Below are 72,089 nucleotides of genomic sequence, written 5' to 3'. Positions count from 1 at the left end.
AGAGTCTCTGGGTCTCAGTGTCTCAGTGTCTCTGCGTCTCTGCGTCTCAGAGTCTCTGTGGCTCAGAGCCTTTGCGTCTCTGAGTCTCTGGGTCTCAGAGTCTCTACGTCTCTGTGTCTCAGAGTCTCTGGGTCTGTGTGTCTCTGCGTCTCTGAGTCTCTGCGTCTCAGTGTCTCTGGGTCTCAGAGTCTCTGGGTCTCAGTGTCTCGGCGTCTCTGCGTCTCAGAGTCTCTGCATCTCCGAGTCTCTGCGTGTCAGAGTCTCTGGGTCTCAGTGTCTCTGCGTCTCTGAGGCTCTGGGTCTGAGTGTGTCTGGGTCTCAGTGTCTCTGCGTCTCAGAGTCGCTGCGTCTCAGAGTCTCTGAGTCTCAGTGTCTCTTGGTCTCTGTGTCTGCGTCTCTGAGTCTCAGAGTCTCTGGGTCTCAGTGTCTCTGCGTCTCTGCGTCTCAAAGTCTCTGTGTCTCAGAGTCTCTGCGTCTCAGAGTCTCTGTGTCTCAGAGCCTTTGCGTCTCTGAGTCTCTGGGTCTCAGAGTCTCTACGTCTCTGCGTCTCAGAGTCTCTGGGTCTGTGTGTCTCTGCGCCTCAGAGTCTCTGCGTCTCAGAGTCTCTGCGTCTCTGAGTCTCTGCGTCTCAGAGTCTCTGTGTCTCAGAGTCTCTGCGTCTCAGATTCTCAGTGACTCCGTGTCTCTGCGTCTCAGAGTCTCTGCGTCTCAGTGTCTCTGGGTCTCAGAGTCCCTGGCTCTCAGTGTCTCTGCGTCTCTGCGTCTCAGCGTTTCTGCGTCACAGAGTCTCTGCGTCTCAGTGTCTCTGCATCACTGCGTCTCAGAGTCTCAGCGTCTGAGAGTCTCTGGATCTCAGTGTATCTGCGTCTCAGTGTCTCTGCGTCTCTGCGTCGCAGAGTCTCTGGGTCTCAGTGTCTCTGCGTCTCAGAGTCTCTGGGTCTCAGTGTCTCTGCGTCTCTGTGTCTCTGAGTTTCTGCGTCACAGAGTCTCTGCGTCTCAGTGTCTCAGCGTTGGAGTCTATGGAAACAAACGAGGAGGGAGTGAAATGAACTTGGTGAAAGATTGACTTTTAGAAAGTGAATAGTATTCACTTTATACTGAAATATCAAAGTTTTGGCGATATCATTGTGGAAATCGTCGGAAACAATTCTGGGTGAGCTCAAAATGCCTGTCTCATCTCATTGTGGAACATGGCGGAAAATCAGACTTTTGGCAACAGAGACTGATTGGCACTCAGCAACTCTTTGGAAATCTAAGTTGATCTACCCAGAATTCTTCGCGCAGTCAGCTACTGACTGCAATATCAGATTTTCAACAGGAATACCTCATTGGCATTGAGGAAATTATTGGAATCAAATGTGGCTTTACTAAAATGCCTGTCTCACCGAGATATGCACTTTGCCGCAATGTTAGCATTGTGGCTATTACATTGAGGAAAAGATTGGAAGCATCTCTGATGAGACTCAAATGCTTACCATATCCAGATATGCACTTTCCTGAAGTATCAGCTTATTGGCCAAATGGAGTCACTTGGTCTGATAACATATTTACAACCAAATGTGGGTGTACTCAAAATGTTCAACTCGCCGAGATATGCACATTGAAGCAATATCAGATGTTTGGCAGTAAAGTGTCACTGGCATTGAGAAAATCTTTGGAAACAAATGTGGAGGGGCTGAAATGATTCACTGTGTGAAATATTCACTTTTACAAAGTGAACACTATTCACTTCCTCCTGAATTACCAGATTTTGGTAGGAATCAGTGTGGAAATCGTCGGAAACAATTCTGGATAAGCTCAAAATGCGTATCTCATCTAGTTATGGAACTTGCCAAAAGATCACACTTTTGACAACAGCAACTTTTGGCATTCAGCAACTCTTTGGAAATCTATGTTGATCTACCCACAATCCTTCGCGCAATTAGCGAATGAGTGCAATATCAGATTTTCAGCGGGAATAGCTCATTGGCTTTGAGGAAATTATTGGAATCAAACGTGGGTTTGCTAAAGTGCTTATCTGACCGAGATATGCCCTTTGCCGCAGTGTTAGAATTGTGACGTTTAAGGGGGCAATTGTATTTTGAATCAATTCTGGTGTTACTCAACATGCTTACCTCATCCAGATATGCAGTTTGCTGTTGTGTCAGCTATTCAGGCAACATGAGTCAGTGGGTTTTATCATATATATACATATATACAGCCAAATCTGGTTTCACTCAAAATGCTGAACTCATCGAGATATGCACTTTGCCGCAATATCAGAGGTTTGGCAGTAAAGTATCAATGGTATTGAGAGAAACTTTGGAAACAAATGAGGAGGGAGTGAAATGATGAACTTGGTGAAAGATTCACTTTTGGAAAGAGAATCGTATTCACTTTATACTGAAATATCACATTTTTGGCAGGATCATTGTGGAAATCGTCGGAAACAATTCTGGATTAGCTCAAAACGCCTGTCTCATCTAGTAATGAAACTTGACGAAAAATCAGACTTTTGGGAAGAGAGACTGACAGGCATTCAGCAACTCTTTGGAAATCTATGTTGATCTACCCAGAATTCTTCGCGCAGTCAGATACTGACTGCAATATCAGATTTTCAGCCGGAATAACTCATTGGCATTGAGGAAATTATTTTCTAACATGCCTGTCTCACCGAGATGTGCACTTTGCCGCAATCTTAGAATTGTGGCGTTTAAGGTTACAATGGTATTGAGGAAATCAATGGAATCAATTCCTGTGTTCCTCAAAATGCTTCCCTCATCCGGATATGCACTTTACTGCAGCGTCTTTTTGGCCAAATGGTGTCACTTGGTCTGATAATGTCTTCACAACCAAATGTGGATGTACTCAAAATGCTCAACTCTCCGAGATATGCACTTTGTAACAGGATCAGATGTTTGGCAGTGATGTGTCAATGGCATTGACAGAATCTTTAGAAACCAATATGTGGGGATTGAAATGATTAACTATCTGAAATATTCGCTTGCGCAAACTGAAAAGAATTCACCTTATACTCAAATATCAGAGTTTTGGAGACAAAATTTCTGCAGTGGCTCAAAATGCCTGTCTCATCTAGTTATGCAGCTTGGCAAAAGATCAGACTTCTGGTGTTCAGCAACTCTTTGGAAATCTATGTTGATCTAGCCACAATGTTTCGCGTAGTTAGACAATGAGTGCAATATCAGATTTTCAGCGGGAATAGCTCATTGGCTTTGAGGAAATGATTGGAATCAAATGTGGGTTTGCAAAAATGCTTATCTCAACGAGATATGCAATGTTAGAACGGTGGCGCTTATGGTTGCAATGGGATTGCGGAATGCATTGGAATCAATTCTGGTGTTACTCACATGCTTCCCTCTTCCAGATGTGCGCTTTGCTGCAGTATCAGCTTTTCAGACAACATGAATGAGTGAGGTTGATCATATGTTTAGAGCCAAATCAGGATTTACTCAAAATTCTGAACTCATTGAGATATGCACTTTGCCGCAATATCAGAGGTTTGGCAGTGAAGTGTCAATGGTATTGAGAGAATCTATGGAAACAAACGAGGAGGGAGTGAAATGAACTTGGTGAAAGATTGACTTTTAGAAAGTGAATAGTATTCACTTCATACTGAAATATCAAAGTTTTGGCGATATCATTGTGGAAATCGTCGGAAACAATTCTGGGTGAGCTCAAAATGCCTGTCTCATCTCATTGTGGAACATGGCGGAAAATCAGACTTTTGGCAACAGAGACTGATTGGCACTTAGCAACTCTATGGAAATCTAAGTTGATCTACCCAGAATTCTTCGCGCAGTCAGCTACTGACTGCAATATCAGATTTTCAACAGGAATACCTCATTGGCATTGAGGAAATTATTGGAATCAAATGTGGCTTTACTAAAATGCCTGTCTCACCGAGATATGCACTTTGCCGCAATGTTAGCATTGTGGCTATTACATTGAGGAAAAGATTGGAAGCATCTCTGGTGTGACTCAAATGCTTACCATATCCAGATATGCACTTTCCTGAAGTATCAGCTTATTGGCCAAATGGAGTCACTTGGTCTGATAACATATTTACAACCAAATGTGGGTGTACTCAAAATGTTCAACTCGCCGAGATATGCACATTGAAGCAATATCAGATGTTTGGCAGTAAAGTGTCAATGGCATTGAGAAAATCTTTGGAAACAAATGTGGAGGGGCTGAAATGATTCACTGTGTGAAATATTCACTTTTACAAAGTGAACACTATTCACTTCCTCCTGAATTACCAGATTTTGGTAGAAATCAGTGTGGAAATCGTCGGAAACAATTCTGGATAAGCTCAAAATGCGTATCTCATCTAGTTATGGAACTTGCCGAAAGATCACACTTTTGACAACAGCAACTTTTGGCATTCAGCAACTCTTTGGAAATCTATGTTGATCTACCCACAATCCTTCGCGCAATTAGCGAATGAGTGCAATATCAGACTTTCAGCGGGAATAGCTCATTGGCTTTGAGGAAATTATTGGAATCAAACGTGGGTTTGCTAAAGTGCTTATCTGACCGAGATATGCCCTTTGCCGCAGTGTTAGAATTGTGGCGTTTAAGGGGGCAATTGTATTTTGAATCAATTCTGGTGTTACTCAACATGCTTACCTCATCCAGATATGCAGTTTGCTGTTGTGTCAGCTATTCAGGCAACATGAGTCAGTGGGTTTTATCATATATATACATATATACAGCCAAATCTGGTTTCACTCAAAATGCTGAACTCATCGAGATATGCACTTTGCCGCAATATCGGAGGTTTGGCAGTAAAGTATCAATGGTATTGAGAGAAACTTTGGAAACAAATGAGGAGGGAGTGAAATGATGAACTTGGTGAAAGATTCACTTTTGGAAAGAGAATCGTATTCACTTTATACTGAAATATCACATTTTTGGCGGGATCATTGTGGAAATCGTCGGAAACAATTCTGGATTAGCTCAAAACGCCTGTCTCATCTAGTAATGAAACTTGACGAAAAATCAGACTTTTGGGAAGAGAGACTGACAGGCATTCAGCAACTCTTTGGAAATCTATGTTGATCTACCCAGAATTCTTCGCGCAGTCAGATACTGACTGCAATATCAGATTTTCAGCCGGAATAACTCATTGGCATTGAGGAAATTATTTTCTAACATGCCTGTCTCACCGAGATGTGCACTTTGCCGCAATCTTAGAATTGTGGCGTTTTGGTTACAATGGTATTGAGGAAATCATTGGAATCAATTCCTGTGTTCCTCAAAATGCTTCCCTCATCCGGATATGCACTTTACTGCAGCGTCTTTTTGGCCAAATGGTGTCACTTGGTCTGATAATGTCTTCACAACCAAATGTGGATGTACTCAAAATACTCAACTCTCCGAGATATGCACTTTGCAACAGGATCAGATGTTTGGCAGTGATGTGTCAATGGCATTGACAGAATCTTTAGAAACCAATATGTGGGGATTGAAATGATTAACTATCTGAAATATTCGCTTGCGCAAACTGAAAAGAATTCACCTTATACTCAAATATCAGAGTTTTGGAGACAACATTGTGGCAATCATCGGAAAAATTTCTGGAGTTCTCCTTCATCCTATCAGCCAAAGTCATCTCATGTCCTCTTTTAGCCCTTCTTAACTCCCTCTTCAACTCCCTCCTAGCCAATCTAAAACTTTCTAATGCACTACCTGAGCCCTCAAGCCTCATCCGAACATAAGCCTCCTTTTTCTTCCTAACCAACGAATCAACTTTTTTAGTGCACCACGGTTCCCTGGGCCTACCAAATCCTCCTTGCCTGACAGGGATATACCTATCACAGACCCGCAGTAGCTGCTCCTTGAAAAATCTCCACATCTCGGACGTTCCCAGTCCCTGTAATCTCCTAGTCCAACCAATGCTTCCTAATTCTCTCCTAATAGCCTCATAATTACCCTTCCCCCAGCTGAAACTACTGACCCGAGGTTCATGCCTATCCCTTTCCATCACTAAGGTGAACGTAATCGAATTGTGGTCACTATCCCCAAAATGCACACCAACTTCCAAGTCTAGCACCTGGTCTGGCTCATTACCCAGCACCAAATCCAATATAGCCTCACCTCTAGTCGGCCTATCTACATACTGAGTCAAAAAACCTTCCTGCACACTTTGAACAAAAACTGATCCCACTAACGAGCTAGAGCTGTAGCAATTCCAATCAATATTAGTAAAGTTAAAGTCCCCCATAACAATTACCCTATTACTTTCACTCCTAACAAGGATCGTCTCCGCAATCCTTTCCTCAACCTCTCTAGAACTTTTTGGAGGTCTATAAAAGACTCCCAACAGGGTGACCTCTCCTCTCCTATTTCTAATCTCCGCCCATACTACCTCAACAGACAAGTCCTCATCAAAGTTCCTCTCTGACACTGTGATACAGTCCTTGACCAATAATGCTACCCCACCCCCCCTTCTACCTCCTTCTCTACTCCGACTAAAGCATTTGTACCCCAGAACCTGCAACATCCATTCCTGACCCTGCTCTATCCATGTCTCTGAAATGGCCACAACATCAAAGTCCCAGGTACTGATCCACGCTGCAAGTTCATCCACTTTATTGCGAATACTCCTCGCATTAAAGTACACGCATTTCAAACCCTGCTCCGCCCCACCCCCACGATGCCGTGCATTGCAGTCCCCATCTATGCCCCCCTCACTTTCACCCCCTCTACTCAGGATCCCACCCCCCCTCTGAATCAGTTTAAACCACCCCGCATAGCCTTCACAAATTTACCCCCCAGGATATTTGTTCCCCTCTGGTTCAGGTGTAGCCCATCCCTCTTATAGAGGTCCCACCTTCCCCAGAACGAGCCCCAATTGCTCAAGTACTTGAACCCCTCCACAATATTATTATTTGGCCACAATATTACCTTGCTAAGAAAAATAAATCTAGAAAGGTATGGAGTGATACTTTGAAGTCTGTTGTACAAGTAAAGAATCTGCTTAACGAAGTGTGGTGGCCACGCTAGGGCAATAGCAGTAACTTGGCAGAAATTCATCGTGGCACTGACAGAGAGAATTGAAACTAAAGGACCAGCATGCAAGTTGTTCCACACATAGAAATAAAAACTCTGTCGCAATATCAGCTCAGTGACGAAAAATGTTGACTTGCTATGACAGAAACATTTGGAGCGAATGCGGATTTACTCCAAATGATGCAGTCGGTGGTATGGGCATTCGGCGCAGCATTACCTCGCTTGGAAAAATATATCTTGAATGGCCTGGAGTGATACTTTGGAAACTCTTGTGGATAGAAAGAAAATACTTAACGCATCGTGATTTCCACTTTGCGGCAATATCAATGTCACGGCAGAAAACTGACTGTGGCATTCAGAGAGACAATGGAAACTAATGGACGTTGATGCAAGTTGCTCAACGCATCGAGGTAAGCACTTTGCCGCAATCTCAGTTGAGTGCCAAAAAACGTTCACTTGCTATGTCAGAAAAATTGGGACCGAACGTGGATTGACTCCAAATACTGAACTCAACTTGGCAGAAATTCATCGTGGCACTGAGAGAGACAATGTAAACTAATGGTCGTTCACACAAGTTGCTCGAGATAAGCATGTTGCTGCCACCACTGTTCAGCAGCAAAAAAAAACCAACGACTGTGACAAACACTTTTAATATTAATGTGGCTCTACTTAAAATGCTTAACTCAACGGGATGGGCACTTGGCGCCACTATCACCTTGCTAAGCACAAACATATTGAATGGCATGGAGTGAGACTTTGGAAAGGGTTGTGTGTGCAGCAAATATGTTTAACACATTCAGATGAGGACTTTAGCAATCACTTGGCAGCAATCTCTCGATGACTTTGAGACATTGATTGGAAACGACTGGAGGTTCACGCAAAATGCTCATCTCTTCGGGATGAGCACTTTGCAGCCATGTCAACACAGCGGTGAAAAATGTTCAATTACTCCAAGAAACACATTGGAAGCTAATGTGGCTTCAATCTAAATGCTTAACTCAACGCCATGGACACTTGGCGACAATATAACCTTGCTTCGCCAAAAAAATGATGAATGGCATGGACTCCGACTTTTTAATGATTGTGAATTCAGTAAAGATGTTCAACACAGCAAGATGAGGACTTTAGGAATAACTTGGCAGCATGCTCTCGATTACTTTCAGACAATGAGTGGAAATAATGCAGATGCACACAAATTGCTCAGGTCATCGAGATCAACACTTTGCCGCTATATCAGTTCAGTGGAGAAAAATGTTCAATTACCCTGAGAGAAACATTGGAAGCTAATGTGGATTTACTCAATATTCTTAACTCATTGGGTTGGATACATGGCAGCAATATAACTTGCTTGCCAAAACAATGATGAATGGCATGTAGTCAGGTTTTGGAAACGATTGTGCATTCAGTAAAGATGTTTAACACAGCCAGATGAGACTTTAGCAATAACTTGGCAGCAATCTCTCGAATACTGAGACATAATGATTTGAAACTAATGAAGATTAACGGAAATTGCTCAGCCCATCGAGATCAACACTTTGCCACCATATCAGTTTAGCGGAGAGAAATGTTCAATTACCCTGAGAGAAACATTGGAAGCTAATGTGACGTTACTCAAACTCGCGATTGCTTTGAGCCAAGGAGTGGAAACTAATGGAGATGTATGCAAATTGCTCAGGTCATCGAGATCAGCACTTTGCCGCCATTTCAGTTTAGCGGTGATAAATGTTCATTTACTTTGAGAAAAAACATTGGAAGCTAATGTGGCTTTACTCAAAATGCTTAACTGAACGCGATGGTCACTTGGCAACACTATCACTTTTCTAGGCAAAAAAATGCTGAATGGCATGGAGTAAAACTTTGGAGACCATTGTGGATTTAGTGAAGAAGCTTAACACATCCAGGTGAGGAATTTACCAATAAGCTAACAGAAAACACTCCATGTCATTTGGAGAATCATTGAAAACCAAAGGAGATTTACGCAAATTGCTCAGCTCATCGAGATAAGCACTGTGCTGCCATATCATTCAGTGGAGAAAAATGTTCAATTACCCTGAGAAAAACATTGGAAGCTAATGTGGATTTACTCAAAATAACACAGCGAGATGGGCACTTGGTGCCAGCATCACCTTGCTTAGCAGAAACATGTGGTGTGGCACGGAGTCAGACTTTGGAAATGATTGTGGATGCTGTAAAGATGCTTAGCACATCCACATGAGGACTTTAGCAATAACCCGGTAATCTGGTAATCTTTCGATTACTTTGAGACAATGATTGAAAACTAATGGAGATTTACGCAAACGGTTCATGCCGTCGAGATCAGCACTTTGCCGCCTTTTCAGTTTAGCGGTGATAAATGTTCATTTCCTTTGAGAAACAACATTCGAAGGCAATGTGGCTTCACTCAAAATGCTTAACTGAGTGCGATGGTCACTTGGCCACAGGATCACTTTGCTTGGCAAAAAAGTGCTGAATGGCATGAAGTAAAACTTTGGAGACCGTTGTAGATTTAGTGAAGCAGCTTAACACATCCAGATGTGCACTTCACCCATCAGCTCACAGAAAACACTCCACGTCATTTAGAAAATCATTGGAAACTAATGGAGATTTACACAAATTGCTCGGCTCATCGAGATAAGCACTGTGCTGCCATATCAGTTCAGTGGAGAAAAATGTTCAATTACCCTGAGAGAAACATTGGAAGCTAATGTGGATTTAATCAAAATGATTAACTCAACGAGATGGGCAATTGGTGCCAATACCTCCGTGCTTAGCAGAAGCATGTTGAATGGCATGGAGTCAGACTTTGGAAATGATTGTGGATGCAGTAGAAATGAAAGGCAGGTCCAGATGAGGACTTTAGCATCTTCTTGGCAGCAATCTTTGGATTCCCTTGAATGAATGTTTGGAAACTAATGGAGATTTATGGAAATGGCTCAACTCATCGAGATAAGCACTGTGCTGCCACCACAGTTCAGCGGCAAAAAAAAACGACTGTGACAAACACTCTTGATGTTAATGTGGCTCTACTTAAAATGCTTAACTCAACGGGATGGGCACTTGGCGCCACTATCACCGTGCTAAGCACAAGCATGTTGAATGGCGTAGAGTGAGACTTTGGAAACGATCGTGGATGTAGTAAAGATGTTTAACACATCGAGATGAGGACTTTATCAATAACTTGGCAGCAATCTCTCAATTTCTTTCAGACTGTTATTGGACAATAAATTTTCTGAAATTAGGTATCCAATATGGAAACCGACTAAAACTGCACTCAGAACCCCTCCAATAAAGATCACAAGGGAACAGATACAGACAAGCTGGCAGAAGACATGCTTTTAAAATGCAAACAAGGGCTAACACGCAAAGGGAACCAGACAGAACGTCACCAATGGAAACTGAATTAAAAGTACACCCTCATCCAATCAAATCAGCACCACTGACTTAATCAAGTGATATCAGGAAACCTCAATAGAGACACTTAATGATTAATATAACTAAGGAAGCCTTCTTGGCCTCAAAAGCCTTCCTGAAATCAGCTGAACACCCATTGTTCAAGAAACCCCGGAGATTCTAGACCATTGATAAACCCATCAGACACAAACCATTACCATACTTAAAATATCAATACAATACTTGAAAATATCGAAACAGAATGGTCAGAGTCAAATACTGTAAACAAAACATCAACATTTGAATCATACAATGTGTCAAAGTTTGAGTATAACTGTAGCCCACTGTCTTTAGAGCACTTTCGGGACAGTTCGGTTTTGTATGTCCTCATTGCACCTCTGTCGATGTTAAAATAAAGCTGTACTGCTGTTGAACCTGACTCAGAGTCCGTAGTGGTCGTGTTCGGCCACTCGTACTAACAACTGGGGGCTCATCTGGGATCGCGACCGTCGCTGGAACGCAATCAGTCACAGTTCGCGATCCCAGCCGCCCACCCAAAAAGAAACTTCAACCCACGTTACCACACTGGGTGAGTATCTTTACTCATTTCATCGAACCCGCGGAATATTAGTGTCCCAGTGTCAGAGCCGTGTTTCACGGCTACCGTGATCTGAACTTGTGAACAGGGTGCGTTCAGTAGCTGCACGGCGGTAACGTGGGTTTAAGTTTCTTTTTGGGTGGGCGGCTGGGATCGCGAACAGTGACTGATTGCGTTATTTTTGCATTCCCGACAACGAGCCCAACCACAGACTGACTGCCCACTCGGGGACCTGACAGAACACATTCTAAGAACATAAGAACATAAGAAATAGGAGCAGGAGTCGGCCATCTAGCCCTTCGAGCCTGCCCCGCCATTCAATAAGATCATGGCTGATCTGTCGTGGCTCAGTTCCACATTCCCGCTTTCTCCCCATAACCCTTAATCCCCTTGCCTATCAGAAACCTATCTACCCGCGTCTTAAAAATATTTAGCGAGGCAGCCTCCACCACTTCAACGGGCAGAGAATTCCAGAGATTCACCACCCTTTGAGTGAAGAAGTTCCTCCTCAACTCCGTTCTAAACCGCTCCCCCTTTATCTTGAGGCTGTGCCCCCTAGTCCTACTATCCTTTCTGAGCGGGAAGAGTCTCTCCACCTCTATCCTATCCATCCCATTCATCATCTTATATGTCTCAATGAGATCTCCCCTCATTCTTCTAAACTCTAACGAGTACAAGCCTAGTTTATTCAGCCTCTCATAGCTCAACCCCCTCAAATCCGGTATCAGCCTAGTAAACCTCCTCTGCACTCCCTCCAAGGCCAAAATATCCTTGCGTAAGTACGGCGCCCAAAACTGCACACAGTACTCCAGCTGCAGCCTCACCAGTGCCCTAAGCCGGGAGGACATCCAAGGTTTCGGGCCACTGGGATCGGACTCTCGGAGTTAGGGACGCGTCTGGGCACTGGAAGCCGGGAGGACCTCTGCAGGCGCGAGAGAGCGGGCCACTGGGGGCAAAATCCGCGAGGAATTTGCTACATGTCCGGGCGCTACTAAGCCTGGAGCCTCTGTGAGTGCCTCAACCACTACAAGCAAGAGATCTCTGGTAGCGTGAAAAAAACGACTACACGCTGGGGGACTCCAACCCGCGGTCAACTACACGCCAGTCCGCACCCAGGTCCGGGTGGCTCCCTGGGAGACAAGGAAATGGCTGCTCTCTGAGAGTCGATTTAGTGATAGGAGTTTGGGTCGGAGCTAGTGGCCCCGGTCACTGTAGTCAGTAGTCTCTCCGTACACTGTGGCCCCTGCGGAGAGGCTGTACAGAGCCCACCTGCCTCTGAGAGCGGCATTCTCCCCGCTACACACAGGTCGGGCTCTGCAGGTTGCCAGGTTTAAATGTACTGACAATGGGAACACCAAATTGGTAACCCAATCAGAGATACCCACACAAGTATCTGTGAGAAGCACTAGAGTCAGGATTAGTATACCACTGGTCCTAGTTAAGAAACCCGACATAGATAGCAATGATACCACCTTTAAATGGGGACCAGAAGGGTCTCTCACCCACTATCTAGCAGAGAAAACCAAGAACCTAATTAAAAGCATGATGAAGGCAGGGTGGAAGCCCCACGAGCCACTTGAAACCCAGCGGGAATGATGGGTGAAGGAGAAAAGGAGCAAGGATGACAAGGCTTGTATCCTAATATCAAAGGCTCATGTCACCCTTGCAGGACCAGTTCACAATTACGTACAAGGCAAGCAGGAGCAAGCCGCACAGTGAGTGACAACACGCCGCTGTGATGGCCGCTGACCCCGTGCTACCAGCGCTGTCCGACTTCTCACGCAAACCTCCAAATTAGGAGTGTTCCGACTGGGAATGTCTAGTGGATGAAACTGGTCCATTATGCCTGACAGGGGGGAGCATCCCATTGACCATCGACCCTCTGTCCCAGAGCGCCATGGCAGCCCCCGTCCCCATATCTGGGTTAATGCATCGTTAGGGGGCCGAGAGATCCCTCACCAACATGGCACTTCCTACAACCCACCGTTCCATCGTAGTGGTGGGGTAGGGGGAAATAGAACCACAGCCTATCAGAGCGAGGCTGTCCTACTTGAGATCGAGGACATTTTATTCCCAGTACACTTCTGGGTCTGCCCGAATCAGGAAGGAACATTCCTGGGGATAGACCTTCTGGGGGAGCTAGGGGCAGTGGTGGACGCCTTTAATAAGCGCCTGCTGTGACTGTGAGGAAGGGACACAAGAGTGGGATCCAGGGATACTGGTTCCCAATAAAAATGTGTCTGCGGTCTGTGCAGGAGCCCATACCCACGCAACCTGGGATTAGAGGTGGGAGGGACGAGTGGGGCTTCTATATCAATTCCTGCCCCAAGTCTGGGCGGCAGGGAAACAAGACTGCGGCTGGGTAATGATCCCTCCCCGACACAGACACGGGCCGGTCCACACTCCCCACAAACTATACTCCATAAAGCCAGAGGCACTCCAGGCCACTGAGGAAATTGTCCAGGTTTTGGTCACCCAGGGTATCCTAAGACCCACAGCATCCAACACCAACTCCCCGATGTGGCCAGTCTGTAAACCAGACGGAAGCTACCGACTGACCATAGACTACACTGCCCGAAACAAGGTAATGCCGAAAGAACACCCCATAGTCACCAATCCGTCCACCATTTTCAACAGACTCTGACCTGATCATTGCATCTTCTCCGTGCTAGACGTAGCAAACGGATTCTGGTCCATCCCGCTCCACATGGACTCCCAGGAGAGGTTGGCCTTTACCTGTGGAGGGAAACAGTACACACGGACACACCTCCCCCAAGGGTTCCACACCAGCCCCAACATTTTCCACCCAGTTATGAGTGAAACCCTTGAAGAATGCGATCTGTCCCCCTAGAGGAGGACCTTCCTCCAATATGTGGACGATATCCTCATCGACTCCACTAACCCCACGGGACACATAGGAGCCTTCTCCGTAAGCCTGCATGCCTTGCAGGCGGCGGGATTTAAAATCAACCCAACCAAGGCACAACTCGCACGACCCGAGGTCTGATATTTCGGGCACAGCATAAGCCAAGGAAAGAAAACCCTTCCCTCCGATCGGAAGACCGCGATTGTAAATATTCCCCGTCCAAACACAGTCAAAGGGGTTCGCAGAGTTATGGGACTCTTTAACTACTGCTGGAATTTCATTGACCAGTTCACATCTCTTGCCGAACCAACTCAGCGGCTGGTCAAAGGGGGAAAGCCAGGGGCAGAGATGATCAAGTCGGGACCTGAACATCCACTTAAAATCGGAACTGCTAGCAGCCCCAGCCATACACCTGCCTAACATAACTAAACCCTTCCACCTTTTCTATGACTCAGAAGAGGAATTTTATAGCTCCCTGGTAACCCAAGAATACGGGGGTACCATGTGGCCAGTAGCCACTACTCCACCCGCCAGTCCCCGGGAGCCAAGGGGCTGCACAAATGCGCAGTGGCCCTAGATTACACCACCCAGGCAGTCAGGGTGTGCAAACCCATCACCATGTCAGGACAAATCATCTTACACACGAAACACACCATTATCGAGCTCCTGAATACAGGCCGACTCTGGACTGTTCCGGATGCCTGAAGAGCCAATTGGGAAGTGGTGCTCCTCCCCCGGGACTGGTCGATCCAGATCATGCGAGACACTGGAAAGAACCCGGCAGAAGGAATCCTATCAGAGGGGAGCCCACACCGCTGCCCGATTAACCCAGACACTGAAGCAGAGGAAGGAATTAACGACCAACCCTTAGACAACCCCAACAGGTCCCAAAGACAAGTAGAGGGGCATTACCACACAGGCTGGGCAGTAGTAGACCATTGAATGCGAGGGACACCACGAATGGAGATACTTCCGCCCAAGTGGCCGAACTCATAGCCCTCACGGAAGCCCTAAAAGCAGGAAGGGAAAAACGAGTGAACGTGTACACCGATAGCCAATATGTGTTCCACGACTACATGAAGGCCTGGAAAAGGCTCAGGTTCATCACCGCAGGGGGGAGGGGGGGCACATAAAGCATGAGAATATAATCCGAGACCTGGTAGCAGCGGCCAGGCTACCCTCAGAAGCAGCTGGAATTAAGATAAAGGCCCACCAGAGGGTGAGGACTGCAGAACAGAAGGGGAACCAGTTAGCAGACACTGCCGCCAAGGCTGCAGCTGGGGAAGCGCTCCTGCAAATAGCTGCCATCACAACAGCACCCTTGGAAGAGGTGGACATTTGTAAGTTTCAGGGTAATACAAACCCATACAAGGTGGCACAATGGGAACAGGCAGGGGCATCCAGGGACAAAGATGGGGTGTAGCGCAGAGGGCACCAAGTAGTTGCCCCCTCATTTATGCAGAAGGTTGTTATAGAAAGTCAGGGGGCATGGAGTTGGGGGTAGGGTGTTAGCGTGGATAGAGGATTGGTTGTCAGATAGGAGGCAGAGAGTGGGGGTTAATGGGTGCTATTCGGATTGGCGGTTGGTGACTAGTGGGGTGCCCCAGGGGTCGGTGCTGGGGCCTCAGCTTTTTACCATTTATATAGATGATCTGGAGGAGGGAACCGAGTGTAGGGTGTCGAAATTTGCTGATGACACCAAGATTGGCTGAACGACAAATTGTGCAGAGGGTGTGGAGAGTCTGCAGAAGGATCTAGATAGGCTGGGTGAATGGGCCAGGAACTGGCAAATGTAATTTAATGTTGGCAAGTGTGAGGTGGTCCACTTTGGTAGGAAGAATGGTAGGAAGGACTATTACTTACGTGGCGAAAAACTGCAGCAGGCGACGGTGCAGAGGGACCTCGGGGTCCTTGTGCATGAGTCACAAAAACCCAGCCTGCAGGTGCAGCAGGTGGTCAGGAAGGCGAATGGGATGCTGGCCTTCATAGCGAGGGGGATTGAATATAAAAGTAGGGAGGTCTTGCTGCGGCTGTATAGGGCATTGGTGAGGCTGCAGCTGGAGTACTGTGTGCAGTTTTGGGCACCGTACTTACGCAAGGATATTTTGGCCTTGGAGGGAGTGCAGAGGAGGTTTACTAGGCTGATACCGGAGTTGAGGGGGTTGAGCTATGAGGAGAGGCTGAATAAACTGGGCTTGTACTCGTTAGAGTTTAGAAGAATGAGGGGAGATCTCATTGAGACGTATAAGATGATGAATGGGATGGATAGGATAGAGGTGGAGAGGCTCTTCCCGCTCAGAAAGGACAGTAGGACTAGGGGGCACAGCCTCAAGATAAAGGGGGGGCGGTTTAGAACCGAGTTGAGGAGGAACTTCTTCACTCAAAGGGTGGTGAATCTCTGGAATTCTCTGCCCGTTGAAGTGGTGGAGGCTGCCTCGCTAAATATTTTTAAGACGCGGGTTGATGGGTTTTTGATAAGAGAGGGGATTAAGGGTTATGGGGAGAAAGCGGGAATGTGGAACTGAGCCACGACAGATCAGCCATGATCTTATTGAATGGCGGGGCAGGCTCAAAGGGCTAGATGGCCGACTCCTGCTCCTATTTCTTATGTTCTTATACACACTGAACTACTCCGACTCCACCATGAGCCGGACCACTCCGGCTGGGATGGGACCCTGGCCCGACTATCAGCTGATTGGTGGTGGCCAGGGATGGGACGGGATGTAGCCAAACATTGCCAGCGCTGTATCATATGCACCCAGCACAAGCCCGGCTGACCCGAGAGTCAAACTGGCCCACCAACCCTGACCAAAGGGACCCTGGGACTTCATAGGCCCTCTGTACACTAGCCATGGGATTCTTCCTAGTCCTCATTGATCAACTCACCCGCTGGGTGGAAGCATTCCCGACTCGGGATTGCGAAGCCGCCACCGTAGCCTGCATCCTAGCATACGAAATCATCCCGAGGTGGGGAGTCCCACTACAACTGGACTCTAACCAGGGGACGCACTTTACGGGCAAAGTAATGAAACAAGCTTGTAAAACCCTGGGAATCCGACAGCGATTCCATATCCTGTACCGTCCTCAGAGATCTGGGATGGTCGAGCAAATGGACCGCACACTTAAAAACGCAATCGCAAAGTCAATCGCTGAGACAGGTCAGGGGTGGGTAGATGTCCTCCCCTGCATCTTGATGTGCCTACAGGCCACCCCAGGTCGCACCATAGGACTCTCACCATTCGAATTAATAATGGGGAGGGCAATGAGACTCCCAGAAAACATAGCGGTAGCGGGGGAAGAAATGGCACCCCTTCGGGATAAAATGAAGATATGTGCTACAGTTAGACCATCAACTCAGAGTTGCACCACACAGCCAGAGACCAACAAGCCATAAGGGACCAGGTTAAGAAGCAGGAGATCAGTCACACCACCACACTCCCCCGACTAGGGGACAAAGTCCGAATCCGAGTTGCTCCCGACCAAACAGGATTTTCACCAAAATGGATAGGACCCCATGAGAGTATCCTCACCAGCGACACATGTGCCTGTGTCAAGGGTAAAGGCTGCTGGAAACACTGGTCACAGTTAAAGGCATACCACCCCGGGGTGGGGGGGGTGAGACAGGGCAGACTGACTGCAGGGATGAGGATAATCCGACAATACAACACAAACCACACATTGACCCCTAACTTACCACCTTTTATCCACACAGCAGAGTCCAGCTACCAACCTTCACTTCCAGCATGGAGGGGAGCCGGGCGTCAACCATGGCTCTGATGTACGTGTGTATGTATATAAATGTGTGTGCATGCTTAAGTTAAAATTACAGTTAATACTGAATTCCTAATATCTGGCAGCACCAGGTTTTGTGTACCCTCCCCACCCCATCGCCAGGACAACGCGAACCGTCTGGAGGATGATCCTCACTGTAACCTTCCCGATGAGTGTCGCCTTCCGGGGGCACACCACCTATCAACAATCCCACGGAATAATGGTCAATACATCCGAGGTGTTGTGCATGCCGGCCGCACCATACCCCGAGAACAGTAGGATGTATTCCAACGTGTGCTTACAGGTCCATCCAGGATGTGATCTGCTTCACCTGGACACTAGATATGCTCTGAACATGCATCCAATGGCCAAACTCTGAGCAACACTGGCTGCATCTTCAGATGTGGATGTGCTGGCGTTGGACTGGGGTAAACACAGTAAAAAGTCTGACAACACCAGGTTTTAGTCCAACCGATTTATTTGATAGTAAACTCACTAGCTTTCAAGGGGACTCCCTCTTCGTCAGGTGAATGGAGAGTGAATGGAACTCTCCATTCACCTGACGAAGAGGGAGTCCCCTCAAAAGCTAGTGAGTTTACTATCAAATAAATCGGTTGGACTAAGACCTGGTGTTGTCAGACTTTTTACTGCATCTTCAGAACCATCTGTGCCCTCCCTGAAGATCCACAGACCCCACTACAAAGGGACATTCTTAAACCGGACATTGACATTTGCGGATATTACGGACTAGTTGAGGCTCACTGTATGTATGTTTTGCGCTTCCCACAATGCGTACCCCCACGACCATGACGCCCAAAATCTTACCCTGCCCCTTGCTGGGGGGGGGGGGTGGTCAAAGGGAGGACTGGTGTTGTGGAACGAGGGAGACTCTCACTGGGGTACAGGTCCTACACACACTGACTCCCAATGCAACCCAAGGTTCTATAAAGCTGCAACATGACTTGCCAATTTTTAAACTCAATGGTTTAAATTATATTCAATTTTGATTATATTCAATTTTCCTAAAAGATAATAGACTCCAGTGTCCCAGCAATAAGAGACAATAATATAACTTGCCAAATAGTTCCCTGATTTCTAACAAAGAGGTCTCACAACACCAGGTTAAAGTCCAACAGGTTTATTTGGAATCACAAGCTTTTGGAGCACTGCTCCTTCATCAGGCTCACGATTCCAAATAAACCTGTTGTAATTTAACCTGGTGTTGTGAGAATTGTTATTGTGCCCACCCCATCCAATGCCAGCATCTCCACATGAAGTCTCACAAGGCACTATGGATAAATTGTGAGATATTAAATCCCCCTTGTTCCCAGCTCCCCACCCCCCACACCCCGGAGAGGAAACGTGAGTGTTTTGATTGTTTAAATGGATGAGCAGTATACAGCCCCATCATTAGGACAAAGATACAATGATAAGAAAACAGTTAAATCAGTGTACGCCTTTTATTTCACATTTGATACATTGTAGGACACTGGATATAAATTAAATTGTTTAATGTTTCTAAAAGAAAGCCATCATCCCACATACAACTGATATTCTCTCCTTTGGAACTGGGCTCAGTCTCTCTTCAGCATTAAGCCTACACCAGGTGTTGGAACCGTTGATGAACTGAGGAATTCCACTGAACAGTTGAGCTGGAGTCACTCCACAGTTGTCGTCCTCGTTCTATAACCGCACCCATTCCTCATCAGCCAATCTGTCACCTATTCTCTGTAACAGTGAGCCCAATCACGTTCCACAGATGTCCAATATTCCTCAGCCTAATCCATCCAGCTTTCACAACTCCCATGAGAACACTTTTCAGTTATACCTCCTAGGTGGTTTTTGACTGTGGTGGTTAACAGGTTTGGGTCACTTGGGCTCCTGAATGTCCAAAGAATCCCCCATCTATTTCAATTAGGTTATAATTTAATCAACACATGCTGAGACCTCTGAAGTTTCTGGTTTAATTGTAGTCTCTTCTCTGATGGTAGATGCGGAATTACAGGGCCAAAATTAGCTATTAAATCATGAAAGAAAGCCTCTGACAGATGAACTTCTGAAAGATATTTAAGAATTGTTAATAATCTGCAAAAGGTGAATCAAGAAATTAACAGACAAAATGCCATGCAGCTAACCTCCCAAAGTTAATCACCATGGCAAGACACGCTTAGCTGAGAATCTAGCTAATATTTCAGACAGCTTTATTTACCCATTACGTACTCAACACCTCAGTTAGAGGGCAACCAAAAAGCAGTCAGCAGAGTAGGTAAAGTACATACTCTGAACAGGGAAAGACAGGGAGAAAACCTTTAATTGATGAAATTTACCAATGGCTGTCTTTGCCATAAGTGAAACTAAATTAATAAGTAAACCAACTTGCATTTATTATCAACCTCAGCTCAGAAAAGGCTCTTCACAGCAAAACAATTGCTTCTGAAGTGAAGGAACATGACTATCAATTCAAGCATAGCAAGACTCTGTAAACTGGAATGAAATACATGACCAGTTATACTGATTTTGACAATGCTGTTGCTCAGGACATACAGTACCCCTTGCTTGTCTTTAATATTACCATGGCATCTTTTATATTCATGTGAATGGACAAGTGAGACATTAGTCCTGCCATACAGCGCCAGACTAGATTTTATTATCTAGTCTTTGAGTTGGAGGCAAATTAACTGAGCAAAGCTGCAGAGTGTTGCTCAAAGGCAGTATTAATCTCTAGTCTACTTAGAATCATAGAACGCCACAGTGCCAAAAGAGGCCCTTCGGTCCATCGAGTCTGCACCCAACACAATCCCACCCAGGCAAGGACTATATGTTCAGCCAGGAAATTTCCCAGCCCTTCCCAAAGTGAAAGTGTAGCAGTGATTTAGTGATTGAGATCATCAGAAACTTTCACTTTGAGGTCAGCATGCATACTACCTGAATGTTTCATAGAATACAAACATTTTCACAGAAGTACAGCCCAAGAACCTTTTAACCAAAGATTACGTCCATTCAAATCAGTTTCACATTCATGCTGTTTCATCAACTGCTGAATTCGAAGAATAGTTTCAGTCCATTTGAAATGCTTTTTGTTCTTAATGTACATCTGAAGGCAGAAAAACTTGAAAGATTCTAGTTTCTCAGCAAAGTTCCTCCATCTGCATTTTAGATGATCAAAGACCTGGAAAAAGGATTGCTTCTGTTTGTCCTTACGCAATGAGGAGCCAGAACATAATCACAAGAGCTACGAAGAGGAAAAGACGGGACAAAAACTGTTCATCCACATACTGCGGTGTTCCAGGGACTGCTGCAGGATGAAAGGGCACAAGAAGTCAGGTTCTATCACATGGAGACAATTCTACATTAAATGAACATCACCCCCTCCTTGCACAGCATTTCCCTTGTCTCCTGTAGTGGAGTATTGGATATCTTCCATTCTTGCCTTACATTCACCTCTGTGTTAAATAGCAATGTTATTCATGTACACAGGGCTCAAGAATCTTTTGCACCATCAATGATTTTCTTTGTATCTTTTGCAGGTATCTCTGGCTGTTCTTGTTGACAGGTGTACTATGCAGAGTCAGAGATGAAGCATATGGCCATTACACTGAGGTGAAAACAAATAGAAGTGTGGGCCAGCAAACTGATAAATGCAGGGACATGAAATGATGAAATGATTTGTGATTCAAGATTATTAGGAGGCTGATACTAATTGAACTTAGAAATGTATCAAAGTGAGGATCGTTAGAAGAGCAATTTGAGGCAAAAGACCATATGGAACTGTTTGCACTGAAACAAAGATAAGTTTCAAAGCTACAAAATCATTTTTGAGATCAATGTGGGGATTAACTGGGTGGGACAAGTAAGGTAGGCACCACTATTGTTAAATATTAAATAAACAAATAATTTAGAATATAAACAGGTTGTATGAGATCACATTCAGGAAAAGAGTGGAACAAGAGAGTTGAGCTGGTTTGTTCTGTGCATAGAGACTGCAAATCAATCAAATATAAAGAATGTCATTACATTGAGGCATGTATAGAAAATAGGGTTTGGCCATTCGAGCCTGCTCCACCATTCATTTTGATCATGGCTGATCATCAAATTCAATATCCTGAGCCCACCTTCCCCATATCTCTTGATCCCTTCAGCCCCAGGAGTTATATCGAGAGTCATAGAAATTTACAGCATAGAAACAGGCTCTTCAAACCAACTTGTCCATGCCGCCCTGTTTTTAAACTCCTATACTAATCACAATTGCCTGCATTTGGCCCATATCCATCTATACCAACGTAACTGTGTAAATGCTTTATAAAAAACAAAATTGTACCCCTCTCTATTACCACCTCTGGCAGCTTGTTCCAGACACTCATCACCCTGTATGCGAAAAAATTGCCCCCCTGGACCTTTTTGGATCTCTCCCCTCTCATCTTAAACCTTTGCCCTTCAGTTTTAGTGGGAAAAGATATTGATTATCTAGCTGATCTATGATCCTCATTATTTTATAGACCTCTATAATATCACCCCTAAGTCTCCCACACTCCAGGGGAAAAGAAATCCCAGTCTATCTACCCACTCCTTTTAACTCAAACCATCAAGTCTCGGTAGCATCCTAGTAAATCTTTTCTGCAGCACTCTTTCTAGTTTAATGATATCCTATAGGGTGTCCAGAACTATACACAGTATTCCAAGTGTGGCCTTACCAATGTCTTATATAACTCTGACAAGACATCCCAACACCTGTATTCAATATTCTGACCAATGAAACCAAGCATGCCGAATGCCTTCTTCACCACTCTGCCCACCTGTGACTCCACTTTCAAGGGGCTATGAACCTGTACCCCTAGATTTTTGTTCTGTAACTCTCCCCAATGCCCTACCATTAACTGAGTAAGTCCTGTCCTTAGTTCAATCTACCAAAATGCATCACCTCACATTTATCTAAATCGAACTCCATCTGCCATTCGTCAGCCCACTAGCCCAATGGATCGAGATCCCATTGCAACCTAGATAAACATCTTCACCGTCCACTATGCCACCAATCTTGGTGTCATCTGCAAACCTACTAACCATGCTTACTAAATTTGCAACCAAATCATTAACGTAAATGACAAGCAACAATGGACGCAGCACTGATCCCTGAGACACACCAGTGGTCACAGGCCTCCAGTTTGAAAAACAACTTTCTACAACCATCTTCTGTCATCAAGCCAATTTTGTATCCATTTGGCTACCTCCCCCTGGATCCCGAGATTTAACCTGATACAACAACCGACTGTGGGGTACCTTGTCAAAGGCCTTGCTAAAGTCCATGTAGACAACATCAACTGCACTGACCTCATCTACCTTCTTGGTTACCCCTTCAAAAACTGCAATTAAATTTGAGGCATGATTTTCCACTCACAAAGCCATACTGACTGTCCCTAATCAGTCTTTTCATCTCTAAACGCCTGTAGAACTTGTCTCTCAAAATAACTTCCAACAACTTACCCATCACAGATGTGAGGCTCACTAGCCTGTAGTTCCCAGGCTTTTCCCTGCAGCCCTTTTTAAACAAAGGCACAACATTTGCCACCCTCTAATCTTCAGGCACCCCACCCATGACTGTCGATGATTCAAATATCTCCGCTAGGGGACCCGCAATTTCCTCCCTAGCCTCCCACAATGTCCTGGGATACGTTTCATCAGGTCCTGGAGATTTATCTACCTTGATGCGCTTTAAGACTTCCAGCAGCTGTTTCCCTTAATAAGTACACTTCTCAAGACATCACTATTTATTTCTCCAAGTTCTTTCACAGCCATGCTTTTCTCGATAGGAGAATTACTCATTTCGGATCTCACCCCTCCCTTGTGGATCTGCACATAGATGACCTTGTTGATCCCTAAGAGGCCCTACTCTCTCCCTCGTTAGTCTTTTGCCCTTTATGTATTTGTAGAACCTCTTTGGATTCTCCTTTGCCTTAGTTGCCAAAACAATCTCTTGTCCCCTTTTGCCCTCCTGATTTCTCTCTCAGCTCTACCTACACTCTGTATACTCTTCAAGGGATTCACTTGATCCCAGCTGCCTCTGCATGTCACGTTCCTCCTCCTTCATCAAGGCTTCAATATCCCGAGTCATCCAGAGTTCCTCACTTCTACCAGCCTTGCCCTTCACTCTAAGAGGAATGTGCTTACCAACCCCAGTGAACACATCTTGCACTTACCAGACATCCCCTTGCCTTTCCACGGACTCCCCCAATTAATTTGAAAGTTCCTGCCTGATACCATCAAAATTGGCCTTGCCCCAATTTAGAATTTTCACTTTTGGGCAGACCCATCATTCTCCATAGCTATCTTAAAGCCAATAGAATTATGGTCACTGGTCCCAAAGTGATCCCTTACTAACACTTTATCACCTGCCCTTCCTTATTTCGAAAAGGAGGTCCTCTCTAGTTGTCCATATACTGATGAGAAATTCCTCCTGAATACACTCAACAAATTTCCCTGCATCCAAGCCTCTCAGACTACGGCTGTCCCAGTCAATGTTGGGAAAGTTAAAATCCCCTACTATTACCACCCTATTTTCTTGGAGCTATCTGTAATCTCCTTATATATTTGCTCCTCAATTTCTCGCCGACTATTTGGGGGCCTATAGTACAATTCTTATCAAAGTGATCTTCCCCTTCTTCTCAGTGCAACCCATATAGACTCAGTGAGCGAACCTAATTCCTTATTGAAATCACACATTTTGGCCTCAAATATTTTCTGTAGTAGTAAATTCCACAGATTCACCAACTTCTGGGTGAAGAAATTTCTCCTCACCTCAGTTCTAAAAGATTTACCCCTTATCCTCAAACTACGACCCCTAGTTCTGGACTCCCCCAACATTATGGACATGCTTTCTGAATCTACCCTGGCTAATCCTGTTAGAGTTATCCAAGTTTCTATGAGAAACCCTCTCATTCCAATTAATACAATCCTAACTGACTTAGTCTCTTCTCATATGACAGACCTACCATTGCAGGAAGTAGCCTGGTAAACCTTTGCTGTGCTTTCTCTATTGCGAGGGCATCCTTCCTCAGGTAAGGATACCAAAGCCACACACAATACATCAGATGTGACCTCACCAACACCCTATACAATTGCAGTAAAACAAGATCTAATTCCATACTCAAATCCTCTCACAACGAAGGCCAACATACCATTTGCCTTCTTTATTACAGCTGTACCTGCAGGCTATTACGACAATCAGAAAAGGCCAGGATAGTAAGATACAAACTATGAAAAGTAATAATATGAAAACATAACTTACAAAATGACTTAATTGTTAACATGTTACACTTTAAAGCAGGCTTCCCACCCTTTCCAGTGCATTGAAAGAGAGAATTATAGCACAGAAGGAGACCATTCAGCCCATCATGACCACGCTGGCTCAAGAGCACTCAGGCACCCTTTCTAATCCCACCTTCCCACCCAGCCCAAATCCCTGTGGTTTACAGCACTTCAGGTGCAGGTCCAGGTACTTTTTTAAAACAATTTAAGGTCTCTGACTCCACCATCAACTTGGGCAGCAAATTCCAGATACCCACCACCCTCTGCATAAAAAGGTTCTTTTTTAAGAGGAGGACTTGATGGATGAGGAGCCTAGGGTAGGGTGTGTAGATATTCTGGGTCATGTTGATATCAAAAGATGGTGGCATTGAGCATCTTAAAAAGCATTAAAGTAGGTAAGTCCCAGGGGCTGATGGGATCTATCCCAGAATACTGAGGGAGGTAAGGATGGAAATTGCTGGGGCCTTGACAGAAATCTTTCTATCATTGGCTACAGGTGAAGTTCCAGAGGACTGGAGAGATAGCCAATGTTGTTCCATTACGATGGGCAGCAGGGATAATCCAGGAAATTATTGGCTGGTGTGCCTTAGTGGTAGGGAATTTATTGGAAAAAATTTGTAGGGACAGGATTTACTCACATTTGGAAGAAAATGGACTTATTAGTGACAGCATAATTTTGTGAAGGGAGGTTGTGCCTCATTAAACTGATTGAGTTTTTCGAGGAAGTGACAAAGATGATAGATGAGGGAAAGGCAGTGGATGGATGGATTTCAGTAAAGTATTTGACAAGGTCCCTCATGGTAGGCATAAAGGTGAAGTCACACAGGATCAGAAGAGAGCTAGCAAGATGGATACAGAACTGACTTGGCAATAGAAGACCCCCACAACTCACCTGGGCTTGCAAAATCTCACTAACTGTCCTGTCTGAAGACAATACACATCTCTTTAACCTGTGCTTAACCCTCTCTCCACTCACATTGTCTGTACCTTTAAGACTTGATTACCTGTAAAGACTCGCATTCCAACCATTATTTTGTAAATTGAGTTTGTGTCTTTATATGCCCTGTTTGTGAACAGAACCCCCACTCACCTGATGAAAGCTTGTGGCTTGTGCTACCAAATAAACCTGTTAGACTTTAACCTGGTGTTGTGAGGCTTCTTACTTGGCCATGGAAGACAGAGGGTAGCAGTAGGGGTGCTTTTCTGAATGGAAGGCTGTGACTAGCAGTGTTCCACAGGGATCAGTTCTGGGACGTTTGTTGCTCATAGCATATGTAAATGATTTGGAGGAAAATGTAACTGGTCTGATTAGTAAGCTCACAGATGACACAAAAATTGGTGGTGTTACGAATAGTGAATAGTCTGTAGCGGATAGACCAGTTGGAGACTTGGACGGAGTAATGGCAGATGGAGTTTAATCCAGATAAGTGTGAGATAATGCATTTTAAAAGATCCAACGCATGTAGGATTTATACAATAAATGGTAGAATCCTGAGGAGTATTGACAGGCAGAGGGATCTGGGCGTACATGTCCACCGATCGCTGAAAGTGGCAACACAGATGGATAAGGTAGTCAAGAAAGTGTACAGCATGTGTGCCGTCATCAGTCAGGCATTGAGTATAAAAATTGACAGGTCATGCCTCAGCTATACAGAACCTTAGTCGACCTCATTTTGAATATTGTGTACAATTCTGGTCGCCATATTACCAGAAGGATGTGGATGCTTTGGACAGGGTACAGAAGAGGTTTACCAGAATGAGGGTATTAGCTATGAGAAGAGGTTGGATAAACCTGGTTTGTTCTCACTGGAATGATGGAGGTTGAGGGGTGATCTGACAGAGGTCTATAAGATTATGAGTGGCATGAACAGAGTGAATAGTCAGATGCTCTTTCCTAGGGTAGGAAAGTCAAGTACTAGGGGTCATAAGGGGAAAAGTTTAGAGGAGATGTGTGAGGCAAGTTTTTTTTTTACATAGAGGGTGGTGAATGTCTGGAACGCACTGCCTGTAGAGGTGGTGGAAGCAGGTACGATAGCGGCATTTAAGGGGCAACTAGACAAATATGTGAATAGAACAAGAATGGAAAAATATGGACTCTAAGTGCACATGGTTTTAATTTAGGCAGGTATCATGAGCAGCACAGGGTTGCAGGGCCAAAGGGCCTGTTACTGTGCTGTGCTGTGCTTTTGTTCTTTGTTTTTAAGTCTCCTCTACACCTCATGCCATTTAATTTGAATCTATGTTCCCTGGTTCTAGAATTCTCCACCAAGAAAAACAGTTTTATCCTGTCCACTATCTTTCTCCCTCAATTTTGTACACCTCAATCAACTCACCCCTCAGCTTTCTTACCTCTTAGCTACATTTTTCCAGCCCAAGCAACATTTTTGTAGAGGAAGTTTACAATCTTTCCAGAGCAACATCCTTCCTGAACTGCTCAAAATACTCCAGTTGTGGCCTCACCGGTGTTTTATACAATTCCAACATTACTTTTATATTCTATATCTCTGCCAATGAAGGAGAGCATTCCATATGCATTCTTTATAACCTCGTCTACTTGAACTACTGCCTCTAGAGACTTGTACACTTGTAAATCAAGATCTCTCAATTCATCTACCCCTCTCAGTATATTCCCATTTATTGTGTATTCCCTTTTACTGTTTGACTTCCCTAAATGTCTCACACTTCTCTATGTTAAAATCCATCTGCCACTTTACCGACCAACTCGCCAAACCATCGCTGTCACTTTGTAGATTATAGGCATCTTCTGCACTATCCTCTACTTGGTCAATCTTTTGTGTTGTCTGCAAATTTACCAATTGTGTTCCACGTTCATGTCCAGATTGTTTATATATAACACAAATAGTAAGAGTCCCAGCACCTGTGTGAAACAATCTTCCATTCGCAAAGACATCCGTCGACCTTTGTTTCCTGATACTAAGCCAACGTTTTATCCAGTTTACCACATTACCATGTATCTCATGAGTTTTTTATTTGCCATGAGGGACCCTTTCGAACAGCTTGCTAAAATCCAGATAAACATCCACTGTGCTACTCTCATCAACACTTCTCGTCACTTCCTCAAAGAATTCAATTAAATTTGAGGCAAGATCTTCCTTCAACAAATCCATGTTGACCGTCCCTGATTAGTCCATGCCTTTCTACGTTACAGTTAATCCTGCCTCTATAAGGATTGATTCTACTAATTTGTCCACCACCGATGTAAGACTACTAGCTCTATAATTGTTTGGCAAATCCTTCCATTCCTTTTTAAACATCGGAACTATGTTTGCATTTTTCAAATCCCCTGTTTCTAGTGAGGATTGGAAAATCATAATTTGCAACTAGCTCGAGAAATAATCTAGAGTTTATGACCTTTGAGGTTCTGCTTCTTAAATTTGGTGCCTAGATTCTTGTACGGACTCTACCGAACCTCCTCCTTTGTGTTGCCTAGGTCTTTGAGACTCAGTTAGACCCAGTTGGTCCTTGGTCCCATTCCAAGTTCCTCTCCAGCTCTGAGCAGATGTCTTGAACATAGAAACATAGAAAAACTACAGCACAAACAGGCCCTTTGGCCCAGTTGCTCCAATCATATCACTACCTAATAGGCTTACCTATAACCCTCAATCCGATTAAGTCCCATAACGTTGGCACAAGCCAGTCAACTCAGTCTTCTGGAATTATGCTCTTTGCTCTGCGGTGCCAATCTTTCCCACTAACCTGTCCCCAGTGCATTGGCTGTTGATTGACTCACTAGTCAGCCTAGTGTCCATGCAGTGTGAAAAGTGCCTTTAAGCTGGACAGATAGCTTTTTTCAAATTTAAAAGGGCCAGGATTATCATGGAACCAAATGGCCCCACAGGATGGCTCCTCAGGGCGGCACGGAGGCACAGTTGTGCACTGCTGCCTCACAGCGCCAGGAACAAAAAGAACAAAAACAGCCTGAGAAACAGGCCCTTCGGCCCAACGAGCCCGCGCCGCCATCTCAACACCACCAGTCCCCCTCTCCACCCTTGTCCAATGTTTTATGGCCATCCACATTGAGGGAAACTAATTTAGGGACAATTTATTCCTGCCAATCAGCTTAACAGCACATCTTTGGGGTGTGGGAGGAAACCGGAGCACCCGGAGAAAACCCACGCAAGCACGGGGAGAATGCGCAAACTCCCACAGACACCGGCCCAAATCCATGTGTCTGCACAGCAATCAACGATAGTCACTGAGCTGTCATCTTGCCCGGTATCTGGTCCAGCACACTAACGACATGAAGCACTAGGCCTATCTCGAACAACCAAGAGCAGCCCAAGTACGACCCATCGCGTGTATGCCCCTCGTTGGACACAAGGAACCCTGGTTCGATTCCCAGCTTGAGTCACTGTCAGTGTGGCGTTTGCACATTCTCCCCATGTCTGTGTGGTTTTTCTCTGGGTGCTCTGGTTTCCTCCAGCAGTTCCAAAAGATTTGCTGGTTAGACACATTGACCCAAAAAGATGCCAGAGTGTGCTGCCAGTAACTCCACTACAGTGTTAATGTGAGCCTACTTGTGACTAATAAATAAACCTAACTTTAGAACCCAGTTTGAAAAATATGCTTTAATGGAAAATAACCAGAATGTTATCACTACATTATGAAATATTATTAACACTATGCAATTTGATGCAATTTCTCTGAATTATCAAAAGACTGCACCATAATGGACTAGTTCAGGTCAAAGGATAGAGAGTTAGGAACAAGTGGCGAATGGATGGCTAGCTGGCTGCAAGACTGCAACAAATTATAGGTGATTTTAATAATATTGTAGAATAGGCAAATAATTGGTAAATTAAGATCAACACATAAATTGAAAGGTTTAAGGTGTACACTTAGAAGGTACAAGGTGGGAAGAGGGGAAAAGGATCTCCAAGTACAAATATCCCAATCAGTAAAAGTTACATCACAGGTTAGCGAGGCCTTGAAAACAAGCAAATCAAGCACTAGGTTCTAGTTCTAGAGGGACAGAATTGAAAAGTAGGAAAGCTATGTTAAACCTGTACTGAACATTGGTTGGACCACACTTAAGAGCACTAAATATGGCTCTGATCACATTATAAAAGAATACAGATGCATTGGAGAGGGCACTGAGAAGATTTATCAGGAAATGTGTGGCTATACACATCAGGAAAGGATTGACAGATTGGGTCTCTTTTCTCTTGAAAAACCAATGCCGAGGAGCCAATAGAGAGGCGATTGATATAGATGTATTCAGGGGGAAGGGCTCAAAGGAGAAGGAATTCAAGGGTTATGACAGTAGATTTAGATGGAGGAAAAATGCAAGGAGGCTGGGGTAGAGTGCAACCCCAACATAGGCCGATTAGGCCGAACAGCCTGTTTCCTACATATGTGACTCTGTATATACGGTACAACAGGGTATCGGCTCCCTTTCCGGCTGAGGTTATTCATGAAGGCCCCACCTTCTCAACCTTGCTCCACATAAGGTGTGGCCATCCTCAGGTTAAATCACCATCAGTCAGTTCTCCCCCTCAATGGGGAGGGCAGCTTTTGGTCATCTGGGACTGAGGAGACTTTGCCTTTACAATAGGGGAAATTAAAACTTTAGCTTTAACCAGCAACTACAGTCTACATTCTATGTTGTTCTTGAGGCATTCAGTAGGTAATAAATAAAAAAAATTAGACAGGCATCACATTTTTCCAACTTCATTTGAGGGGATCTGGATATAGATTATCCTGTTAAACGAGATTTAGTCTGCTGAAAGTAAAAACTTCAGAGTTATGCAGGCTACTAAACAATGTATTGGAGTGAACCGGCTCCTTTTCTCACCACATTCTTGGCAGTGGTCCCAAGATAGCAACCAAGAACAGAAATGTGAAAACTGGTACAGATATGATGGGTAGAATTACCATGAGATTCTGATTCTATTCTATGAAGTGCTGGGCCAGTAACTATCAGGATCAGCTTTGAATGGGTTGCAGGCCAACTACACAATACTCATAATTATAGCCACTCTTTCAACCAACTTGAAGCTAATTCTTCAATGCAATTTTCATAAGATGCATTTTAGTACTGGATATCAATGCCACTCGACTATGCTTTAGTTGCAATGTTGGGTGAGGCCATTCCCACCTGGATGAGCTGTGAAGGCTACAAATATATCGTCCCAATGCTTGCTTTGGAATGTGTGAAACGGAGCATGATCATTTTGCCTGCCCAACTCTCAAACTTTCATTTCCACAACACTCAATTTTAAAATGGGAAAGCAATTGTGTGTGGATAACATCGAGATCATGCCAAGTAGGGAGAGCTAGTTTTGTACCTGTTTGGTGCAGTACTGGACGTTATCTGAACAGGATGGAGATTTTAATCATGTACCTGGAGGTGGGCGGCCATCATTGATGTTAAATGCTGTTGCAAAAATCCCAAATGGAAATGCACCAATCCCAAATGACATCTGGAATCCACCATCTCCAAATCCAAAACCTTGAAAGCCCTGAGAAATAAGATTGTGGCAGTAATTCAATAGGAGTGTTATGAAGAACAAGTCTAGCACACTGCCTAACTGCACAATAAATTAAAATTTCCCACATTTCAGAACAGGAAAAATGAAAGCAAATTCAAAAGGGGAGGGAAACAAAAGAGTTGCTTAGGTAGTAGGGAGAACAGCTATGCACCCAAATTGGCTGGAAGTAACAGGCAGGGTCCATCAGGGAATCTGTCCTAAAGATTGCCAGGGACAGGGAAGGAGGAAGGGGAAAGAGTGCACAGGGGGAAGCAGAGGAAGAGGTGAACAGGTTAACCTTCACTCCAACAGTTAAAAACAAGGTTTTCAGACATAAACACAGGCCACTTATTTCTTTTCACACCCTCAATCTCTCTACAATCGTGCCTTGTACTAGGATAGTTTGTGTGGTGATGTTTGGAAAAGAGGAGTTGGTTCCCTCTTTGGCTCCTCAGATACCTGCATTCCTGAATACCAGCATTCTCTACACTGAGACGCTCAGTGGGAAAGGCACATTTGGTTGGCTAGGGCTTGTAGCTAATTGTGACTCTCTCATGTAAATGAAGATTGTGAAGACAGTGATTTTGGAGATTCCTGATATGATAGCAAAGGGGTAAAGTTACAGGATGAGGAAAAAATTGTGATGGAGAACATGGGTTACAGAATTCAAAATTTTAAGAGTTGCATTAAAAATCCTGAAACAGAAACTTGATAGGAGGAAAAGAGCAAGTTAAAGGGCCCACAGCAAAAGTTAAAACTGCTGTGAAAAAGGAATAGACAGCTTCTGCTTTAAAGGAGAAGATAACTGGATTTTGTTTTCAGTTTGAGAGAGAGTAGGAAAGCTTTCTCATCTGAGGCTGAAATGTGTCTGAAAGCAGTCCGTGGCATATTTATTTCAAAATACAAATCAATGCTGATGTAACTGAATGGTGGGCTATCTAGTCATGGAATCACAACAACCTTCAGTCAAAAGTACTCAGTGGATGACCTATCTCAGCCTCCTCTGGAACGGCTGAAAGATCTGGAGACTGCAAAGGCAATGGGTCTTGACAATATTTTGGCAATAGCATTGAAGTCTGGTGCTCCATCACTTACTGCACCCCTAGCCAAGATATTCCAGTAGAGCAACAATACTGGCATTGACCTGGCAATGTGGAAAATTGCCCAGGTACATCCTGTACACAAATCCAACCCAACCCATTATCATTCCATCAGTAAAGCGATGGAAGGGGACATCAACAGAGCTATCAAGTGGCACTCAGCAATAACCTGCTCACTGACGTTCAGTTTGGATTCTGCCAGGGTCACTCAGCTCCAACCTCATTACAGCCTTGGTTCAAACATGGACTTGTGAGGTGAGATGAGACTGTCTATCCGTGGCATCAAGGAGCCCTGATAAAACTGGATCAGCGGTTGAAAGTTTCAGCTCCAGGACATCTCTGCACAAGTCCTTTAGGGTAGCATCATAGGCCCAACTACCTTCAGCTGCTTCATCAGTGATCTCTCTTCCATCATAAGGTCAGAAGTGGGGGATGTTCACCGATGATTGCAAAATGTTCAGCACCATTCATGACTTGTGAAGCAGTCCATGCTGAAGTGCAGTAAGACCTGGACAATACTCAGGCTTGGTCTGACAAGTAGCAAATAACACTTGCACAACACATGCCTCTTGATATTCAATGGCATTACCATCACTGAATCCCTCACTGTCAACACCCATTGTTACCACTGCCCAGAAACTGAACTGGATTAGTCTTATAAACAAAGTGCTAAAGAACAGGTCTAGGAACACTGCGGCGAGTCATTCACTTCCTGACTCCCCAAAGTCTGTCCACCTTCGACAAGGCACAAGTCAGGACACAAAGATGGCTGGACTTGCTGACAGTGATGAACTGCGTCAGGCAATACAGCAGGATATAGATAGGCTGGTAAATTGGGCAGAGAAATGGCAGATGGAATTTAATCCAGATAAATGCAAGGTGATGCATTTTGGAAGAAATAACGTAGGGGGGAGTGATACAATAAATGGTACGACCATTAAAAGTATAGAAACACAGAGGGACCTAGGTGCGCAAGTTTACAAGTCCTTGAAGGCGGTAGTACAGGTGAAGATGGTGAAGGCGGCATATGGGATGCTTGCCTTTATAGGAAGGGGTATAGAGTATAAAAGCTGGTGTTTAATGTTGCAGTTGTATAGAACGTTGGTTAGACCACATTTGGAGGACTGCATCCAGTTCTGGTCGCCTTACTACCAGAAGGACGTGGAGGCTTTGGAGAGAGTGCAGGGGAGGTTTACCAGGATGCTGCCTGGTATGGAAGGTCTTAGCTATGAGGAGATTGGGCAAATTGGGTCTGTTCTCCCTGGAAAGACGGAGAATGAGGGGAGACCTAATAGAGGTGTTTAAGATTATGAAGGGTGTAGATAGAGTGAACAGTGGGAAACTTTTTCCCAGGTTGGATGCAAAAATCATGAGGGGTCATTGGCTTAAGGCGAGAGGTGTGAGGTATAATTCTGATGTTAGAGGGAGGTTTCTCACACAGAGGGTTGTGGGGGTCTGGAATGCACTGCCAAGTAGGGTGGTGGAGGCAGGCACACTGCAGTTGTTTAAGGCTTAGATAGACACATGAGCAGGCTAGAGATGGAGGGATACAAAAGAATGTTCTAGTTAAGGATCAAGAGCCTCAGGACGTTCCTGGGAATCTACAGATTCCTATGGGCCGTCCAACATATTTTATGGCTCACCTGTCTCTTATGTTTGAGCTTCTGGGGATCTCCCGTTAATGTCTGTATAAGCTGTGTATGTTTATTGATGTCTCCTTTTACATCCACAGGCGATTCGGTCTGCCTTGTTGGCCAACAAGGAGCATACACGTGGTGGGTCGCGCGAGGGCTGCTCCTGGATGTTGCTTCAAGAGTTGCCTAGTGCTTCACGTCGTTAGTGTGTGCTTAAACTGGACCAACTGACGGGCAACACAACACTCAGTGACTATCACTGTTTGCTGTGCAGTTACAGGGACCCAGGTCAGATCTCTGACTTGGGTCGGTGTCTGTGGGAGTTTGCACATTCTCCCCGTGCTTGCATGGGTTTTCTCCGGGTGCTCCGGTTTCCTCCCTCACCCCAAAAATGTGCTTTTAGGCTGATTGGTGTTAATAAATTGGCCCTAAATTAGACCTCCCTTAATCTGGTGCACATATAATTCCCTAAATTTGCACCCCTTTATTGTGGAGTCCACGAGATGCCGACGAAAGTCGTAGGTAGGAGGAGGATTGGAATGAGGCACTCAGTGTTAAAATGGGCGGCGTGGGCTTGTAGGGCCGAAGGGCCTGTTTCGTGTGCTGTGTTGTTCTTTGTTCCCCACTTACCGAGATGAGTGCAGCTTCAATAGCACTCAAGAAGCTCAACACCACACAGGACAAAGCAGCCCACTTAATTGGTACCTCTTCCACAAACATTCACTTCCCTACACTGATGCAGTCTGTATGATCTACAAGATGCACTGCAGGAATTCAGCAAGGTTCTTTCGGCAACACCTTCTATACCCACGACTACTATCATCTAGAAGGACAAGAGCAGCAGATACCTGCGGATCATCGCCACTTGGATGGTTCCCTCCAGGTCACTCACCATCCTGACTTGGAAATATGTTACTGTTGCTCCACACTTGCTCCTTAACACTTTAGGGACTGCAGCAGTTCAAGAAGGCGGCTCACCACCACCTTCTCAAAGGCAACTAGGTATGGGCAATAAATGCTGGCCTAGCAGTGATGACCACATCCTGTAAAGTAATTTTAAAAAAAGGATAGACCAAGAAGGTGTTTGTTCTCAGCCAAGTGTTTATTTGATCTATTTCTGCCCAGCATGTTTTTAAAGAGAAACTGTTTTCAATGGTAAAAATTTAATTAACAGAATACCACATAGTTACATGATGGCATGATGAGTGATCAGGATTAGGAATGCACTCTTGGATGTGACACTACAGAGTCAGTAGTAGCCTTTAAAAGGATATGGGGGGAAAAAATGCAGCAATATGAGAAAGGGGGTGGGGGCACAATTAATTAATTGAAAGATTCAATGGGCTGAATAGCTTCATACTGTTCTGTGATTGTATAACAGGCTGGAGGAGCTGAATAATTCACTCTTGCTTCTACATTTCAACCTGTTTGTATCAGGAATGCGGCACACACTTAGAGGAAGACATTGTCTATCCCACAGTTACCACAAACCACCCACCTCCTCACAATTTCTCTCTGGGCCTTCCAGCTGCTGAAATGAATGAAGAAGCACTCACCCCTCTACTCTCTGGCTCAGGTCTCTGGCCTTGTGGTCTTGGAGGAGTTTTCTCTCTAAAATAGTACAAAGTTTAAAGGTGTTTATGAAATGTGCCAGAACGAATCCAATTGCTTCCGCTGAATTTAAGCACATAAACAAAAATGATGATATTCCATAAGCTTTATAAATAATCTATTTAAAACAAACAAATATTGACAAGAATGGGACTGATAAACAATAAAAACCATGATCCTGAAGCATGGGGAGCTGTGTGAATACAGGAGAGCCCTCCAAGCATTTTCCCACAGGGCAACGAGACCCAACTAACTGGGATGGCAGTAAATCGTAGATGTTCGTAATCTTATACAGAATAAAAGTAAAGCATTCCCCATTCTAAATTATTTGAATGAGCTGTGATGCTGACAAAATATTTATTGCGGTGGGAATTGAGTCAACTATAGACCAAACTTTGAGAATGAGGCAGGGGAGGAGTGTGGAAGCTTTGATAACAGTCTGGCAACCTTCAGGATCACTTTCCTCTTGCCAAACACAAACGAGCTGTGAATGACTGCACAAAACGTGTACACAATGGGTACTTATTAGTTAGTCCACATTCAGCATCCTTTATCCAGCCTTTCAGCAATTTTCACCAACTACATTGCAATTATTTACATCATCAAAATAACAGGCTGCCCTTTAATCCACACTGTTACCTCTGACAGCTACCAGTTTAGGATTGCTGTAATGTAAACAGGGGGCACGTATGGAGGAACATGTCACGTCCTTTCAGGGCAGTTTATCCTCCCTTTGTCCCCACCTGGGACTCAGCTCTCACCTGTGGCTCCCCGTAGCTGTTTGCACGCGACAGTGGCCACACCCCGGGCAATGGCCTCGACAAGCCGGCTGAACCAAGTGAGGAAGGCCGATGGTTCTCAACCCTCAGTGAGATAGGGAGATGTCTACCCCAGCACGGGAAGTCAGACTCTGGCGATTGAACGGACGAGTCCAATGGAAGGTCCAACGGCCAAGAAGGCAGTCTCTGCAAGCATCGTAGAACGTGAAGAGCAGGACAAGACACAAAGACATCCTGGTCATCCATGGCACCTAGTCCCATCTCCAGCCGTCTTGACTCTTGTCTTGCCACTGGATCGAGATAGGAATTGGGAAGAGAGAGTGAGGCTGAAGCTGGGCAACTCTCCCTCACTCTAATCCAAATCAAGCACTAGTCTTGACACCATCATCACCCTGTTCAACCCTTGAAGTCCAGTGGTGATGGGCGAGTGATGAAACAGCAGGTGTGGATACACTGGGAGATGTAGTCACGGATCTGCACACAGGAAGCTCAGATCTAATGGTCGTTTTCCTCTGACCGAAGTAGCAGTGAAACTCAGCGTCTACCTGGGCGACTGAGCAGCCCTCTTCAGGAACACACTGCTCACCTCCGTAGAATGAGGAAGGGGCTAGAAAAGGTGCCCTAAACATTGCCTGCTTCACTGCACCCTGGCCAGTTTACCACGGCTGGCGGGGATCCCATCTTGCAGTCGAACAAACAAAATAAAACACAAGGTGACACGGCTCACCATTGGCACTTGGAACGTGCACACGCTTTTGGACAACCCTACAGCAGACAGACCAGAGAGAAGAACAGCCTTAGTTGACAGAGAGCTTGCAAGATACAACATTGACATTGCAGCTCTGAGAGAAACTCGTCTTTCCAACGTAGATCAGTTGACTGAAACTGGAGGTGGATACACTTTTTTCTGGAGCCGTCGCAGCAGCGATGAGCGTCGTGATGCTGGAGTTGGATTCGCCGTCAGGAGTCACCTTGTTCAGAAACTTGATAGTCTACCCAAGAGTGTGAACGACCGGCTTATGACATTACAGCTTCCGCTACAGAAGTCAAGCCACCCTGATCAGCACCTTTGTCCCCACAGTGAACAACCCAGGCAAGATGAAAGACAAGTTCTATGAAGCCCTATCAGCAGTGAGCAGTACCAACAAGCTGATCTTGTTTAGCGATTTCAATGCAAGAGTAGGGTTTGGCTCTGCAATGTGGCAGGGAGTCATTGGGAGGCATGGAGTGGGCAAGTGTAACAGTAACGGCCTACTCTTACTGAAGACCTGTGCAGCACACGACCTCCTCATCACCAACACAGCTTTCCGTCTGCCTACCCGTATCAAGGCCTCGTGAATGAACCCCCCGCTCTAAGCATTGGCATCTTATCGACTATGTCATTGTCAGGAGAAAAGACAGGCAGGATATCAGAGTGACCAAGGCCATGTGTGGTGCTGACTGCGGGACAGATCACAGGCTCATTGTCTCCAAAATGAGGCTCCACATCAGACCCAAGAGGCGACCACAAGGAAGCAAGGTTATGAAAAGAATCAATGCGGCCAAGCTAAAGAGCCCCAGCATAGCTTCAGCACTGGCTGAAGACTTAGAAATCATGCTTGCTGACCTACACCTCACAGGCAGCGCTGAAGATGACTGGGAACGCTTCAGGGATGCTGTCCATACATCTGCACTGAAGATGCTCGGGCCCTCTACCCGTAAGCAGCAGGACTGATTCGATGAGAACAATGAAGAGATACAGGTTCTACTTGTTGAAAAGCACCGTCTTCACCGGGCCTGTCAGAACGACCCATCTTCAGCTGCTGAGAAAAATGCTTTTACCAGTGCTCGCAGGACAGTCCAGAATAAACTGCATAAAATGCAGGATACCTGGCTGAGCACCAAGGCAGATAAAATACAGGATACGCTGACAGAAACAACTTGAAACGGTTCTATGAAGCCCTCAACACTCTACGGACCTCATTCTCTCGGAAGTTCCCCCTCCTGAGTACAGGTGGTACAACTGTCACTACAGAGAAGGCTCAGATCCTGCAGAGATGGGCTGAACACTTTGAAGCCGTTGGAGAGGGTGCAGAGGAGGTTTACTAGGATGTTGCCTGGTATGGTGGGGAGGTCCTATGAGGAGAGACTGAGGGATCTAGGGTTGTTTTCGTTGGAAAGAAGGCGGCTAAGAGGGGATCTTATTGAAACATATAAGATGATTAGAGGTTTAGATAGGGTGGATAGTGATAGCCTTTTTCCTCGGATGGAGAAAGCTAGCACGAGGGGGCATGGCTTTAAATTAAGGGGGGGTAGCTACAGGACGGATGTCAGGGGTAGGTTCTTTACCCAGCGGGTGGTGAGGGATTGGAATGCCCTGCCTGCTACAGTTGTAAATGCGTCTAGTTTGGGGGCGTTTAAGAGATCTCTGGATAGGTTTATGGACGAAAAGGGATTGGTATAGGCTAGTGGGTCATTGTTTTTGTAACTGGTCGGCGCAACATCGTGGGCCGAAGGGCCTGTTCTGCGCTGTAATGTTCTATGTTCTATGAACCAACCGTTATCTATTAACGATGAGGCAATAGACAGGATTCCCCAGGTTGATATCAACAGCGCCATGGATGACCCACCGGTAGTAGCCAAAGTCATGGAAGCCGTCAGCCCCAGGGACAGAGGCCATACCCGCAGAGATCTATAAAGCTGCTTGTCCTGTATTAGAGAAGCTCATCGAGTTGTTCCAGTCCTTTTGGAAGCAAGGATCCATTCCTCAGGAACATAAAGATGCTTCCATCGTACACCTCAGCAAGTGTGTGACAATCACCGAGGAATCTCGCTGCTCTCCATCACAGGAAAAACCCTCGCAAGAGTCCTGCTAAATCATCTGGTCACTCATCTGGAGCTGGGCCGGCTTCCAGAGTCACAGTGTGGTTTCCGCAAAGGTCACAGGACTATTGACATGATTTTTGCTGCGCGCCAACTTCAGGAGAAGTGTCAGGAGCAGAATCACGAGCTCTACACAACCTTTGTTGATCTCGCGAAAGCCTTCGACACTGTCAGCCGACAAGGCCTGTGGAGGATCATGTTAATGTTCAGCTGCTCCCCCGCCAAATTCATTCAGATGGTACACCAGTTCCATGATGGCCTGATGGCCAGAGTACTGGACGGCGGAGAATCCTCTGAGGCATTCCCAGTCACCAATGGCATCAAACAAGACTGTGTGCTCGCACCCACACTGTTCAGCATGATGTTTACTGCCATGCTGAATGATGCCTTCCAGGACAGTGTTGCTGGAATCAGCCTCAAGTACAGAGTGGATGGGAAGGTCTTCAACCTGAGGAGACTTCAAGCTATTACCAAAGGGAAGGAGGCTATTCTGAGAGATTTCCTTTTTGCCGATGACTGCGCCCTGTATACTGGCTCACAGCCAGAGATGCAAGTCAGTATGGACAAATTTTCCATGGCTTGTGACAACTTTGGACTCACCATCAACATTAAAAAGGCTGAAGTCATGCACCAGCCTGCTCTTCATGCACTGTATGCAGAACCCATAATCACAATCAAAGGGCAGAAACTACAGGCAGTGGACCAGTTCACTTATCTTGACAGCACCCTCTCCCAAGCAGTGACGATTGATACAGAAGTTAACTGCAGAATAACAAAGGCAAGTTCTACTTTCGGTAGACTGCACTCCACTGTATGGGAACGTCGAGGAATCAGCCCAGCGACAAAACTGAAGGTCTACAGCAACGTGGTACTCACTACCCTCCTGTGAAACGAGGACTGTGTATCGAAGGCATGCAAAACAGCTCAATCATTTACACATGACTTGTCTTCGCAGAATATTACACATCCGATGGCAAGACAAAGTTCCTGACACTGAAGTTCTCTCTAGAGCAAGTCTACCATCAGTCCACACACTGCTGATGAGAGCACAGACCCGGTGGGGCAGGTCATGTCATCCGTATGTCAGACCAGCGCATACCCAAGCAGCTCCTTTTTGGGGAACTCTCTGCTGGAAGACGCTCACATGGAGGGCAGAAGAAACGTTTCAAAGACACACTCAAGACCTCCCTGAAGTCGCTTGACATTGACACGACCACCTGGGAAACACTGGCACAAAACTGTCCTACCCTGGTCCGGATGGGATCTACCCTAGGATTCTCTGGGAGGCTAGAGAGGTGATTGCAGAGCCTCTGGCTCAGATCTTCAGGTCGTCATTGGTCTCTGGTGTAGTCCCGGAGGATTGGAGGATAGCGAATGTTGTCCCATTGTTTAAGAAGGGGAACAGAGACTTTGCCGGGAATTATAGACCGGTGAGTCTTACTTCTGTTGTGGGCAAGGTTTTAGAAAAAATTATTAGGGATAGGATTTATAGTTATTTGGAGTGTAATGAATTGATTAGAAATAGTCAGCATGGTTTTGTAGCAGGTAGGTCGTGCCTTACTAACCTTATTGAGTTTTTTGAGAAGGTGACCAAAGAGGTGGATGGGGGTAAGGCAGTTGACGTGGTATACATGGATTTTAGTAAGGCGTTCGATAAGGTTCACCATGGTAGGCTTCTGCAGAAAATGCAGATGTATGGGATTGTGGGTAATCTAGGAAGTTGGATCAGGAATTGGCTATCAGATAGGAGACAGAGGGTGGTGGTGGATGGTAAATATTCATCATGGAGTGCAGTTACGAGTGGTGTGCCTCAGGGATCTGTTTTGGGGCCACTGTTGTTTGTAATTTTTATTAATGATCTGGATGAGGGTATAGTTGGGTGGATTAGTAAATTTGCTGATGACACCAAAGTTGGAGGTGTGGTAGATTGTGAGGAAGGGTGTCATAGTCTGCAGGGAGACTTAGATAGGTTGCAGAGCTGGGCCGAGAGGTGGCGGATGGAATTTAATGCGGAGAAGTGTGAGGTAATTCACTTTGGTAGGAGCAACAGATGTGTCGAGTATAGGGCTAACGGGAGGACTTTGAATAGTGTGGATGAACAGAGGGATCTAGGTGTGTGTGTACATAGATCCCTGAAAGTTGGGAATCAAGTAGATAAGGTTGTCAAGAAGGCGTACGGTGTCTTGGCGTTTATTGGTAGGGGGATTGAATTTAGGAGTCGCAGTGTAATGTTGCAACTGTACACTACTCTAGTGCGGCCGCACTTGGAGTACTGTGTGCAGTTCTGGTCCCCGCATTACAAGAAGGATGTGGAGGCGTTGGAGAGGGTGCAGAGGAGGTTTACTAGGATGTTGCCTGGTATGGTGGGGAGGTCCTATGAGGAGAGACTGAGGGATCTAGGGTTGTTTTCGTTGGAAAGAAGGCGGCTAAGAGGGGATCTTATTGAAACATATAAGATGATTAGAGGTTTAGATAGGGTGGATAGTGATAGCCTTTTTCCTCGGATGGAGAAAGCTAGCACGAGGGGGCATGGCTTTAAATTAAGGGGGGGTAGCTACAGGACGGATGTCAGGGGTAGGTTCTTTACCCAGCGGGTGGTGAGGGATTGGAATGCCCTGCCTGCTGCAGTTGTAAATGCGTCTAGTTTGGGGGCGTTTAAGAGATCTCTGGATAGGTTTATGGACGAAAAGGGATTGGTATAGGCTAGTGGGTCATTGTTTTTGTAACTGGTCGGCGCAACATCGTGGGCCGAAGGGCCTGTTCTGCGCTGTAATGTTCTATGTTCTATGTTACCTGGCACTGCCTCATCCATAAAGGCTGTCAAGCTCACGAGGCAAGGTGTATTGCTGAAGCACAACTTAAGCGCAAGCTGCACAAGTCCAGAGCCACCAGCGCAACAACTACAGTGTCTACACCAGTCTGACCAATATGTGCCAGGACATTCCGCGCCCGAATTGGCCTGCTCAGTCATCTTCGGACACACTGCAACCAGCCTCAAAATGACTAATGGTGTCAAGGTCCTTATCGATGACGATGGATGAGCAACAATGTAAACAGGACCCAAAAGTTAGAAAATATCATGGGAAAAGTCAATCCAAACACTAACTAACATTGAGGACATCACCTCCATTCAAAACCTGGTCAGTTCCAGAAGTCTTTTTCTGAATGGAGGTCAGTCACCAGTGGAGTGCCCCAGGGATCTGTTCTAGGACCCTTGCTGTTTGTCATTTTCATAAATGACCTGGATGAGGAAGTGGAGGGATGGGTAAGTAAGTTCGCTGATGACACGAAGGTCGGTGGTGTTGTGGATGGTCTGGAAGGATGTCAAAAGTTGCAGCAGGACATAAATAGGATGCAGGACTGGGCGGAGAAGTGGCAGATGGACTTCAACGTGGATAAATGCGTAGTCGTCCATTTTGGCAGAACCAACGGGATGAACGAGTACACTATCAAAGGCAGGAGTCTTAGTAGTGTTGAAGAGCAGAAGGATCTTGGGGTCCGGGTCCACAGGACTCTTAAATCGGCCTCGCAGGTGGAAGAGGTGGTCAAGAAGGCGTATGGTGTACTGGCCTTCATTAATCGAGGGATTGAGTTTAGGAGTCGGGAGGTAATGCTGCAACTTTATAAGACCCTTGTCAGGTCTCATTTGGAGTACTGTGCGCAGTTCTGGTCGCCTCACTATAGGAAAGACATAGAAGCTATTGAAAGGGTACAGAGGAGATTTACAAGGATGTTGCCTGGACTGGGAGGCATGCCTTATGAAGTTAGGTTGAGGGAGCTGGGTCTCTTTTCCCTGGAGAGACGAAGGTTGAGAGGCGACCTGATAGAGGTTTATAAAACGTTGAGAGGAATGGATAGGGTGGATTCTCAGAGGCTATTTCCCCGGGTTGAGATGGTCGCTACGAGAGGACACGGATTTAAGGTGCGGGGAGGAAAGTACAGAAGTGATGTTAGGGGTAAGTTTTTCACTCAGAGGGTGGTGAGTGAGTGGAATCGGCTGCCGTCAGTGGTGGTGGAGGCGAACTCGCTGGGGTCTTTTAAAAGACTTCTGGATGAGTATATGGGGTTTTATGGGACTGGGGGTTATAGATAGGTGTTGATGTGATCGGCGCAACTCGTGGGCCGAAGGGCCTGTTTGTGCTGTAGTGTTCTATGTTCTAAGTGCATCACAGTTTCTAACTTCCAGACAAATGCTTATATGCCTGAAGAGTTCTCCACATTAATTGTTTAAATGCTGTTTTCAAAACAGGTGACCAGGATTGATGATGGAATGGTGATGGAAGGCCTTCAGTTTGTTCTAATCTTGCTGGCCTCAATCCTACAAGGGAGAGATTCCTTGTAGTTCATGAGGAGGCAGTGGCAGAGTTATATTATCACTGAACGAGTTAATCCAGAGATCTAGTGCAAGCAGCACAGATTGTGTGCAGGTTTTGTGCAGTCATTCACAGTAATTTGTGTTTGGCAAGAGAAAAGTGATCCTGAAGGTTGCCAGACTGTTAGCAAAGCTTAATAAATAAATGCCTTTAGCAGTCATTTCCACACTCCTCCCCTGCCTTATTCTCAAAGTTTGGTTTATAGTTGACTCAATTCCCACCGCAATAAATATCTTGTCACATCACAGCTCATTCAAATAATTCAGAATGGGGAATGCTTTAACTTTTCATTCTGTATAAGATTACAAACATCTACATTTTACTGCTGTCCCCATTAGTTGGGTCTTGTTGCAACAGATGGTGAAATTTGAATTTAGTAAAAACCTGGAATTGAAAATCTATTCAACAACTGTTGATTGTCGTAAAAATCCATGTTGTTCACTAATGTCTTTTATGGATGGAAATCTGCCATCCGTATCTGGTCTGGCTTATGTGCGAGTCCAGAGTCACAGCAATGTAGCTGACTCTCAATGGCCCTCTGGAGGGCAGTTAAGGATGGACAATAAATGCTGGTCCAGCCAGTGACACCAATGTCCCATAACAGGAATTAAAAGAATCAATTAACAATCTCTCTGTGCATACTCATCCACCTTATCTTTACTCCCTCATTCCCACCAGTAAAAACAGATCAAAGTTTTTTCTTTATTCCTTCATGGGGTGTGGGTGTCATAGACATAGAAAATAGGAGTTTGCGCATTCTCCCCATGCTTGCGTGGGTTTTCTCCGGTTTCCTCCCACACCCCAAAGATGTGCTCTTAGGCTGATTGGTGTAACAAATTGTCCCTAAATTAGTCTCCCCCCAATCTGGTTTCCAATGTGGCGTGCCAGAAGCGTAGACAAGAGTCATGGGTGGAGAGGGGACTCACAATGGTGGCGTGGGCTGGTTGGGCTGAAGGGCCTGTTTCCCGTGCTGTGTTGTTCTTTGAGCAGGAATAAGCCAGTCGGCCTTTCAAGCCTGCTCCACTACTGAGTGTGATTGTGGCTGATCTTCTGACTCAACACCATATTCTCACTCTCCCCATACCCTTTAACACCAAGATATCTAATTCCTTCTTAAATATATTCAGTAATTTGGTCTTCACAGCCTTCTGTGGTAGACAATTTTACAGATTCATCATCTGAGTGAAGAGGTTTCTCCTCCTAAATTGCCTATTCCTCATCCTGCCACTGCAACCGCTTGGTTCTGGGCCCCTAACCTCCGTGTTCCCTTCTCCCCACCCAGAGGAAAGAACATCCTTGCATCCAGTCTGCCCAGCCCTGTCAGAATGTTATATATTTCAATCAGATCCCCTCTCATTCTTCTAAATTCCAGTGAATACAGGCCCAGTCGTCACAATCTCACCATCTTAGAAATTGGTCTTGTGAACCTTCACTGCGTTGCCTCTATGGCAAGTATATCTTTTCTAAGGAAAGGAGACCAAAACGGCACATGATGCCCAAGGTGTGATTTCACCAGAGCCCTGCCCAGCTGCAGTAAGACATTCTTTGCTCCTTCACTCAAGTCCTCTTGCAATAAAGGCCAACATGCTGTTTGTCCTTCTAACTGCCTGCTATGCCTGCGTGCTTGTTTTCAGTGACTGATGTACAAGGATACCTCGGTCCCCCTGTATATCAACATTTATTAATCTATCACTTTTTAAATAACGCTCTGCCATTCTGTTTCGCCACCCAGAGAGAATAATTTAACATTCATACTGCATCTGCCATATATTTGCCCACACATTCAACTTGTCTGTATGACCTTGAAGTCCCTCAACATCCTCCTCACCACTCACCTCACCAAGCTTGGTGTTGTCAGCAAACTTGGAAATATTACCTTTGGTTCTCTCATCCAAAACATTGAGGTCGCTGGCTGCGCCCATCGCTAGTTGTCCTAGAACTGAGTAGCTGGTTTGGCATTTTCAGAGGGCATTTAAGAGTCAACCACATTGCTGTGGGTCTGGAATCACAAGTTGACCAGAACACGTAAGGACAGCGTTCCCTAAAAGATATTAGTGAGCCAGATGGATTTTTAAGGACAATCAACAATGATTTCATGATCTTCATTAGATTCAATCCCAAATTTTTATTGAATTCAAATTTCACCATCTGCTATGTTGGAATTTGAACTCAGATCCCTGGAGCATGACCCTGCATCTTTAGATTACTAATCCAGTGACGATATCACTAAACCGTTATCTTTCTAAACTGACATGCACGCTTCATATATCTGAAAGCACCCTATAGGATGTGATCTGCATTTGAAAAATTAATGCATAGCATCATATTCAATTTACAAATGGCAATTCCAACTGTTTAAGTGACTGAGCCCAGGTTCCAGTCTACTGCTTGTTGAATCTTCTCCAAAATCACAGGACATTAGCGTCACCAAATAAAACTGTCTTACGTTACACAAAAAACATCTTGACAGAATATGGTAAGCATTCCAGCTACCCACTGAAAAGATTGTATTTAAAAGGGGAGATTCTCATTTCATTGCCTCTGACAAACAAAAAAATACAAACATCAGAGGTTTTCAATTAGTGACTTCTGCTAAATTTGAAGTGAGATTAATAAAATTATCATTTACATTATGAGAACAGGTTTAAAATACTTTAACTTTCCCAAAGCACATCATTCACAAGTCAAATCATTAATATCACAAAAAATAAAGAGAAATGCCATTCAGTCTCGGCGATGTTCCAAATGAATGCACAACTTGTACCGTATTCACCATTTACAAATTAATGAATGACCCTCTCCCCAGTCCCCTACTTGATTATCAGGATGGATAGAAGTTGACATGTGGTGTTGTTTCATTGATTGTCTCACCTTGGATCCTGCTGACCTGTACTTCCTCTTCCATAAAGGGGAATGACTTTGTCTCGACTGATGCCTGCTTTGCAAACAGGGCAAACCTGTCTGTTGGGTCTAGTCTCTAACCACTGTCAGAATATAAAAATCAGAGGCTTTCAGTTAGTGATAACCACACCCCAAATAAAAGAGATAAAGAATATAATGATTCCAGTTCAACATAGTTCAAGAGAAACTAAAGAACACAAAAGGACATTTTTGCAGTACAAATATAATGGCTTATAGGTAGTTTAATAGAGGCATAAGCCTGAGTGCAAAGATGCTTTTATTGAATCTCACCTCTGTCCAATAAGGGTGACCCCTCATTTTAAAACAGTGTCCCCTGGTTATGTGCTCATCCACTAGAGGATAATGCTTTCAATGTTCACCTCGTTAACATCATTCAAGATGTTATATACTTCACTGAAGTCACTTCTCACTCTTCTAACCTCTTGTGTGAACATGCCCTGCCTTTCATAAGACAACCTGCTCATTCCAAGTATTCTGGTAAACCTCTTCTAAAACGCCCCCAATGTATTTACATTTTTTTTTTAAATGAAAAGACCAAAACTGCAGTGTTTGAGATGCAGTCTCACCAATGTCCTGTATAAATGAGGCATAACATCCTTACTTTTATGTTCAACTCCTCTTGTAATAAAGTTTAGCATTCCATTAGTCTTTTTGATTACATGTTCTACCTGCACACCAACATTTTATATTTACTGAATCCATATCCCTTTATCGCATTCTGCAATCGTTCTCCATTTAGCTAATACTGTTTCTTCATTCCTCCTACCAAAATGAACAACTTCACACTTTGCCACTCCGTCTGCAAGACTTTTGTCCATTCACTCAACCTATCTATATCTATCTGCAAACTTCAAATGTCTGCTTCACAACATACTTTCCTATCCATCTTCGTATTGTCTGCAAATTTAGTGACCACTGCTCCTCTCATCTCAGTCATTGATGTAAATTATAAAAACATCGAGGCTCCAGTCAGCACAGGCCCCTGTGAGACTCCACTCATCTCATCTAGTCAATTAGACAAAGATCCATTTCTGCATACTCTGTTTTGTGACAACCAATCTTCTATCCAACTAATACCAACTAACACCCCCTATACAATGAGCTTTTATTTTCTGATTAACCTTTGGTGTGGCACTGTTGTCAAATGCTTTCTGGAACTCCAAGTACAATATGTCTTTGATTGGATTTATTATCATATGTATTGGTATACATTATTGTTTCTTGCACGCTATACAGAGAAAGCATACTGTTCATAAAGTACATGCGGAAAAGGAAAAGAAAGGGTGCAGAATGCAGTGTGAATTAAGGCATTATTAGAGTTTGTAAGAGTACAGTTTTAAAAGCATAGAGTGAAGTAAAAGATAGAATTAAAAGTCATGCGGGGTACAGCTCGCAAGTCACCAAGCTCCGGCATCATCTTGTACATCTACAGGCTCCCCTCTAACCACAGCATATGTTACTCCTTCAAAGAATTCTTCATTTTCTTTCAATTAATTTGTGGGATATAGGAGTCACTGGCTGTGCCAGCATTTGTACTCTGTCTCTGATTGCACTGGAAATGAGTGGCTTGCTTGGCCATTTTTCACTAAATGTTAGGATGCTTATTAAAGTGCTTTTTATTCCCACAAGTAAAATCCATCTGCCATCTATTTTGTAAACTGTTTCTAGGAAGCACCTAAGAATCATAAAATCCCTACAATGCAGAAGAAGGCCATTCAGCCTGAGTCTGCACTGACTCTCCAACAAGAGTATCTTTCCCAGGCTCACCTGCCCCACCATAACTGCAACCCCATGCATTTTCCTCACTAATCCCCCTGACTTATACATCTTGGAACATTAAGCGGCAATTTACCATGGCCAATCCACCTAAACTGTACATCACTGTGGAAGAAACTAGAACACTGGAGGAAACCCACACAGACATGGGAGGATGTGCAAACTCCACACAGGGTCATCTAAGGCTGGAATCGAACCTGGGTCACTGACACTGTGAGGTAAAAGTGCTAACCACTGTTGGTGTTGGATAGTCAGAAGCTTTCTCCCCAGGGTGGAAGAGTCAATTATTAGAGGGAATTGGTTTAAGACGCGAGGGGCAAGGTTTAAAGGAGACGTATGACGCAAGTTTTTCTTTACGTAGAGTGGGTGCCTGGAACACTCTGCCAGGGGAGACAGGCAAAGCAGATATGGTAATGACTTTTAAGGGCAAGTGACAAATAAATGATGAGGAAGGGAATAGAGGGATATGGTCACCAGGAAAAGGAGTTTAAGTTCAGTCGGGTAGCATGGTCGGTGCAGGCTTGGAGGGTTGAAAGGCCTGTTCCTGTGCTGTAATTTTCTTTGCAATTAGTAGTCACAGTACTGTGATCTTGGAAGCAGTTTAGAAACAGAGGGTGTTCAAGAAGGAGTAGCAAAGAACGAGATGAGCAGCCATCCCAGGAAACAGCTCAGCTAGAGAAGGAGTTCGTCCAAAAGTCTTCACTGAACTGAAGACCATTCCCAAGTCTTGGTCATTTAGACTGTGCGGTGTGGTAATCGCTGGCTAGATTTAACCAATAGGTTTATGGTTGTTGTTTGGGAAACAGGGTCTCAAGAGAGTTTAGGATTATGGGAGAAACAGGTATTTTTAGGTTTTCAGTCTTTGAGGGCCTAAATGCTTACTGTTAATTTGCTGAAATATGACAGAAATATATCTTTGTTATCTTTCTTCTAGTTAATTAATACTTGTTTAAGACAAAGTGGGTCTGAGTTCTCAATGTTTCTGCAAACATTTCATATTAATATCCAAAAATAAAAACATCACATGAAACCCATGTTTGAGCTTGGAACACACACACACATAACATCAGCGGGTTTTGTAATATAGAAAATTGGGGGCTCTTGGATCAAGATATTTTAAAAAACATAATTCTCTTGGTGTAGAAAATTTGACTTCTTAAAAATAATGAGTATTATTTGTGGAAAGCAGGTGAAAATGTATTTTTTAAAGTAAAAGACTGCAGAACAAATGGCTCACTCTAGTCCATACTTAATTGGGAGTGGATAACATAACCGTGGCAAAATTGAAAAACATGCCTAATGCTAAGCTCTTACAATTGGCAGGAAAATTGGAGCTAAATTCATAATACAGTTAAAGAAATCCAAGATTGTGGAAAGACAAGCAGAGCACTTAAACATGCCAGAGACAACCGGCAAAACCCACTTCTCTAAAACAAAATGAGGCAGTGGAATTAGCAGGCATTCAGGGAATTGGAAATGCAGAAGTTAGCAGAAAATTGCAGAAAAAGAAAACAATAAGACAGAGAATTTAAGCTCAGAATGCAACAAGTCAAAGTAGAGACAATACAGCAAAGTGAGGAGGAGAGCAGCTCTACACATGAACTTAATGGAAACAATTTTTAAATTTGTACAGGTACTTCTAAAATTTGAGGAAAAGGATGTAGAAGCACTCTTTATACCTTTTGAAAAGGTAGCTAAAAAAAAAGGTGGTGACAAGAGAATTAGACAAACCCCTTGCTGAGTAAATGCGTAGGGTATATATGCATCTTTGGAGGGGGAGGGTAGATTGAAGGACTATGAGACAGTCAAAAGAATTACCTTTAGTGCATATGGATTAGTTCCTGAGGCATATAGGCAGAAATTTCAAAACACAAGTAAACAGCTTGGGCAAACTCATCTTGAATTAGCAAGATTAAAGGAAAACAATTTTCATCATTATATACAGGCTTGCTTGAAATGTTTGAAACTCAGAGAGGTGACGGTTTTAAAAAAAATGTAAAAATTCAATTTCTTGTTCCTTCACGTGCATCCTAACAATCAAAGAGACAGACTGTGAGACATTTAGCAGAGGTAAACGCGATTGCAAACTGGTCCACAGAAGCAAACCTCTTAAACCAGAAGACGACAAAAAACAGGAAGGAGTGAGAAGACAGTCAAGGAAAAGGGGAGCGGCTGAAACTCAAAGTGTTTTCACTATCACAGACAAAAGACAGTGCTAAAGAGGTTTCTTCAGAAAGAGGTCAAGAGGGTTAGTTGTCATCATTGCAATAAACTGGGCCACATGAAATCAGAGTGCTGGTTATTAAGGGGAAAGCTGATTGGAGTTATCAATTTTAAGAAGGGAAAAATGAAACCAGAGAATGGAGAACAAGAAAAGCAGGTTGAATTTATGCATCAAGTGAGCAAGCACCTACTGGAAATGAACAAATAGTAGAGGGGCAGAGTGTCTAGAATCATAGAATCCCTATAGTGCCGAAGGAGGCCATTCGGCCCAGAGTCTGCACCGACCACAATCCCATACAGGCCTCATCCCTGTAACCCCCACGTTTACCCCTGACACTGACACAAAGGGGCAATTTATCATTGCCAAACACATTATTGGACAGAGAGGGGAAACCGGAGCACCCGGAGAAAACCCACGCAGACACAGGGAGAACATGCAAACTCCACACAGTTCAGTGACCCGAGGTCAGAATTGAACCCGGGTCCCTGTCACTGTGAGGCAATGGTGTTAACCACTCTGCCATCACACTGTGGTGGTGGTGGATGTCTTCAAGGGTTTTGTGTATAGGAAGTGTTTCTCCATGTGGCCAGGATAAATGGGGAAGGACATTAAAATTCTGAGATAAAGGAACAAGTCAATCCCTTGTTCAGTGATTCTATTTTTCATTCATTCGAGAGACATGGACGTCACTGGCTGGCCAGCATTTATTGCTCATCCCTAGTTGCCCTTGAGGTGGTGGTGGTGAGGCCACCTTAGTGAAACAATGTAGTCCACATGCTGTGGGTTGATCCACAATATCATTAGGGAGGGAATTCCAGGATTTTGACCCAGTGCGAAGGAACAGAGATATATTTCCAATTCGGGATGGTGAGTGGTTTGGAGGGGAACTCGAAGTGGTGGTGCTCCCACGTATCTGCTACCCTCATCCCTCGAGATGTAAATAGTCATGGGCTTGAAAGGTGCTAAGGATCTTTGGTGTATTTCAGCAGTTCATCTTGTAGATAGCACACACTGCCGTGACTAAATATCAGTAGGGGAGGGAGTGGATGTTTATAGATGTGGTGCCAGTCAAATGGACTGCTTTGTCCTGGATGGTGTCGAGCTTCTTGAGTGCTATTGGAGCTGCACCTATACAGGCAAGTGGGCATACTCCTGACTTGTGCCTTGTAGATGGTGGACAGGGTTGGGGAGTCAGGAGGTGAGTTACTTGCTGCAGTATTCCCAGCCTCTGACCTGTTCTTGTAGCCACTGTGTTTATGTGGTGAATCCAGTTGAGTTTCTGATCAATGGTAGCACAAAGAATGTTGACAGTGGGGTTCAGTAATGGAAACACCATTGAATGCCAAGGAGCAGTGGTTAGAGTGTCTCTTATTAGTGATGGTCATTGCATAGCATTTGTGTGGTGCGAATGTTACTTGCCAGTTATCAGCCCAAGCCCCATATTGTCCCCATCTTGTTGCATTTGAATAAACTGCTTCAGTATTTGAGGAGTTGCAAATGGTGCTGAATATTATGCAATTAATTTTGTGGGATAAAGACATTTGTTGTCCCAAAGGGATATTAAAAGAAAAATTTCTGATTACAAGCAGTCATGGGAGAAAACAGTAAAATTCCACTCATAATTCCACTTAACGATCAATTTTAAGACAGGAGAAATATTTGATTTATTATTGTCACATGTATTAGCATACAACGAAAAGTATTGTTCCTGCGCACTATACATTCAAAGCACACCATTCATAGAAAAGAACAAAGAACAAAACAGCCCGGAAAACAGGCCCTTCAGCCGAACGGAAAGGAATCAGAGATTGTAATCAAGAAAAGGAAACAGAGTAGAAAGTAGTGTTACAGTCATAGCTAGCGTGCAGAGAAAGATCAACATAATGCGAGGTAGGTCCATTCAAAAGTCTGACGGCAGCAGGGAAGAAGCTGTTGAGTTGGGGTTGGTACGTGACCTCAGACTTTTGTATCTTTTTCCCAACGGAAGAAAGTGGAAGAGAGAACATCCGGGGTCCTTAATTATGCTTTGCCGAGGCAGCGGAAAGTGTAGACATAGTCAATGAATGGGAGGCTGGTTTGCATGATGAATTGGGCTACATTCACAGCTTTTTGCAGTTTCTTGCTGTCTTGGGCAGAGCAGGAGGTGTACGAAACTGTGATACAACCAGAAAGAATGCTTTCTGTAGTGGTGCGTCTGTAGAAATTGGTGAAAGACGTAGCTGACATGCCAAATTTCGTCTTGAGAAAGTTCAGGCATTGGTGGGTTTTCTTAACTATAGTGTCAACATGGGGGTGGGGGGGAACCAGGACAGGTAACTGTAGGATTGGTTGAGAAATTACCTAATAGGTAATTTTGCAGGGATTCATTATATTTTGGGGAGTGATGTGACAGGATCACAGTTAGTGGTGATATGCACAGTAACTGAACAGCCTATATACAATCTAGCTACAAGGTCCTTACAAAAATAATTTCCTGGAATGCTCTCAGATTGTGTAGTGACAAGATCACAGGCACAAAGTTAAACAGAAGGAGCAAGATGAAACAAACCAGACTGCAGGGGGGAGCAAGTGAAGATAAAAAGACAGATATGTTTACTTCAAACAGATTGACTGAGCGACAGTAAAAACAGTCCAAATTACACCAAATTTATCAAGTAACCTATTCAATGCCAGAAGCGCAGTGCATTCCTGAATATTATTTCAAGGTCTGTTATTTAAAGTCCTGATGAGAAAGTAAAGGCCAGCACAGGTGAGTGCAAATGATACCTGAGCACAAGAACATCAAATTACACTACTTCCTGAATACAAAAAACAGATTCTAAGAATAGCTCATGAGATGCCATTTGAGGATAAGGAAAACCAAAACCAAAGCTAGATTACACAGATGTGGCTATTTATGCCAAGTGGTGTGGAAACAAGATGTAATTAAACCAGTGCCTTTCATCCCTATTAAACTTGAAAAAAATTAAAGACCTCTTGAAGAACCTTTTCTCAAGTTCCGATTGATTGTTTGGGCCTCTTATCAAAACAAACACATTATAAATTAATATTTGTTGACTATTGTGGATATATAGCAATTAGACTCCCTGAAGTTATCCCACTCAGAGGTATTTCAGCTAAGAAAGTGGTAGAAGAATTGACCAAATCTTTCACCCAATATGGCTTACCAAAAGAAATCCAATGTGACAATTTAGAGATAAAGCAATATAATTTATCAACTCATCATCCAGAGCCACAGGGTGTATTAGAGAGGTAGCATCAAACTCAGAGATAGTATTAATTGAAGCAACTGAACACATTTACATCTATCCTGGAAGAGTTATAGGCCAGAAGCATTTCACCTGTCTGAAATCATAAATTACAAGTAAATGAGTCATCCACTTCAGGCATGTCATCTTTGGATGCCAAGGCTGGAGGGATTCACGTTGTGGAGCAATTACGGCCATAGCTGTCCAAGAAGCTTCAAAAATTAATTCATCACCAGGCTGACAGCCATGGAAAGTATTCTATAATCGTAGAGCTTGAACATGAAAAGATGTCGTGCCACATGTTTCAGAGTGCAATGAACTTCTCACTTTTTCATCATCCACACCAGTTCTACTGTTGTTTTTTTGTCTTAATCATGGTCCAAGGGGGAGGAAAAATGCATGTTTGACACAAGTTAAAATGCCATCACAAACTAGTGTGATCAGCCATTTTATTTTACAAGGTCAAGACAAGTTCTATGCATAGCTCTGTGCTGAACTGCAAGGAAAAAGATACAAATCTATCTCACTTCAGTATTTTATATACTTTTATCTTTAAAAAAAGGAACTCAGAAGCTTCATGGAGCTAATGGTTAAACAAATCATAAACAAATCATGTTTGAGCATAAGTCTGCAATTATCTTTGTTAACAAGGTTTCTGTTGCATACATTTTACTGTGATATTTTGATAGTTTAAGGGCTTTCTCAAGAGGTGGATGATATCCAGGGGAGACATGGTTTTGGTACCAGTATTACAGAGTCAGGTTTTAAGAGAATAATAATATATATATACCTACATTCTCTTTCCCCACACTATAGCTATGACTGTAACATGACATTCTGCACTCTATCATTTTCTTCTCTATGAACTGTATGCTTTGTCTGTGTAGTGAGCAAGAAACAATACTTTTCACTGTGTACTAATACAATAATAAATCAAACACCTTTATATATTCAATAGACGTCAAGCCTAACAACACTATCAGTGCATGAAAGTAGAAAAATCTTCAAGGTCTCCAAACATTTCTCCCCAGGGTTGGTGAGCAAAGTGAATTCACTACATTGGGTGAAAAGTGAAGAGTTTAGTAACTTGAAAAAGCAAAAAAAAAGTGAAAAACGAAACAAAAGAAGAAACCATTGGAAAGTGTGAAGTCTGTGATGAACTGAAGTCACCATTAACCTGTGGGAGTTATGGATTTCTGAGATAGGTTAGCGGAATTGGAGAGGAGGTGCTTCATTACTCTCCATGCACAATCCAGTGTGTACTTTCAACACGTGCGAACATAAAAATTAAACTAGGCTAAGGTGTTACTGTTTTGCATTCGTGCATACTTTGGTGCCTTTTCAGAGTCAATGGGCCAAATGGCCTCTTTCTGCATTGTATGACTTCCAAGTCTCTACAAATGGGTTATATTATTGACCAATTATCATTTTGGTTCATATGGTCTCGTTACCAAGATATGTTGAAATCATTCCCTTCTCCCAATTTACAGCCCGCCTTCTTGTTTTTGCTTCCAAACTGAATATCCTCACATTTATCCAAATGATACTGCAACTGCCATTGATTTGCCAACACACCAAACCTGACCAGATCATTCTGAAGGATCTCTGTACCCTCATCACAGTTCACCCTTCCACTCCACTTGGTATCATCTGCAAATTTTGAGATGTTACATTTTGTTCCTTGATCCAAATCATTAATATGTATTATGAATAATTTCTCCCTCAATGTCAACAAAGCATTGCTGAAAGAAATTGTCATCGTCTTCAGGAAACGTAAAGGAGAACATGCCCCTGTCTACATCAACAGGGATGAAGTAGGAAGGGTCAAGAGCTTCAGGGTTTTAGGTGTGCTGATCATAAACAATCTGTCCTGGTCCCCACATGCCGAAACTATAGTTAAGAAAGCCCACCAATACTTCTACTTTCTCAGAAGACTAAGAAAATTTGGCATGTCAGCTATGACTCTCACCAGCTTTTACAGATGCACCATAGAAAGCATTCTTTCTGGTTGTTATGGCTCCTGCTCTTTCCAAGACCACAAGAAAGGTTGTGAACGTAGCCCAATCCATCACACAAACCAGCCTCCCACCCATTGACCCTGTCTACACTTCCACTGCCTCGGAAAAGCAGCCAGCATAATTAAGGACTCCATGCACCCTGGACATTCTCTCCAAAAGAGAAAATGCTGGAAAATCTCAGCAGGTCTGGCAGCATTTGTAAGGAGAGAAAAGAGCTGATGTTTTGAGTCCAGATGACCCTTTGTCAAAGCGGACATTCTCTCTTCCACCTTCTTCCATCAGGAAAAATATACAAAAGTCTGAGGTCACGTATGAACTGACTCAAGAACAGTTTCTTCCCTGCTGCCATCAGACTTTTGAATGGATTTGAATGGTTAATCATTCTCTACACCCTAGCTATGACTGGAACACTACATACATGATTGGAATGCCCTGCCTGCTGCAGTTGTAAATGCGCCTAGTTTGGGGGCGTTTAAGAGATCCGTGGATAGGTTTATGGATGGAAAGGGTTTGGTTTAGGTTAGAGGGTCATTGCTTTTTAACTGGTCGGCGCAACATCGTGGGCCGAAGGGCCTGTTCTGCGCTGTAATGTTCTATGTTCTGCACTCCCTCATTTCCTTCTCTATGAATGTATGCTATCTGCATAGCATGCAAGAAACAATTCTTTTTACTGTATGCTAATACATATGACAATAATAAATCAAATCAAATAGCTGGGGTCCCAGCACCAATCCCTGTGGCACCCTACTAGTTACAGCCTGCCAATTTGAAAAGGATGTTTCCTGAGGCTTTTTATTTCTCTTCCATCTTCATACGTTTCTTTTTTGGCCAAAGGTAAATTATCTTTTTTCCCCAGTTTCCATCCCTCAGACTGAAACTGATGTCGAAAGTCAAGCTTGATTCACAAACCAAAATCGTGTGTCCTTTTCTGAATTCTATCCAATTCCAATTCAGACCGGTAATTTTAAATGTTAAATGTCGAGCTATCACTGCTTTCCTCGCCACTTCAGGTAATGACAACTGCAGTGTTTGCCAATTCCAAAAGCTTTGCTTTACCCACGTTTTGTAAACCACCCCGAGTGGCTCCTTCCACATCCAGGGAAATGTTAGCCACTGAAAGATCAATTTTTCCACAAAGCACTCCCTATTTACTAACTGAAATGCAACATCTGAAAAGAAACAACAGCACCTCAACACCCACTGTCTTTGAGTTCAATAATCCCAAACCAAACAAGGTGGAAATTTTAATCCTGGAAGAACTCCCAATTTTGTTAGGGACCAGACCAGAAACGACAAGTTAGATGAGATCTCAACTATTTTTGGATATTGGCATTACTGTGAGGGTCAAATGTTTCACTCCAGGTGTGATTCTATTGATCCACTAGGAAGCTTTTATCAAAAAAAAATTTAACAATATAGTTTAAATGTAACGAGTGAATTAGCTTAACATTTATCAATTGAAATAGTTAAACATGTCAAGCGACAGAGTGGCACTGTTGATCAAGGACAGTGTCACGGCTGTAGAGAAGGTGGACGCCGTGGAGGGACTGTCTACGGAGTCTCTGTGGGTGGAAGTTAGGAACAGCAAGGGGTCGATAACTTTGCTGGGTGTTTTCTATAGACCGCCCAATAGTGACAGGGAAGTTGAGGTGCAGACAGGGAAACAGATCCTGGAGAGACAGAGTTGTCGTGATGGGAGACTTTAACTTCCCAAGCATCGACTGGAATATCCCTAGGGTAAGGGGTTTGGATGGGGAGGAGTTCAGGAGGGTTTCCTGACACAGTACATGGATAAGCCTATGAAAGGAGAGGCTGTACCTGATCTGGTGGAGGCTAATGAACCTGGACAGGTGTCGGATCTCTCGGTGGGAGAGCATCTCGGGGATAGCGATCATAATTCTATCTCCTTCACAATAGCATTGGAAAGAGATAGGATCAGGCAGGCTAGGAAGGTGTTTATCTGGAGTAAGGGGAAATAGAACATAGAACATAACAGCACGGAACAGGCCCTTCGGCCCACAATGTTGCGCCGACCAGTCTTATTTTTAAAAAAAAACATTGACCCACTAATCTAAACCAATCCCTTTTCGTCCATAAACCTATCCACCAATCTCTTAAACGCCCCCAAACTAGGCGCATTTACAACTGCAGCAGGCAGGGCATTCCAGTCCCTCACCACCCTCTGGGTAAAGAACCTGCCCCTGACATCAGTCCTATAACTACCCCCCCTTAATTTAAAGCCATGCCCCCTCGTGCTAGCTTTCTCCATCCGAGGAAACAGGCTATCACCATCCACCCTATCTAAACCTCTAATCATCTTATATGTTTCTATAAGATCCCCTCTTAGCCGCCTTCTTTCCAGTGAAAACAACCCCAAATCCCTCAGTCTCTCCTCATAGGACCTCCCCTGCATACCAGGCAACATCCTGGTAAACCTCCTCTGCACCCTCTCCAAAGCCTCCACATCCTTCCTGTTATGTGGGGACCAGAACTGCACACAGTACTCCAAGTGCGGCCGCACCAGAGTTGTGTACAGTTGCATCATGACGCTGCGACTCCTAAATTCAATCCCCCTACCAACAAACGCCAAGAAACCGTATGCCTTCTTAACAACCTTATCTACTTGATTCCCAACTTTCAGGGATCTATGTACACATACACCTAGATCCCTCTGCTCCTCCACTCTATTCAAAGTCCTCCCGTTAGCCCTATACTCAACACATCTGTTATTCCTACCGAAATGGAAATATGAAGGCATCAGGCAGGAAGTTAGACGAGTAAACTGGAAGGAGGTGCTCTTGGGGAAAAGTACCGAAGGAAGGTGGCAGATTTTCAAGGAATGTTTGTCTGGAGCACTGCACGACAATGTTCCGATAAGACAAGGAGGTTTTGGTAGGTCACAGGAACCGTGGCGCATGGAGGTTGTGATGAACCTAGTTAGAAAGAAAAAGGCGTACAGAAGGATCAGAGAGCTAGGTGATGTTAAGGATCTAGAGGAGAATATGGGTTGTAGGAAGGAGCTTAAAAAGGAAATTAGGAGAGCCAGAAGGGATCATGAGAAGGCCTTGGCGGGTAAGATTAAGGAGAATCCCAAGGCGTTCTACAAATACGTAAAGAGTAAAAGGATGAGATGTGAAGGAACAGGACCTACAAGGTGAAGGGGAAAAAGTCTGTGTGGAACCAGAAGAAATGGCAGAAGTGCTTAATGAGTACTTTGCCTCGGTATTCACGGTGGAAAGTGATCTGGGAGGTTGTACTGCAGGTTTGCGGCGGACTGAAAAGATTGAGTATGTGGATATTAAGAAAGAGGATATGTTGGAACTTTTAAATTCTATCAAGGTAGATAAGTTGCCAGGACCGGATGGGATGTACCCCAGGTTACTGTGGGGGGGGTGAGGGAAGAGATTGCAGAGCCTCTGGCGATGGTCTTTGTGTCATCGATGGAGACGGGAGAGGTTCCGGAGGATTGTGGACGTGGTTCCTATTTTCAAGAAAGGGAACAGGGATAGCCTGGGAAATTACCGACTGGTGAGTCTGACCTCAGTGGTTGGTAAGTTGATGGAGAGGATTCTGAGGGACAGGAATTATGAACATTTAGAGAAGTTTAGTATGATCAAAAGTAGTCAGCACGGCTTTGTCAAGGGCAGGTCGTGCCTTATAAGTCAAGTTGAGTTCTTCGAAAATGTGACTAAAGACATTGACGAAGGAAGAGCAGTGGATGTGGTTTATATGGACTTCAGCAAGGTGTTCGATAAGATCCCCCATGTAAGACTTCTTGAAAAAGTGAGAGGGCATGGGATCCAAGGGGCTGCTGCCTTGTGGATCCAGAACTGGCCTGCCTGCAGAAGGCAAAGAGTGTTTTTTCTGCATGGAGGTCGGTCATCAGTGGAGTGCCCCAGGGATCGGTTCTGGGACCCTTGCCGTTTGTCGTTTTCATAAGTGACCTGGATGAGGAAGTGGAGGGATGTGTTGGTAAGTTTGCCGGCGACACGAAGGTTGGTGGTGTTGTGGATAGTCTGGAGGGATGTCAGAAGTTGCAATGTGACATAGGTAGGATGCAAGACCGGGCGGAGAAGTGGCAGATGGACTTCAACGCGGATAAATGCGTTGTGGTCCATTTTGGCAGGATCAATGGGACGAAAGAGTATAATATTAGGGTGGACAGTGAGAGCCTTTTTCCTCGAATGGTGATGGCTAACATGAGGGTGATAATTATAGGACGGATGTCAGAGGTAGGTTCTTTACTCAGAGGGTAGTAAGGGCGTGGAATGCCCTGCCTGTAGCAGTTGTGGACTCGCCAACTTTAAGGGCGTTCAAATGGTCATTGGATAGGCATATGGATAACATTGGAATTGTTTAGGTTAGAGGGTTATTAGATTCATTCCACTGGTTGACGCAACATCGAGGGCCGAAGGGCCTGTACTGCGCTGTAATGTTCTAATATCAAGGACAGGACTCTTAGCAGCGTAAAGGAGCAGAAGGACCTTGGGGTCCGCGTTCATAGGACTCTTAAATCGGCCTCACAGGTGGAGGATGTGGTCAAGAAGGCACATGGTGTATTGGCCTTCATTAATCGAGTTTAGGAGTCGGGAGATAATGCTGCAACTTTATAAGACCCTTGTCAGACCCCACTTGGAGTACTGTGCGCAGTTCTGGTCACCTCACTACAGGAAGGATGTGGAAGCTATTGAGAGGGTGCAGAGGAGATTTACAAGGATGTTGCCTGGATTGAGTGGCATGCCTTATGAGGATAGGTTGAGGGAGCTAGGTCTCTTCTCCCTGGAGAGACGAAGGTTGAGAGGCGACCTGATAGATGTTTATAAGATTTTGAGGTGTATAGATAGAGTGGATTCTCAGAGGCTATTTCCCAGGGCTGAAATGGTCGCTACAAGAGGATACAGGTTTAAGGTGCTGGGGAGCAGGTACAGAGGGGATGTCAGGGTAAGTGTTTCACTCAGAGGGTGGTGAGTGAGTGGAATCGGCTGCCGTCAGTGGTGGTGGAGGTGAACTCGTTGGGGTGTTTTAAGAGACTTCTGGATGAGTACATGGGATTTAATGGGATTGAGGGTTATAGATAAGCCTGGTAGGTAGGGATGTGATCGGTGCAACTGTGGGCCGAAGGGCCTGTTTGTTCTATGTTCTACTCTGAAACCCCAAGGGATAGCCCAAAAGATGAACAGCTCAGCTCAGATTAAAACAAACAGTCCAATATCTAGGATCAAGTATTCTTCTACATTCTAAGCACGTGGGCTACCTGGAGCAGACAGATTGGCATCGAAACATATCCTTCATGCGACAGCTGATTATCGATACATTTGTTAAAGGCACACTATGGTCACAGGTTACACTTGCTACTTTCCAGTCAGATGGAATTATAATGAATTTTGAAAATTTAATATCAACACATCCACTATTTCATTAACCACCTGTTTCAAGAAGCCAGGGTAAAGTTCTGAGGGCCTGGAGACTTGTCAGCCCTCAGCCCTCAAATGACTTGAATCCACCTCAGTGTTAAAGGAACAACCACTGGGCAAAAGGTAACACTTCAGCTGCCCATAACGTCAACATTCCTGTGCGAGTGTCATTGACTTTCACACCTTCAGGTAGGAAAAGCTCAAAAACAAAGTGTAAATAACAGACTTACCTGGTGCAAGCAGGGCCAGCTGTAGACATCCAGAGGTTTTACCAAAAAACAGGAACAAAACATGGTCACAATTAGAGTATTCAAACTTTTGGAAACAAACTTTTACAAACTTCACTGACGACCAACGATTCAACCCACACCATCCTCCCTGAACTCTCTACCCCCCAGCACCTACCAACCTTCCCATCCACTCTGCTGCCCTGCCTTCCCTACCCCATGTCCCACTCCCCACCGAGCCCCTCCCTCCAGCATCTATCATCCTCCCTGCATCCCCCCTCCGCTTTACACACCCCACCTTCTCTACCCCACAAACCCACTTTCCCAACCCCCCACACCCACCGTCGACAAGCCCCCGGCCACCTTCTCCACCCCCAACGCCTCGCTACTGCATTTGCCCCCTACAAACTCCCTTGCCTACCCTAACCGTCCATCCCACCCCCACTCATCCCCCACCCATCCATCTCCCCCACCCACTCTCTCATCCCCCGCCCTCCCTCTCTCTGACGACCCATTCTCCTTCTCACTACCCCCCCTTCCATTCACCCCTCACTTCCTAACTCTCTCTTCACACCCTACCTTCTCGACCTACTGCCTCTCAATTCCCTCCCCTCCGTCTTGGTCCTGCTGCATTCCTTCCCTCCCATTGCACCCTCACTCCCCCTACCCCCTCAGTACCTCTTCTCCCCTATTCCTCTCTCCCATTCCTTCCCCCTCCACCCACCCTTTCCCCATAGTCTCTCTCCCCTCTCCCAACCCCATTTTTCTCCCCTCCTCCATCCCCATCTCTCCCCTGCTCCCTGGTTTCCTCTCCCCTCCCCCATCCGCCTCCCGCTCCTCCCCGTTTCTCCGACGCTGTCCCCATCTTCCTCTCCTCTCCCCACCTCCCCGGTCTCCCTCTCTCTCCCCTCCTCCACACCCATCTGTCTCCCCCCGTCTTTCCCACTCCCCCGCCTTTTTCTCCCCTCCCCATGCACACGTCCCTCTCCCCCACTTCAAACACACCCCTCTCCCCTGTCTCCCCCCGGCCCATCTTTCTCCACCCCACCTCTTTCCCCCCACTCCCCTCCCGCCTCTCTCCCCCATCCACTCCCCCTCCCTCTCTCTCCCCTTCCTCCCTCCCCCCTTCCTCCCTCCCCCCTCCCCCCCTTCCTCCCTCCCATCCTCTCCCCCCTCGCCCACTCCCCCCTCCCCTCCCCCCATCCTCCCTCCCCCCTCGCCCACTCCCCCCTCCCCTCCCCCCATCCTCCCTCCTCCCTCCCCCCTCCCCCCCCATCCTCCCTCCTCCCTCCCCCCTCCCCCCCCATCCTCCCTCCTCCACTCCCCCCTCCCCCCCCCCCATCCTCCCTCCCCCCTCCCCCCCCATCCTCCCTCCCCCCTCCCCCCCCCATCCTCCCTCCCCCACTCCCCCCCCCACTCCCCCCCCATCCTCCCTCCCCCACTCCCCCCTCCCCCCCCCACTCCCCCCCCCATCCTCCCTCCCCACTCCCCCCCCCCCATCCTCCCTCCCCACTCCCCCCCCCCCACTCCCCCCCCCATCCTCCCTCCCCCACTCCCCCCTCCCCCCCCATCCTCCCTCCCCCACTCCCCCCTCCCCCCCCATCCTCCCTCCCCCCTCCCCCACTCCCCCCCGTCCTCCCTCACTCCCCCCTCCCCCACTCCCCCCTCCCCCCCGTCCTCCCTCACTCCCCCCTCCCCCACTCCCCCCTCCCCCACTCCCCCCTCCCCCACTCCCCCCTCCCCCACCGTCCTCCCTCACTCCCCCCTCCCCCCCACTCCCCCCTCCCCCCCGTCCTCCCTCCCCCACTCCCCCCCATCCTCCCTCCCCCACTCCCCCCCATCCTCCCTCCCCCCTCCCCCCCTCCCCCACTCCCCCCCCATCCTCCCTCCCCCCTCCCCCACTCCCCCCCCATCCCCCCTCCCCCCCCATCCTCCCTCCCCCCTCCCCCCCCCGTCCTCCCTCCCCCCTCGTCCTCCCTCCCCCCTCGCACACTCCCCCCTCCCCTCTACCTTGCCCCCCCGCCTCCCTCCCCACCCCACCCTACCCCTCCCCCCTCCTCCCTCCCCCCCCTCCCTACCCCTCCCCCCTCCTCCCTCCCCCCCCCTCCCCCCTCCTCCTCCCCCCCCCTCCTCCCCCCTCCCCTCACCCCCCCTCCCCCTCCCCTCCCCCTCCCCCTCCCCCTCCCCTCACCCCCCCTCCCCCTCCCCCTCCCCCTCCCCTCACCAGAACAGGTGTCCACACAGGCTGATAACGGCGTCTTTGGCGGTGTCCAGACAGATGTTACACTCGAAGGTGCTGTCCCCGGGCCCGCGGCTCTCCCCCGGTCCCTGCCCCTGTCCGGACCCGGGCCCTTTCTCCGCGGCCGCCGTGGGGCCCACATTCGCCATCGCCCCGGAAGCGACACGCTGATTTCCGGTTGCTGACCGGAAGGGACCGGGCCGAGAAAACACTCCCCTCACAGCACAAGGCCGGAGATTGGGTCCGCCCGGGGCGGGGGGCGGGGATTGGAGGTGTAGTGGACAGTGAGGAAGGTTTTCAAAGCTTGCAGAGGGATTTGGATCAGGTAGAGAAATGGGCTGAAAAATGTCAGATGAAGTTTAATGCAGACAAGTGTGAGGTATTGCACTTTGGAAGGACAAACCATGGTAGAACATACAAGGTAAATGGTAGGACACTGAAAAGTGTAGTAGAACAGAGGGATCTGGGAGTACAGATACGTAATTCCCTAAAAGTGGCGTCACAGGTACACAGGGTCATAAAGAGTGCTTTTGGAACACTGGCCTTTATAAATCAAAGTATTGAGTATAAGAGTTGGAATGTTACGGTGAGGTCGTATAAGACATTGGTGAGGCCGAATTTAGAGAATTGTGTGCAGTTTTGGTCACCTAATTATAGGAAGGATATTAATAAGGTTGAAAGAGCACAGAGAAGGTTTACAAGGATGTTGCCGGGACTTGAGAAACTGAGTTATAGAGAAAGGCTGAATAGGTTAGGACTTTATTCTACGTTCCAGGGAATAATGAGGGGAGATTTGATAGAGGTGTATAAGGTATAGATAGAGGTGTATAGGTGTAGATAGAGTGGGTGTATTATTGACCTTAATAATCGTTTTCATTTGACGTTTTCAAGTTTCCTTTGTACTTTGATTTTGTTTGGGCTGTTCCCCCTCCTTTTGGGGAGCTGCCCCTTTTACTTTGTCCTGATTTAACTTGAGTTTGTTTATTTGGTTTGACCTTAAAAGAGGCCAAATTTGCTGGGGAGTGTAGAGGCCAGCTGAAGCAGTCAGAAGGCAAACCATAATTCATGTTGATGACACCGAGTATCTGAGGAATTTTGACAGTGGGTCAAGTTGCATCCCCAGAATCGCGGTCCCTAAAATTGGAACCCTGTCTTATCAACTGGACACAGAGGAAGGGTTGTTTGAAAACACATAGACCATTTGAGAAAAAGAGAGTGTTGCCATTCGGAATTATATTGCCATCAAGAAATGAGACATAGCACAGTGGTTAGAACTGCTGCCTCACAGTGCCGGAGACCTGGGTTCAATTCCCGGTTTGGGTCACTATCTGTGTAGAGTCTGCACTTTCTCCCCGTGTCTGTACAGGTTTCCTCCCACAGTGTGAAAGGTGTGTTGGTTAGATGCATTGGCTATGCTAAATTCTCCCTCAGTGTACCCGAACAGGCACCACAGTGTGGGACTAGGGAATTTCACAGTGACTTCATTGCAGCATTAACGTAAGCCTACTTGAGACACTAATTAATAAACTTTAAAAAAACTGTTTTAGTACCAGAGTATCGAGTTGTCCTCCGGCAGAACAATTGACATCTCCATGGAAACTCCTTCAAAAAGGAGGCGGCACATGACATACATAGGTAGCTGGGATCAAGTGAATCCCTTGAGTATCGGGGGTGTAGGAGTAGAGTTAAGAGAGAAATCAGGAGGGCAAAAAGGGCACACAAGATTGTTTTGGCAGATAAGGCAAAGGAGAATCCAAAGAGCTTCTACAAATACATAAAGGGCAAAAGAGTAACTAGGGAGAGAGTAGGGCCTGTTAAGGGTCAACAAGGTCATCTGTGTGCAGACCCACAAGAGATGGGTGATCCTAAATGTATATTTCTCATTGGTATTCACTGTTGAGAAAAACATGATGTCCTTCTATTACAGAGGTGGTGGTGGTGCTGGAAGTCTTAAAGCGCATCTAGGTAGATAAATCCCCAGGATCTGATGAAGTGTATCCCAGGACATTGTGGGAGGTCAGGGAGGAAATTGTGGGTCCCCTAGCAGAGATATTTGTATCATTGATAGTCTGGGGTGAGGTACCTGAAGACTGGAGAGTGGCAAATGTTGTGCCTTTGTTTAAAAAGGGCTGCAGGGAAAACCCTGGGAACTACAGGCCAGTGAGCCTCACATCTGCGTGGATGTGATTGTGACTGATGGGACGTCTTATTGAAGTTGTACAAAACATTGGTAAGGCCACACTTGGAATACTGTGTACAATTCTGGTCACCCTATTATAGAAAGGATATTTTTAAACTAGAAAAAGAGTGCAGAAAAGATTTACTAGGATGCTACGGTTTGAGTTAGGAGGAGAGGTTGGATAGACTGGGACTTTTCCCTCTGGAATGTACGGGGCTGAGGGGTGATCAGAGGTCTATAAAATACAGGGGCACAGATCAGCTAGATAGTCTATATCTTATTTCAAAGGGAGGGGTGTATAAAACTAGAGGACATTGGTTTAAGGTGAGAGGGGAGAGATACAGAAACATCCAAAGGGACAACTTTTCCGCAGAGGGTTATGAGTGTCTGGAACAAGCTGCTAGAGGCAGTAGTAGAGGCAGGGACAATGTTGTCTTTTAAAAAGCATTTAGACAGTTACATGGGTAAGATGGGTTTAGAGGGATATGGGTCAAATGCACGTAATTGGGACTAACTTAGGGATTTAAAAAAAAATGGGTGACAGGGATAAGTTGGACTGAAGGGGCTGTTTCCATGCTGTAAACCTCTATGAAACAGATAAACCGGAATTGTCTGCGCCTGAAGAGGCACCTGTCATCGTGATTTTGGCTGACAGCAATCCTGTGGCCAAGTTAACCGCTAATTTTTACTGTTCATCCCTAATTGCCCTTAAGAAGATGGTGGTGAGCTGCCTTTTTGAACTGCTGCAGCTGCTGAGATGCACCCACAGTACTGAGAGGAAGGGAGTTCTCGGATTTAGATCCAGTGACAGTGAAGAAGCAGCGATATATTTCCAAGTGAGAACGGTGATTAGCTTGGAGTTGGTGGTATTCTGAGGTATCTGCTGCCCTTGTACTTCTAGATGTAGTGGTCATTGGTTTGGAATGTGCTGTCTAGGGAACCTTGGTGAGTCCCCCACTGCATCTTGTAGATGATCCACACTGTTGCACTGTTTGTTGATGGTGCGGGGAGTTAATGTTGAGGGTGGTGAATGGGGTTCTGAACAAGCAGCTCAATATCAACCAGGATAATTAGCCTAAGTACTATTTGCATATCTGATGGGGTGACAAGCACACAGAATGAAATTGAAATGACAACTTGACATGGACGCAAGCGCGTGAATTGGGTGGTGGGGGGAAAGGAGCTTTACAGGCCACCAGGAGAATAACATAATGCATTTACCCTTTCTATACATACTCGAGGCACAAGCATTGGAAAGATGGGCAGAATAGAGCTCTAGCCTCAAACAAGCCAGGACACAGGACAATTCAATTGTGCAACTGCGCTCATCCAGGAAAATGGTGAGTATTCCATCACACTCCTGACCAATGTCCTGTGGACAAACTGTGGGAAATCAGCAGATAGGTTACATACTGCCGACCTGCTTTTGTAGCCATGGAATGTGTTACTAATTACAGCATATTGACTGTGATTACAGTAATCCATCTAACCTACACATTTTGTGATACTATGGGGGAATTTAGCAATGACAAATCCACCCAACCTCACATCTTTGAACTTTGGGAAGAAACCAGAGCACCCAGAGGAAACCCACACGGAGAATTTAGTCACCCAAGGCTGAATTGAACCTGGGTCCCTGGGGATGTGAGACAGCAGTGCTAACCACTGTGCCAAAGTCTCTCTGTTCCACAGAACTTCCTAGTAACCCAACATTCATTGAGTACTTTGTCAAATTAGTCCTTTCAAAGTGCATCATCTCACGTTTTTCAGGGTTAAATTCCATCCGCCACTTATCTGCTGATTTGACCATTCCGTTTATAACTTCCTGTAGCTGAAGAGACACAGCTTCACTGTTAACCACCCAGCCAATCTTTGTGTCATCCACAAATTTACTGATCCTGTGCCCCACATAGTCATCCATGTCATTTACATAAATAATAAATGATCGGGGACCCAGCACACATCCGTCGTACCATTGGATACTGGCTTTCAGTTACTGAAGCAGTGTTCAGTCATCACCCTGTGCCTCCTACAATTAAGCTAATTTTGATTCCACTTTATCAAATTACCCTGTATCACATGTGAATTTATCTTCTTTAAAGTCTCCTATGTGTCACCTTGTCAAAACTTTGCTGAAATCCAAATAAACCACATCAACTGCACTATCCTCATCTAAACACCTGGTCACCTCCTCAAATCAAAATAGTCAGTCAAATTTGTTTAGGTATGTTCTCCCTTTGATGTGTATCACTATGCACTTTTCAGGGTTAAATACCATCTGACCAACCCATCTTCCTGTAACCTATGACCTTCAGTATGTGGCCACAGGATTGCTGTAGGCCAAAATCACAATGACAGGTGCCTGTTCAGGCAAAGGCAATTCCATTCTACATTTAAGACTTATCATAACAGGGAACAGAGAGATATAAGCAGATGGCTTAGGTAGGTAAATGCGATTGGCGCAGGCTAGAGGGTCGAAGCCTGTGCTGTACTGTTCTTTTTTCCTACAAGGGTAAAAAAAAGCTCACTATTTTCTGTCACTCCACTGATCTGAATCCACGCTGTCAACTCTCCTTTCAACTCAATGGGCTTCAACTTTACAACCATACCATGTGGCACTTCACTGAATGTTTTTCAGATGTGCACGTATAGCACCGCCTTCCCCAGTTGATACTGCTACTTAATGTAAAAATCAAGCTAGTTAAACAAAATTTGTCTTGAAGAAAGTCATGCTAGCTTTCCTTAATTAACTCACACTTGGCCAAGTGACTATATTTTGTCCCAGATTATTGACATTCAGCATCTCCATTTCAGAATATGAAAAAATTAGGGTAAAATTCAGAGATACAATTTAGACATTGCTCCAACTAATGGACTGCAGCAGGTTCTGTACTGAAACTTCCAATACAAGTGTCAATACCAATCAGAGATTAGTCCAAGGAACAAGAATCTGCTTTTTTTTGTTCAATCTGATGTTTCTGAATAAACATACCAATGATGTGCAAAGACCATTTATTGAGTAAATATAAAAGGGGAAAACTGAATTCCTATACAACTAGAAACAAAACAGAATTTGTGAAGTAAATGAGTCAATCAAGTCTGTTTTCAGACTAATGCTACATTATGTTGAAAGAGCACACTCCTGACCTGCTCCTCCAAGGCACCAATGTGCAGTGGGTCACCTGTTCACTTTGCCCATGATGACAGGAAACCATTCAACAAGGAGACCCATATTCTGAATGTTATCAAGTCCCAAACCAATGGTAACACGTATTCAGTGGGGCTTGTGAACAGATAATGCAATGGCAAACTTCACTGGTCAAGAGTTACTTGAAGTTGGCAATCCCTGGCTTATCCCTCCCCATCCCCAAATTAACAAGAAACACAACACAAATAATGTTTCTTAATCTGTTTGGTATAGCTCTTTCCCAAAGTGCAAAATGAGTGTTTAACAAGCTGTACCTTAAACAGAAACTTATGTGAAATGCGTCTCAGGCTCTGATAACATCATGCCAATATTAACATAAAATGTCCAATGTTTGTTAAACGTTGAATTTAATGATCACTTCTGAATCAAAGTTCTATGCAGATTTTATTGGTATACCGACTTAAACTGAATGCAATTTAACTACTGCAGTATCTCAGTCCAATTGCTGCTCTGTAGAAGCAGATAACAATGGTAGCATTGCAGTGCGGCATTTCATTTGGCAAGCATAACCTAAAGAACTGGCTGCATTTCAAACCATTTTCTTCCCCCAACAGAGTCAATTCCCCAAACTCAGTACAGTTTTCTAGGTGATTTCATCAGATCCCTTTCACACATTCTTCTGATGATATTCAAAGTCTTGTTATATTATTCAGGCTGCCCTTCCTCTTTTGGGGGTTCAAACTGTGCAAGCTATGAACAACAGATTGAAGTAAGTTAGCTTTCATTAAAATAAATTTTCCAGACAATGTCTGCATCAAATATGTGATGCAGAGTACACCTGCACACTCAGCATTACACAGTCAAGTAAACTTTTTTTGGTGAAAATGTAAATAGTTTGATAAAGAATAATCAAATGAAAACAAGGTTTTAAAACTGAACAGATAATTCAACTTGCCCTTATCCTTTTAAACCCTTTTACAGTGATCAGCTGGCCTTAGCTGTTTCAGATAGCGAGAAAAATGAAAAACAGCAAATAGACAATGTTTGCAGACTGCTGAATTAAAATCTGTAATTCACATTGTTCAGCTAACTGCCGAGCGGCATGCTGGCAAAGGAGACTGGATTGAGTCTCTCAGCTGACAGCGGAGCTCAACACACCAGCTGTGCTGTGCATCACTCTCGCCATGTTTGACAACATCACCATTACAACAGTGGAAGCTTTGCAACTCCTTGTTACTTGAAAGGATATTTTGAATACAGTTCTCTCTCTTGCTCTTTCTCCAGATGAACGAAATAATCATGATAAGCAGAGGCTGGGAATTGGTTCAGACTTAGAAAGCAGATCATTCAGCCATCATGTCAACAGGAACTCTTTCCTAGAACAATCCAAAACCAATCTGATTGCCCCAGATTATCCACATAATTCTGTGTCAATTCCAAACTCAGTAACTGACCCACACTCTCTCTAGAGATGAGTTTGTATAGGGTTGTGGCCGGATAGATAGGGATAGGTGGTTCCAGGACATGGAGGGATCTGGACACAAACTGAGAGAATATGTTTTTTTGTTTTTGGAAGTGTTTTTGGACCAGGATCCAATATACATCAGCCAGCAAATAGCTGATGGATGGACTGGATTTTGATATAGACAGCAGAATTTAAATGATCTCAAATCAGAATCATAGAATAGAATCATCAATGCAGAAAAAGCCCTTCAGCCCATCAAGTCTGCATTGAGACCTGAGAACACCGGACCTCCAATCTAATCTCATTTACCAGCACTTGACCCATGGCCTTGAATTTTCTGATGTGCCATGGTCATCTAGTTACTTTTTCAAAGGATGTGAAGCAACCCACCTCCATCACTCTCCCAGGCAGCGCATTCCAGACCACCTTCTTGGCAAAAAGGTTTTCCCTCACATCCCTATCCCCCACTCAAACCTTCTGCCCCTCACCTATGTCCCCTTGGGAGCAGCTGCTCTTTATCCAGTCTGTTCCTGTCCCTCAAAATATTGTACACCTCAATCAGGTCGCCCCTCAGTCCTCTTTGTTAGGAAGGAACGATGTGAGGGTGGCCAGGAGAGAAGTGGAATAAGGACTGAAAATGCTGGAAATACTCAGCAGGTCTGGCAGTATCCACGGGGAAAGAAAGGGAGCTAATGACATTGTTTCTCTCTTCACACATGCTGCCAAATCTGCAAAGCCTTTCTTGTGTTTTGTTTTTAGTTTAGAATCCTAGCATCAGCTGATTGTGCTTTTGGAGAACAGGAAGTGTCAACTCAGGAGGTAACACTAGCACAATGAGAGTTTCAGCAGAGCTGAGGCAGGGTGGACATGTTATGGAGGTGAAAACATAACAAAAAGAATGTGTTGTCAGATAACTTAGCTCAGTGTCATTTCTGACACAGATTGCAGACAGATTGGTTCAGCCTCAGAGGGTGGCTACAGAACAGAATTTATAGCAGGACAAAGACAGCGGTTTTGTTCTTCCCATATCTATTGGAGAAAATTGTGACTTAGCTAGGACTGGATGTTAGAAAATCTCTCTGACAACACAGGTAATGGAAAAATAGCAGACCTGGGTGTTATCAGCATACATGTTCAATCTTCAGATGCCCTTTGTCTATCCTTTCATAGTTTTCTGTACTTTCTGAATTCCCTTAAAGTGCTAGACAGGTAGAGTCATAAAGGTTTACAGCATGGAAGCAGGCCCTTTTGCCCAACTTGTCCATGCTGCCCCCCCTTTTTTTCAAAAGCCCCTAAAGCTAGTCACAGTTGCCTGCATTTGGCCCATATCCCTCTATACCCATCTTACCTATGTAACTGTCAAAATGCTTTTAAAAAAAAGATAAAATTGTACCTGCCTCTACTACTACCTCTGGCAGCTTGTTCCAGACACTCACCACCC

The 72,089-nt window shown here is 45.0% G+C and overlaps 2 protein-coding genes across 2 annotated transcripts in view; both read right to left on the bottom strand.

Annotated features, from left to right (window-relative positions):
• Positions 1 to 19,080: 19,080 nt before the first annotated feature.
• Positions 19,081 to 64,041, bottom strand: rnf185 (ring finger protein 185). The gene is made up of 6 exons (XM_080208629.1): positions 63,842 to 64,041; positions 61,621 to 61,639; positions 46,660 to 46,772; positions 35,720 to 35,774; positions 31,303 to 31,420; positions 19,081 to 20,934 (listed from the first exon to the last, which is right to left on the bottom strand). The coding sequence occupies exons 1-6, from the start codon at positions 64,003 to 64,005 to the stop codon at positions 20,837 to 20,839; spliced, it is 567 nt and encodes a 188-aa protein (XP_080064755.1). The 5' UTR covers positions 64,006 to 64,041; the 3' UTR covers positions 19,081 to 20,836.
• A 5,567-nt stretch (positions 64,042 to 69,608) lies between these two features.
• mycbp (MYC binding protein) overlaps positions 69,609 to 72,089 on the bottom strand; it is a 25,949-nt gene continuing 23,468 nt past the window's right edge. The window contains exon 5 of the mRNA XM_080208559.1: positions 69,609 to 69,933. Coding sequence (XP_080064685.1) covers positions 69,889 to 69,933 — 45 coding nt within the window. The 3' untranslated portion in view covers positions 69,609 to 69,888. The remainder of the gene's footprint in view (positions 69,934 to 72,089) is intronic.

Source organism: Carcharhinus amblyrhynchos, chromosome 20 (genome assembly GCF_965287045.1).
Source record: "Carcharhinus amblyrhynchos chromosome 20, sCarAmb.v2.hapA, whole genome shotgun sequence".
NCBI lineage: Eukaryota > Metazoa > Chordata > Chondrichthyes > Carcharhiniformes > Carcharhinidae > Carcharhinus > Carcharhinus amblyrhynchos.
This window is presented reverse-complemented; position numbering and strand designations above follow the sequence as displayed.

Bases quoted from the DNA above. Each gene is read 5' to 3' on its own strand.
- rnf185 (XM_080208629.1), bottom strand. From the start codon at position 64,005: ATGGCGAATGTGGGCCCCACGGCGGCCGCGGAGAAAGGGCCCGGGTCC. The intron at 35,775-46,659 runs GTGAGACAATCA...GTACTATTTTAG, and splicing joins ACAGGTCAGCAGGATCCAAG to AGAGAAAACTCCTCCAAGAC. The intron at 20,935-31,302 runs GTACATGATTAA...TTCATCCTGCAG, and splicing joins TGATGGCCGCCCACCTCCAG to CAGTCCCTGGAACACCGCAG.